This window comes from Falco cherrug, chromosome Z (genome assembly GCF_023634085.1).
Source record: "Falco cherrug isolate bFalChe1 chromosome Z, bFalChe1.pri, whole genome shotgun sequence".
In the NCBI taxonomy this organism is placed as follows: domain Eukaryota; kingdom Metazoa; phylum Chordata; class Aves; order Falconiformes; family Falconidae; genus Falco; species Falco cherrug.
The window spans coordinates 28,539,518-28,600,465 of record NC_073720.1 but is presented as its reverse complement, the minus strand read 5'-3'; the positions used below and the strand labels follow the sequence as shown (position 1 = coordinate 28,600,465).

The following is a 60,948-nucleotide window of genomic DNA, read 5'->3' as shown; positions in this document are numbered from 1 at the left end:
TCATCGGTATTAATTTGTCTGTCTTCATGAAAATACTTTAGATATACTGAGCCTTTCACCACTTCACTACAGGCACAGAAAAGCCCCCTGCGAACACCTGAGAGGCTCTCTCCTCTACTTGATTTCTGCTTGTTGGAAGACATAAGTGAGCATAGCTCAGTTTAAAAAAAAAAAAAAAAATTAAAAGGAAATTTGTGAAAAGGATCAAACACATGTTTTTCTAAATTATATTTTTGTGACTGATAAAAGGGAAACTTTGAGATTCATTAGCACAGGGTCACATGAGAATGAACTATGTCACTCCCCAATATACGCTGTTCCTCCTCATGTAGAGGTAGTTTATAATCTTCACAGTGGTTGTTACGTGCAATCAAAACAAAAGGGAGGGGAAAGAAAACAAAAAAATAGGAAAGCAAAAAAGGCTTAACTCTGCTTCATTCAGCCTTTTACATGTATTTCTAGTGTTTCTATATAGCCTTCTTGCACTTGTTAAGGTATATACCTCTGACAGAAAGGGAATATCTCTGTTTTCTTTATTACTCGAGTTATTTTATAGCCAGCATGCCAGCCGCTTTCTCTCTGTGCTCACAAAGAGCTTAAAATGTTCTCTGTGAAGTCTGATTATGCCAATTCCATCAGGTTCTCATTAAAACAAACACATCCAGGAGTTTACTCCTCACTAGAAGTGATGTTTTCCATTAGAAAAAGAAATGCCGAGCCTCTGAGTTCAGTCTTATGCTTATTTCTTAAGTTGTAAACATATTCCTAATTTCTTAACATCAATTTTATAACTTACCTGGTTGGTTTTTCCTCTCTTTTTACATGATGCAGATATTTGAAACTTCTTTTAAGGATTACGTCTTTCCTTTTTAGCCTGTCTAGGACCAAGTTAACAAATACCATAACCATTCCAGAGCATTCTTTATGTCATCGCTGCAGTCTGTTACAATGAAGCGATGTCTCTACCTCAGATGACCTGGCAGCATTTCTGCCCTTGTCTTCTAACTAGACCTCCATCATTGATTTAGGCTTCCCTTTACAAGGATCACTCTTCATTGGTGCTGAGTGAAGTATGGTCTTGCCAGACCAGCCCCACGCATTTAGTATGTCAACTAGCTAGAGTACCAAGAACTCCAGATCCATTTCAATGCAAAGTACAGCAGTTTCTCCAGTACATGTTTATTTGCTTAAATTAATACAATACATCATACATGCTTTTACTATTGAGATAGAAAGTCAGAAACTAAATCTTCACAGATAGTTGGCCTGTTTTTTGAGTTGGGTCTTTAGATAGGAACCCAGCATTCTATGTTAAATAAATATACACCACAGTATTTGCAAAATCTGTTAGGAGTACAAAATGTTAGCTCTGTTACATCTTGTTCAGCTGAGCAGACATTACTTATTTGCAAAACTATTAATAATTATTAAAAACTCCTTGGAATAATAAATATAGTACTTATATTACTTCTTAACTGTACACTCACAACAGCGGAGTCCAGCAGCACCATAAGAAGACAGAAATCTGAGAATAGCTAGTGGACAAACACAGAGTTGTAAAAAGATGGGTATAGTAGCATTACTTGGTCTTTGCAGTAGCTCGTTTTATAGGACAAAGCACAGAACTTCTATTATAATATTATCATGAAGTGTTTTATCCTTTGAGTTGCTGAACACAGAGCACCTGTCTTTGCCTTCACTGACTGGAGGCTGCCTGGCAGCCAGAACTCAAGTTTACTAGGAGTCAGCTGAGTCCTGGTGGCCGTTCAAAACAGCTTGTTCCAGGGTGACCTACAACTTCACTTTCTCAGTAAATGTGTTGTCTTTCTTTACCTTCAGATTTTACAAACCCAGATTTTGACATTTCATCCACCTACTCTGTTCTTTACAGTGTCTTCTAGAATTCTCCCTGCTGCCCTTAACAGCAGAAAAGCCTCGAATTTAACAAACCACTTGCCTTCACTTGCTTAGACTCATAGTGTGGCCAATTTATCTTTCTTCAGCACAGCTTCTTGAAGTATCTCATTTTGTATGAGTTTGAAAAACACCTGAGTTATATGAGTTTGTGGCCACTCTACTTTGCTCTGATGCTTTGCAGGAGGGTGAAGTTAGGCTTCATATAGTAATGCAGGGAAACGGTATGGATGTGATTTAATATACAAGTGGTGGAGGCTGGGCTTTACTTTCATGTGTTACCATGAGCTGAAAACCCAAATAGCAGAGAAGAGTCAGATAAATACATTTTTTTTTCCACAACATAGCAAGAAGAAGGTAGATAGATTAGGAAGGAGGAAAAAGAGAAAATATATCCCCTAAGGTCCTGGACACAAGCAATGTCTCTACAGGACTTCTGAGCCTCTATTGAAAGCAAAACAAGGAAGCTAATCCCTCGAAAATTAGAGATGGGAAATAACTTTATTATGAGAGCAAATTACTATACAGCATTTTCAAAGCTATTAAAAACCAAAGGCTGTTACTGTCTGTTCCCAAAATGGTGCCAATGTAAATACGTTTGAAAAGCAAAGTGTTTCACAATGATGGCTGTTACTTCACTTTTAATTTGTCCCTTGGGGCCTCTTTGTAACAAATGTCTTAGACCCAGCTGCATTAGGCTCTGCAATACAGAGGACTATCATCTCCTAATGTCTTTGCATGGGTCACTTGGCACTGTCTTCTTATCTCGGTAATAGTTTTGTTTGCAATTCCTCTGACCAGTGACTTAGGGTTTTAGATGAGCTCTTTACTGTTCTAACATGAATTAGTCTTGGGTGTTTGTGAATTAACTTATATGACTATGTGACTGGGTACAGTCTCAAGGCTGCTTTCTAATGGAATATTCTCTGCTTCCTAGGAAGAACGTAAGGAAAGGGATTCACATTAATATTACTCCCAAATAGCATTGCCATTCAGGGACCTCTACTCCTTTCAGCCTGGCTGTATGTGTTTGGCAGTTGCTTTTGCTCCAGCGAGAAGTGGGATTGTAGAAGTGGGTAACTTGGCTGCAGTGACAGTGCCATTGAAAGTGTTTGGGTTAAGCATTGAGGCAACCCAAAACTGTTTGCAGTGATTCCCTTTCCTAAGGACACATCTGGCACTTTCCCTTACAAGTTCTTTAAGGGAACTCTGGACTGCATGGTTCCAGTAGACATAATTTTTGTGGTTACAATGTTATCTACTGGCAGCAGAGCCCTGCTGAAAATGTCTCCTTTGCTCCATTTGCCTGGAGTGCTATTGATAGGTAATCATTTGTCTCTTTCTTGATAAGGATTGCCTAGCTGTTCCATAACACTCTCCAATGCAATGGAAGGGCTGCATGCCTTTCTGCTTTACCCACCACAGAAGTGAAGACACTTGCTTAATTCAACTAATCTGCATGATCAGCATTCTAGAAATTGCAACCAGATTCCTGATTCTTTGCGTATTCACCTTGTCATAGGAACTAATATGGCTGCAAAGGTGGAGTGGACTGATCTTGAATCATGCACAGCTGGAAACTACACCACCTTGAGAAAGACATTTCTTAGAGTCAATGGCTCCCAGCCCTTGGCTGTATACATTCTCAGATTGGAGCTTTTGTCTGGCAGGGACATGATATTGCCAAGAAGGTAACCAAAGGACTTGTTGCCATCTCTGAGAGACGATCTCCTAGACCATGCTGGATTTCTATCTAATAATTTCCCCTCTAGTTTAATAAAGAATGCAGTTACACACATCACTAAAAATATCACTAAACATTTTACGATTCTTCTGCTTGATCACAGTAACTTCCTTGAAAGAAAGATGTCTGCTTTTTTAAGAGGACTTACCTTGCGGTGGAAGCAAGGAAGTTGAATGTATATAAGACAGTTCATCATTGAAATAACACGCTATGTACCTCTGAAATACACCTCATTTTGAAAGACATCATTAGTTCTAGGTCTCAAGTGACCTACATTCTACCTCAATTCAATATCCCCTTTTTATTTTAAAAAATTATGTACATTAGCTGTAGAGTTAATTACATTTTGAATAGTCACCTTTATGTTACAGCTTCTTTTATCAACCACTTTTTCTGTTCTTCATTCAGAATCTTTACTATGCTGTGTTTGAGCCCTGAAAAATGAAACTACCTTCTGCAACCTTAGACTACACAAACACAGTTTTATATGCTGAGTAAGGGCCGCTGCCCTATGAATTGTGATTAACTGGTAGGTGTGAGAATCATTAGCCCTGTGAGTGGTTTCTTAAAATGAGAGAGGGCTGCAGCTACATGACTCTAGCCTTAGCAAGCCATAAGTATATGACTATATTTAATTATAACTTGCTATATATCGAGCAAGGCATTTCAAATCAAGGACTTGACAGTTAAGTGAAGAAGGTAGCAATATTTGGAAAAGATGTACCATATATATGGATTTTAACCTTTTGAGCTGGGATGTCAGAATGACATAAGACTAATTAAATGAATGATTAAAACTTTACTTCCTTATAAGCAATAGGATGGTGTGGGGCTGTTTGTCACCTATCTGGAAGACACAAGCATCAAGATGCCGGTGAGTTATTCATGCAATTAATGGAATGTGTTTTCAGCATCTTTGTTATGAACATGTAATTGTATGGGAATCAGAGGATTAAATGCTGAGAATGACTCAGTAAAACCAGCAAGTTTTACTGGAGCTTACTGGTCAAGCCATGATGATAAGAGAAAAATTGTGACTCTGACAAAAGGAAATCCAAAACCAGTTTTCCTCTGTGAGGCACTGCTTGCCCTGTAAGGGCTGATTTTTGGCATACCTTCTAAAACAGTCTGATCAGACTTGTGTATTTAAAAATCATCCTTGCTAGCCAAGATAAACTGAAGAGATAAATGGTAAAATTGCATTTTCTCAATGAATTACTCATGTTGCTCTATGTGTAATTACAGCAAGCCTTGCAAATGCTACATGCTGCTGCTGCTTATCAGTTGTCTGAGTAGACAGTAGAACAAAATGTCAACACAGCCCATGCTATTTTACTTTAAGAATTGCTGAATATTCCCTCACTGACTGATATATAGCAAAGCACAAACATCCCTTGTGCCAGCGGAAAAGCTTCTGTGACTGTAATAAATTCCAGCCCTTTCAAAGCCTTACAGAGCTGCACTCCACTATCTCACAAAACATTAGTATTTCTTCTTAATTTGTTTCCCATTTCTCATTTTAAGTGGTTGAATTAACAGTCACTTCAGCAAATGAAAGTATTTGGACCGTGTTAGTTCATTCACTCTTAGAACTTTCATGCACATGATGTTTAACAGTACTCTTGTTTATACTTTGAAATTCTTAGTATTTTCAGAGTTTTTGAGACATATAGTTAGAAGTGTTCATATATATTTAGTCAGATAATAAATCAAACACTAAAGTATGCTGCTTGTTGATAACTAGAAAATTGCATATAAGTCTCTACCACCCCAGATAAAGGAAAATAAACTTCTGTACCCACCCCATTGTCTACATCAAATGGATAAGTATAAAAATGTTATTGTTCAATATCTATTGCATTTCTTGGTGACCTTGAACTGCTTTATTTTTTCAATGTATGTGTTCTACCTGAAACTATTTTTATTAATTTGGCTTTCTTATTTCTAAAGACTACTACAAACTTCCAGGCTTTGGTAAATTGTAGTTCCTGTTAAAAGCTATCTGGTTGCAATTTTCCAGCTGTTTTAAAATGTCCATTTTAAATGCCTATAAGCATTGTTTGTTTTTCCATTTTTCTTTCCAGCAATTCTTTCAAACTCTTGTTCCTGTGCTTGAAATACAAGTAATCAGAGAGAGAGTGGCCAAGCCTGGCCTTTTCAAAGGCTCTAAAGCTGAGGTGTTCTTTGTTGTTTGCAAGGTCTCTCTCTCCTTGGCTCTCCTGTTTGTCTGAATTTTCTATTCTCTTCTCCAGTCCTTCCTCACTTAGCACTTCCTTCTCATTGCAGTAGGACTCTCTGAAGTCCTTCATCATGCACTCACGTTTGCCAGACAGATCTTGAGCCACATACAGCTTGTTGTCATCATGGTGGTACGTGGTGGGGCTGTACTGCTCTGCCTCATAGCAGTTGTCTTCCTCTTCTTCCTGGCACAAGTTGCCCTTGGCACTCTCACCATCCAAATGAAATGAGATTGTCTTCCCTTGGCTTTTCTGGGAAAGATCAAAGGGCTCTTCCTGTTCCAAGCTCCTCAAGACATTTGTCTGTGACAGAGCAATTCTTCCTCTTCCAAAACCTTGTAGTGTTTTGAAGGAAGGAGAAAAGGAATGATTTATATATAAGAAACTTCATTACATGATACATGGTTAAAAAACAAAATGTGAGGCGGCCTTCTGTTTCATACTTCAGCTTTGTGTTCTACCCTGCAATTGCCAAGTACTCTACTGTTTACATCTCAGGGCATCTCCTTTCAGATGCTGTTAGAAGAAGTACTTTACAGCCAGCTCAGGACACACAAAATATTGGCTTGTACATGCCAGACACTTGGTGAGGGAGCTAGGAATAAAAGTGAAGTAGCCTGGCCTCTTGTAAACTATTTTTGCTAGTGAACCTACCCACTTCCTCATTACTATTTTTTTTTTTTAATGAAAACTTTGATCTAAAGCATCACAGGCCATAATCAAAGTCCCAGGTTTTGTACTTCTTTTTTTTTTCCCCCAGAGGAATGGAAGAGATTAAAAACATGTTAATGTGTTTGTTCTGTGGACACTCTGGTTCAAAGTTACTACTTTAAAAATGAAAAAAACAATCAACTCTCAGCAGTCTACAGCCTCCACTCTCCTTAATTTTTCCTCTTTAATCCACCAAGAAGCCACTTACACCACTGAAAAGCTCTATGGACTACATAGTGCTTCAGCACAAGGAAATCATTATAAACAAGTGATGATTTTGAGCAGTGCAGTGTAAGTCTGAGTGTAATTCTGGACATGGTTTATCTTAATATTTGTTAGAGTGCCTCCTTTCTTACTGGAAATCCAGGGGTTAGGCAGGAGGCATCCGTGGACACAAATACTCTCTGAGCATCGGGATGCACCAAAGATAATTCAGATGCTGCAGGCATAGTCCATCTTAATTAAAAGAATAGTGACATTACTTGGATGAGGATTTCACCCAATTGCAAATAACTACAAAAGCAACTATTTGGCTTTCTTTGGTTTGGTTTGGTTTTTTTCTCACAGTAATTGAATTCAGTTTCTGCAGCATCTATGCAGCCTTACCAGATACAGCTTTTACTTTGCAACAGGTTGTATTTGTTAAAATGGTTCATGAGCAGGTGGCAGCCCTTGCAAATTGTTTTGTGCCTGATAAGCCTCCAGGGCTGAAATATCTCTGTACACTGAAAAGCTCTTAGGCTGTCTTCAATTACAAGTAATTGTGTAATTAGCATGGTGCTCTAGGAGATTTTTTTTTTTAAAAAGCACGTTTGTTTCATGACCTTTTAGGATCTTTTTACATTTTATGCCGAATATCATTAAAGTATGTGTTTTACATATGTGCTAGGCTGCCCTAAAGCTTGAATTTCAGAAACATCAAGAAATCTCACGCATGAAAGAATTATTTATCCAGGAAATCTTAACAAAAAACATCTTGGATACACAAGCTCTCAACATAATCCTCCCTAGTTCTCTCACTTTTTTAGATAACATTGGCACGTGTGCATACATAAGGATGACTTTAGGAAGTGTATGTGGTAAGTGGGAGCTAAGAAATGCTTTGCAGGGTACCACGGGTAGTCAAAAATCCATATGCTTTGAGATGGGGGAGGAGCGTTTCCTCCTGTTCACATGATTTTTTGTGAACTAGGTCTTGAACCTGTGGCCTTCACCTAATGTCAGCTATATTAATATGGTACAGAATAACCAAGACATAGAGCCATTCAGGCTTTCATTCTCATTCCAGACTGGAATCCAAAAAGCAGTGAGCAAGTCACATGAAATCTTCTAAATTTTTTTTGTTTCTGACAGTTTTGAATGAATTTATGGTTTATGATGTACCTCGAACATGAGAGAAAATCTATGAACTCCCAACCAGATGTGCCTAGGGAAAAATGTCTGCTTGTCCATGGCTGCTAGGCTGTGGTCTATCAGCCTCTGGGAATCAAGCCCCTTGAAACAGTAGTGTTTATCAAAAAATAACAGAACTACACCTTCAATCAGGAAGGCCATGTTATCTAATTACTTCCCTGACCAACTACATGTGCCACAGCCTAACTAAGGCTGATTGTCCACCAGCTTGCTCCCATTTGTGTCTCAGAGTACCCACATGCTGGGAGAAGCTCTGTGGTGCTGTGGATATTTCATCTTGTCACAGTGATGGATGGGGAGCCCTGGGTTTAAGTACAAGAACAGTTGGTATGGCTTGATAAATCCTCTGCTGTCACACTGCTGATCATATTCTCCCTAACACCTGATGACAGCAATGTAGTTAAAATTATTTCCTTTGTGCTCATAAATACTGTCTCATTTTGTCTCCACCTTCTCCTATATCTTAGTCTGTACCTCTGTGTTATCACATATGTAGTCTGAAAGGTCTGACAAGGGTCAATAACTTGGGGATCTCCGATCTGTAGCACTGGAGTAATATAGATAGTTCACAACAACCTCCCAGGTTTATGGGATTTAAATTCTTCCAATAGCATTGGATCTATGGTACAAGATTGCAGATCTGTGGAACAAAGCCCATTTGGGTTTACTGATGCACATCTTCAAATCTTTCAGAGAATAACCTTGCTGAAAAAAAATTACCTTGAGAATGAAATCCTCTTTCCATCACCCCATGTTTGACTTTCATGTGCCTGGTTAGGTTCCCCTTCAAAGTGAATTTGCTGGGACAGTAGAGGCACTTGAAAGGTTTACTGTCTGAGTGCAAGTGCATGTGTCCCATTAAATTGTGCATTCTGTTAAATTCCTTTCCACAAAGCTGTAAAAACAGTAAAAATAAAAATGATTAGTTCAAAGGGGTACTTTCAAGGAAAACATTTAAAAAGAAAATAGGACCTACTCTTCTCAACTTGAGCCCTGGCTGCTTCTGGATGTATCTTCTGGCTGTAAAGATACAGGCAAAAATCCTAGAGACAAGAATATGTGATTGAGTCTGATCTATCTGGGGCCTTCTGCACTGCTGCCATTTTTTAAGTTTGGTGACTAGGACATACAGTCAAAGATTCCCCCAAAGCAGGGAACATTGTTGTAGGGAGGGGAGAGCCTTAAGTGCATAAACTGGAAGGCTTGTAACTGGAAAGAAATTCAAGGTATAATGTTCTGCACTGGTGAACCATTTTTTTTGTAGTTTATAAATCCAGCCTTTAACCAAGAACAGGCAGAGATGGAGATAAAAAATAAAATCTATGAAGGGTTTCTGTGAAACACTCAAGCAGAATATTACTTCTCCTTAAGCGGAAATTTAATGACTGCATATTTTGCTTGAATTTAGAAAAAGCAATTATTTTTTCCCTTTTTTTCTTTGTCCCACAGTTTTCTCTGATCCTCTTGTCTTCTGTTTACCAACTTCTGTGTTTCGGTGTCTCTGGCGAGTAAGCTGCAATTTAAACAGTCATGGGGCTGCAAGAATGACTCAGCTTTCCCTGAAGCATGTTCCTGCCAGCTCAAGCTATTGATCGTGCAAGTTTCCCTTTGATGAAACAATAAGTGGGTTTTTTCCATTGTTGTTGTTTATCTAGATGTGTCCTTTTGTAGTCTGGTACCTTATAAATCAAATGTATTCTCAAGACATGAGAGTTCGACATTACTGTTACAAGCTTCTAGACTTACTTGTCTTCTGGTCTTTCCTTATAAGGATTTATATTTTTATTCACATTAAAGTGGCTATTTCCATCCTCTGCAAACTTCTGTGTTTGCTTTCGACTTCAACTCCTTCTTTTGGAATGCTTTCATAATCAGATTTTTTTTCTTCTAATGATCTTTATTACTATATGAGCCAGAATCACCACTAATGAGTAATTGAAAGTTTCATCAAGCAGTGTACTCATTTGGGAGAAAATTACTGACAAGCAACTACTGAGATTCCACCAAATTTTTGGTCTAACGACTTCTGATGTGATTTATTTTGATAGTACAGTAAGTCTTCTACCCTACTTTTTGATTCAAATTCACAAAGCCATCACCTGGAATATCTGGATGAAATGTAGGTAAGAAGCAATCCTTGGTGAAATAGTAATGTATCCTTTGCATTTTTAAACCATCTCTTGAGGGAAAATAGAAGCATTTCATTACTACAAAAATTTTAAAATAAAAACTAGACCTAAGTCAATGCTGCAAAAAGAAAGAGTCTGGAAATACTAACTTTTAAAAAAACATTTGCTTCAGCTGCATAAATTCTCTTCTGTGTCTTGCTGTCTGTGATTTTGTTAAAATGAACATTCTAGCAAATAAATTTGTCAGCAAAGTGTTCACCAAGACAGTGGAGGGGGAAAAAAAAAGCCTTTGAAAAAAAGTTATTAATTTGTAAAAGTAAGCTATCTGGTTCCAAGGGTCATCTATCCACTTAGGAAAGAGGACTGTCTTTTCTTTGCATTCAAAGAAAGCTAATATGCCAGATGACTTATATTCAGGGGAACGAATGCACCAGAAACAACTTCTGAAAGCGCTGGGAGGAAACAAAGAGGAGAAGAAGCACTGATGACCACAGAAAATTTACAAGGAAGAACAGCAGCTGATTATATCTTGACAGCTGCTGGAATGACAAGTCAATATTTCTGACTACAAGAACGCCAACAATAATACCTCAGTGCCTCTTAGCAGAAGGCTTCTGGTTATCTGCTTATATTGTGGCTGACCTGTGTTCTCACCAGCTTTTGCTTTCTGATAGCTAAGTCTTTACTTCTCTATCTGAACTGATAATCAAGGAAAATCAGGTTGAACAGGTGGATAGCTGGAGTACTTCCTGCAAATCTGTAACTGTTAAGGTATTGAGTATTAAAATGTGTCTAGTAGGAGCTTTTATTTTGTTTCTGTCAAGGCAATATTAATTTCTCTTTCTTCATAATGAAAAGACACAGGACTTTGTAAAGGATAGCTCCTTACAGCACAGAAGTTCTTTGTCTCTGAATAAAACGGGTAGGTTTTCTATTTCCCAAAGTCATACAGAATCTTACGGATGTGTGATGTGCTCTTGTCCTGAAATCTCTTCTGGGGACATGAGAAAATGGTACTAAAGTGGAGAGGTGTGGCAGGAAAATGAAAGAAACACAAATAGGATTTGTTTGGGTTTTTTTAATGGTGTCTCTATGTGGCACAGTCTCTGGGTAACCTATGCTTTTCAAAAGGCACAAGATGACTTTCAGATTACTGTTAATGATCCAGAGGGTGAAGAGAGCATGCTTTGGGCTCATGGGCTGAAAGACAGCAACTCAAAGCTAGCTGGGGTTCACAGCTAATGCTTCAAGAACAGCCTGAATCTGCAGAACAAACTAGGAAGGTGTACAAGAGTTTCTCTGTGACAGGGCAGTGGTGTGAGCACTGATGAGCAGAATGTGAAAGCTGACCTGAGCCAGTTGCATGGGAGGGAGCTCCAGCAGAACTCATCACAAATAACCTTAGCGCTCAGGGAGATGCAAAGGTCATGCAAGAGAACTTGGGATAGCAGGAACAGCATGGTTTATTTGTGGACCTTGTGTTAGGCTGTCTACTTTAGACAGAATAAAATTCAAGCCCTGAAAAGAAAGACCTCAACTACAAGTCTGCTGAACACACTTTGTTGCACTGACTGGTGAAACGGACTTCAGTACAGTTTGCTGGAAAAGTCTGAATTACTTCAACACTTTGTCTTCTGAAGCCACCACATGAAGTATTGCCCTTCTAGGTATGTCACTCAGTTTTGTTTCTTCCCTAAGTACTTATCTCTCACATTTTCTTTGGTTTTGACTTCTGATCTAATCTCAGGATTTTAAATGGGAGAGCAGTGGAGTTCAAAACATCAGCTTCAAAGTGTATTTGACTGGGCTGGAGAAAACTTCATTGCATTCTTTATCAGAGGTCTGAAACATTGCTGACTTCAGCACTAAAAGCTACTGTAAATTTCATAGAAGCTTCCTCTACAAATCAGAATTAGTACTATTACACCTGTTGGTGCAACTCCTTCAGAAGTCTTCTGTGTGCTTTTTTAAACAGAAACAACTAAGGCAGCGTGGGCTCAGGCCTTTACATGCTACAGACAAGTTGGCTTTTCAGAGAAAAATCAAACACAGATCCAGACTGCAGCTGGATGAGGAAACAGAAGGGACAACTATTTGCTACTGCCTCACTTCAGACAGTCTGTGCTTAGCTGTGATTAGACACATAGGAAAGCCTCATGTTTTCTTTTGTTGTGAGAAAAAGGTAAAGAAAACCATTGCATGCGGTGAAGTAGAAAGGCTACTGCTGTGCTCTCTTTCCCTTACATTCTTCGTCTTCTTTTTTTTTTTTTTCCCTTGGTAAGAAGGGTGTTCCTTTCCTCAAAGAGAGAGGGAGAGGGAGAAAGACTGTAAACTGTCCAAAAGGACCGTGAGAAAACAGGAAGCTTTGAAAAGTACAAGAGAAAGCAAGATGAAATCTATTTGCAGGCGGTTCCCCGGGGACATGTGAGCCATTGTTAAGCAGCCTGTTCATACAGCTATATCCTTCCTTCTGCTGAGGAGGAGCTTGGTGCCAAAAGGCTGCTATCTGGTCATTGCCTTAACCCTCTAAATACCAGCCAGAAATACTTGCTGAAGTCTTTCAAGGGCTCTGCCAGTGAGGTAAGTGATGTTCCTAACACCAAAGAGCAATTCCTGATTCAGCCTTAGCTTGTTACAATCTCCACTCCATTCAGGGGCACTGATGTTGATTCATACTCTTTCCACCATAGGAGAAGCTAGTTCACTGTGCATACTTGTTTCTTTCCTCCTAGGAACACTGGGTGGGGACAGAGAAGGAAAAAAAAAAAAAAAGAAAAAAAGAAAAATAGGTGTTCCTGTAGAGCTTTTGTTACTGGTTGGAAAACATACTGGTGGTACTCCAGTTCTTGGTTCAAACTGTTGCCATATCCAAGTTTTAATAGTCTGTCATCATCAAACCCTAACCTGAACACAAACTTGCAGCTCATTTTCACATACCTAAAAAATAGTGTGGCTGCAGGTACTGCATCCAGAACAGATGATCAAACGATTAAGTTCCTTTTCTGAAATTTGACGGGTCAGAGGAGGAGTTTGACCAAATGGGAACAAAAAGACAGGCTTGAAGGTGTTCTCGAAGAGTGAAAGTCTCCAGCAGGCTTGACATGTAACTACCCAAGCATTTCAGTTATAGAAATTATTTTATCAATATAGAATAATGCAAGTTCTAGTATACCTTTTAATAGGACATAAACTAAAATGAAGCAAAATGCTAAAGTTGAAAGACTTTGCTGTTATTTTTTCAAAGCGTAATGTTTCAAACTTATCAAAGGAGAGTGAGGAAGTAAAAAAGATTCATTTTGACATTTTCCTACTAAAATTATCACTGAATGCCATATTTTCCTATGACATTTTGAAGTTCTACATTTTTCAAGAGAAAATAATTCTATTTAAAATTCTAGAAATTGCTTCCAGATCAATCTTCAGTTACTTAGGCATAAACTGTGTAATATGCTCCACTCTGTATTCATATGTCTCTTAGAGCAGGTCAAAGTGGGAATAAAACCTACAACCTTTGACTTCACAAGATATGACTACAGTAACGAACCAGATAAGCAGCAGAAGGAACAGATGTAGTGTCCAATAGCGGGTAAGAATATAAACATGAATCATTCATGAGGAAGTATTGAGCACGGTCAAGAAAACCAAGAAGAGAGGATGGTAAGGGAATGTCATCCTCAAATGTGCTAGAGGGAGGCAGCAAACTGGAATTTGCGCAGGAACCAATAAAGGCCCGATAGTCTTAGAGGCTGTTGTGTTAGGATAGTGATGTCCTGCCCTTAATTTCAGTCTGGTAATTACACTTGGCCCATTCAAATTCCTTCCTTAGCATATTTTGCTGTGGCTTAGAGTCCTTCCCCGAAGCATTGCATAGCATCACTGTGTGAAGTCATGGCTGCTACTTTTCCATGGTCCTCTGTGGGGTGCACAACTTGATATATGCTTTTAGTAAATGTTTCAAGCTACTAAGCACTTAGACTTCTGCAAATGTCAGGTATGTTTATTGTCCTCAAACCACCATGGCATTTAAATGCTCACAAAGCAGAAAAAATATTTAAGGATGAAAGTTACTGGTATTGAAGGAGAAGGGAATAAACCACAGATATTGACCTCAGTTATTTTGTGCTACTTAAGCAGAACCTGGATAAAGAAAGAAAAGCAGGCTGGTTTATGCTAATTTAAATGCAGCTGCAGTAGGTGTTAGCAAAACTTGTTTTTCTAATTCTACCATATTGCAAGATTATAACATCAGGAAAATATCCAATAGGTTAATGCCAGTGCCACCAAATGCACTTACCTTGCATTTAAAGGGTTTGACATCAGAGTGAACAATCATGTGGGCCTTGAGAGTCTGCTTTTGCACAAAGCTCTTGAAGCACAAATGGCATTGATAGGCTCTGATATTGGTGTGAATCAGGACATGTCGCTTCATGTTGGCCAGCAGAGTAAATTCCCGGCCACAAATTCCACATTTGTGCTCTTTCACACCCTGAAAGAAAACAAAAAAATCAGAAAATTATGTAGATGGAAAATTTTCTGGATCATCTCATCTTCAGTACTGCAATATATGAATTATTAATTTTGCATTAGCAAAGAAGGTAATAAATTATTTCACTTTTATCATCATTCATTGAAGTAATAGATACTATTTTTTTTTCTCCTGGCAAATTCTTACAAGGATCTGAGAAGCAGAGAGGGAAAACAAAACGTAAGCTTCATGAAATAATGAGTTTTGTTTCCATCAGTAAGTTTACAAATCAATGAGACATAGTCTGTAGCAGAGCTTCTTAGTCCAACTTTGCTGCTTATGTAAAGTATCAGTCAAATATATATACTTACTGACAAAGAGTAAAAGCTAACCAGTTGAGAGACTGAAGTAGTGCTTGCCTTTGATAATTGAAGGCCACTGGCTTCTAAAAAAGGCATAACCCTGTTTTGAAGAAGATAATCGGAAGTAACTGAGAACTAGTTAAGCAATGTTCACCAAGGAAGGATATACATGTTACATTCAATGAGGAGAAAAAACTGTTCACTCTTAGTGTGACTTGCATTAACCCTAATGGATTGATGGTGTTCTCTCTGTTGTTTACAGAGCATTTCTAGCATCTTTTAAGACATCCAGTCAATTTGCTAATGCATAATTCGATATTCTTGCTCACATCTATGTGGTCTCACTGCCAGCTTCTCAAAAAGTCATTTAGATGTTATGAAAATCAATGAATTTACCACTAAACACTTCAAGATTTTGAGCATAACTTGTTGAAGGTAATGAGGATTTCCTAGTGAAGTGTCGAGAGCAATTACTTCTCCAGCAGGCCCCAATTACAAAGATGACTTGAAACAATTTCTACTTTCAGGCCAGCCAGTGGTTTTCACAGTTAATTGCAAAGCTAAAACTGTGAATACCACAGCAGCTGTAAGTGTTTGCCTATCTGATGTGAGGCTGCATTTGGTCAGCTAAGTACTGCTAATTAGGTTCACAGCTGAGTCCACCTGCAGCTATGGACAAAGAAGCAGAAGCTCTCTAAAGGGTCAGGGGCATTGCACTTCCTGTGACAAAAAACTACCATGTCTTAAATTAGTAGAATTTTACATGGTAAATCCAAAGACCAGGGAATCTCCAAAAAGAGCAGAAATTATAATCATGTAGTAGGGAAGAAAAAGCAAATGTGGAAGTAGAGGCTGTTCCTTTTTAAAATAAAATGTGTTTGTACGACTGAAATGCTGTAGCTTTCTGTATTTTTGATGTTTTTCATAGAAAAACCAGAATTAAAGTGTTAAAAGAAGAAATATGCAAAGCTGGAAGCAAACTCATAAAATTTGGGGTGGTGGTGGTGACTTGTCTTCACCACATTTTTATAAAGGTGAATAAGCCAATATCAGATTTTCTTGAATGGAACAGTTACATTTTTCCTATTTTTGAAAGCAATCTTTCTGGATGCATTCCAAAGCCCACTCCTAGCCTAACCTGACTGCTGTCATTGCTGTCAGCAGTGGCAAGACTACCACTTGATAAGAATTGCCTGGGATTACAGTCCTGCTTATCTGCTTTTATTAAGTGGCATTGTGGATAGCTTAAGCATGAAGGGGAATTTTTCTTACGTTGTTTTTGTTTTGTTTTTTTTACCTCAGTGTTTCATTAGAATGATTCTTCAAAATCTGTTGAGTATACTTTCTTTTGCTGCAGTCTACTGCAAATCCACCTACTTCCCAATTAAGGGAGCAAAGTAATAGAGCCAGTTTTCAGTAGAAAATTCCTTTTAAGATTTCAGGGGGGTTTGTGCAGCTCTACACAAGTGTGTTATGTTACAGAGGGTCATTCTGAAGATAAAACCCAGAAATGGAGAGATGTGAATATGGTTTTGGGAAGCAATACGGGTGGTTTAACCAAACAGCTGTCTGGAACAAAGCAGGTTTTGTGCGTACTTTCTTAAGACTGACAGAGACATCTAGCTTCTACTGTTGCCAGCACTGCTGGGGCTTTTGTTCTGCATAGAACTCCCCAGCTGGCAAAGGCCCAGCATGAGGCTCTATAGATTGATTACCTTCTTTCCGTGGCAGTACATACGAATATCTTCAGAGCCTGTAATTCTTGTGCTACCTCCTGATGCAACGTGAGAGCGCAACCCATGCAGGCTTACCTTGTGAGTCAGGGAGTGTTGTTTGAGATGGTGGGGCTGCACAAACTCCATGCCGCATTCAGTGCAGATGTACGGGCGGATGTCTTTGTGCTTCATCATGTGGTTTTGCAGCTGACTTGGGTACTGGAAGGTCTTATCACATTCGGTGCAATTGTACTGTATAGGGCCACGGTGGGTTGTTAAGTGTCTCTTCAGCTGGGCCAGGGTTGGGAAGTCCAGACCACACTCCACACAAATGTTCTCTCGGCCACTCTCGTGCTTCGACTCGTGTGCTTTTAGCTCACTGGGGTAGGCAAAACCTCTGCCACAGATCCTGCAGTTGTAAGGCTTGATGTCACTGTGTTGCATCATGTGTCTCTTAAGGTGACTAGTTTGAGTGAAAGCCTTGTGGCACACCTGGCACTTGTGTGGCCGGGTGCCCTGGTGTGTCAACATATGTGTGTGCAAGTGGCTTAGCTGCTTGAAAAGCTTGCCACATCGGGTGCAAGCATGTGGCTTAATGCCGCTGTGCCCCAAGATGTGCGTGACCAAATTGTACTTGGATGTATAGGACTTCTCACACATGGGACATTGCCAGCGTTTCTGTTCACCCCCCACATCAACATAGTAACTGTCATCTATCTGAAGGTTGACATCTACTCTTTCCACTTTCTGTTTATTTTCACCACCTCCTCTTACTTCAGCCCTCCTGAAGGGTGGCTCTGGAGGTCTTTTCATTTGAAAGGGGTTCCTGAAATGAAAGTTTGGTGGCACAATAAAAGGAAACATTAATCCAGGGTGGACTTTAGGATAATAAGGGTAAGGAGCCTGCATGAATGCTGGGCTGCTGGCCCATGCCATGTTAGGCTTCACTGGTTCTTGCTTAATGGGTTTGGTTCCACAGTGCTCCAGACTTCTATAGAACTGAAAACCAAAGTTACAGAGGTCAATCATCTGGGAACTGTACTTGGGCTGTGCTGGCTGTTGAAACACTAAGGGCAGACTGGAAGAGCCTATGTCATTGTGATCCTCAGATCTATCTGGTGGTGATGAGGAACCCTCAAGGGCGATAGAAGGAGGCATTTTTGTCGGCATGCTCTTGCGCTTCCGAGACCCTCCTTCCAAGGACCCCTGGAATGTTTCCATGTCTCCAAGAGGAGAAGGGCCATAGTGGAAATGTGAGAGGTGTGGTCTGAATTCTTCACCAAACGGAGTTGTTCTGTGTGGCTTTGTAACAGGGCTCAGTGGCTGCAGACAGTGGGAGAAGGGAGATGTTCGGGTACTACCCATATTAAAATTAGTTTCTTCATTCTTCATCATATTTGATTTTTTCCTGTGTTGCCCAAATTCCTTAAAACAAACAAACAAAAAAGCAAACAACCACTAAATCTCTTCATTTCTTCCTGTTCTCCCAGGTTTAACATTTATTGCCTATTTTATTCTTTTGAAGGTTGTTGGGTTTTTTTAACTAAATACAACTAAGGTTGTCTTAGACTCATATAAGACAAAGGCCTTTTAAAGCAGAATTAAATTGGTTAGAGAAGAACAAAGAAGCTTTGGTCTTCCTGCAGTAGAATTGATGGTTTAAATCAAGTTTGACCCATTCAATATTTTTGCAACATAAACGTGCTGTACCATGACCCACAATTTTGCAGTTGAATTCATATGTCAAATTTCTGCTTAATTTAATTCAGCCAGGCTATTTGTGGGCAAAATCCTGTCCTTGGCTGTGCATGCACAGGCTCTAGAAATTGGCGGTGCATCTAAAGGATATGGCAATACAAACAATAATGTGCACATTTATTATGGTTGTGACATGAAAAGCCAAAGCCAAAAAATGTCAAACTCCTTTGTATCATTAACATGTGCTGCTGCGAGAGAAAACAATGGCCAAGTGATCTAAGGACACTGTGTACCATCAGGTTTTGAGCCATATTTCCTGGCTTCTCTCACTTTGTATTGTAATAAGAAGGCGGAGATTAATTTATTTTCTTTTTTTTTTAATCCCAGAGATATTTACCTGGCAGATTTGGGGGAGGAAAGACCTTTGACGTCTCTCTGAGTTACGTTCAATTTTATAGACTTAATCTAGGGGTTTTTTTGTTTCTAAAGAGGTGGGCAAAATCTCTACTATAAAACTAAATAAAGAATTAATGACCACAGCCCCCAGGACTCCAGAGTAATTGACACCTAAAAATACTCAGAGCATTTCTAGTGGCACAATGTGACAAGGCAGATTAATAATTTTCTTCTAGCAAAATTTTGTGTTTTACTGATCATACAGGGAGCTTCTCCTGAATTTGGCATTTATCAAAAATATTGGTTATGAATTTTGGTTCATCTTGAACAAGTTTGCATCTTTTTGCCTTGGCTGTAGAATCATAAGTCCTTTAGGTTGGAAAAGACCTTTAAGATCATTGAGTCCAATTGTAAACCTAGCACTGCCAAGTCCACCACTAAACCATGACCCTAAGCACCATGGCTACATGTCTTTTAAATACCGCCAGGGATGGTGACTGAATCACTTCCCTCAGCAGCCTGTTCCAATGCTTGACAACACTTTTGGTGAAGAAATTTTTCCTAATATCCAAACTAAACCTCCCTTGGCACAACTTGAGGGCATTTACTCTTGTCCTATCACTTGTTACCTGGGAAAAGAGACCAACACCCACCTTGCTACAACCTCCTTTCAGGTAGTTGTAGTGATAGGGTCCCTCCTGAGCCTCTTTTTCTCTAGGCTAAACAACCCCAGTTCCCTCAGCCAGTCCTCACAGGACTTACTCACTAGACCCTTCCCCAGCCCCGTGGCCCTTCCCTGGACACGCTGCAGCCCCTCTACGTCCCTCCTGCAGTGAGGGGCCCAAACCTGAACACAGGGTTCGAGGTGCAGCCTCACCAGTGCCCAGTGCAGGGGGACAGTCCCTTCCCTTGCCCTGCTGGCCACACTGCTTCTGACACAAGCCAGGGTGCTGCTGGCCTCCTTGGCCACCTGGGCACACTGCTGGCTCATGCCCAGCCGGCTGCCGACCAGCACCCCCAGGCCCTTTCCCACCAGGCCCTTTCCAGCCGCTCTGCCCCAGCCTGTAGCGCTGTGTGGGGCTGGTGTGACCCAGGTGCAGGACCCGGCACGGAGCCTTCTTGAACCTCATCCAGCTGGCCTTGGCCCATCGGTCCGACATGTCCAGACCCCTCTGCAGAGCCTCCTGCCCTCCCGCAGATCAACGCTCCTGCCCAGCTTGGTGTCATCGGCAAAGTTGCTGAGGGTGCACTTGATCCCCTTGTCCAGATCATTGTTAAACATATCAAACAAAACTGTCCCCAATCCTGAACCCTGGGGAGCACCACTTGTGACCAGTCGCCAACTGGATTTATGTCCATTCACTGCCACACTTTGGGTTCAGCTGTCCAGCCAGCTTTTAACCCAACATGGAGCACACCTGTCCAAGCCATGAGCAGCCAGTTTTTCCAGGAGAATGCTGTGGGAGATGGTGTCAAAGGCTTTACTAAAGTCCAGGTACACAACATCCACAGCCTTTCCCTCATGCACTAGGCAGGTCATCTTGTCATGAAAGGAGATCAGTTCATCAAGTAGGACCTGCCTTTCATAAACCCATGCTGGCTGGGCCTGATCCCCAGGTTGTCCCACACACGCTGTGTGATGGCACTTGGGATGATCTGCTCTATAACCTTCCCCATCACCAAGGTCAGGCTGACAGGCCTTTAGTTCCCCAGATCCTCCTTCTGGCCCTTACTGTAGATGGGCATCATGTTGGCTAACCTCCAGTCTTCTGGGACCTCCCTGGTTAGTCAAGACTGTTGATAAATGCTGGAAAGTGGCTTGGTGACCTCTTCTGCCAGGTCCCTCAGTACTCTCAGGTGGATCCCACCCAGCCCCATAGAATTCTATGTGTCTAAGTGTTGCAGCAGGTCACTGACCATTTCCCCTTGGATTAGGGGGTTTCATTCTGCTCACTGTGCATGTCTTCCAGCTCAGGGCCTGGGCACCTGAAGAACAAGGCTGAGGCAAAGTCAGCATTAAGTACCTCAGCCTTTTCTCCATCCTTTGTCACTATGTTTTCCCCCACATCCAATGAAGGATGGAGATTCTCCTTAACCCACCTTTTTTTCTAATGTGTTTATAGAAAAAAAATATATTGTCCTTTACTGCAGCAGCCAGATTAAGTTCTAGCTGGGTTTCAACCCTTCTGATTTTCTCCCTGCATAATGTCACAACATCCTTGTAGTCCTCCTGAGGGATGCACTTATCTAGATATGTGTGTGTGTGTTAGTGTGCACGCATCTATCCAACCAGGCAGAGGTCAGGTTGGAAATCTAGGCGTATTTTCCCTCTGTCACCTGTGACATGTCAGTACTATTTATAAGACTGTTCTTGGAAACGCTGGGTGGAAAGCATGAAGGTGGTTGGAGTACTAAAGACACTCCTGTTTCTTTTTCAGGACGGATAAACCTGCTTCTAAAGATAGATAAAATCACATCTCTGTGACCTAGTTAGGCTGTAGACAAGAGAAGGCATCTTAAAAACCTGCTTGCAAACGGATTACTTCCTTCTTACAAGGTAGACTGTGGAATTATCTTTGAGATACTGCATGAAGTGAAAGGCACAGGGACAAAACTTAAAGATGGAAAATTTAGACAAAGAAATGAATCAATGCACAAAGAAGGATTAGTAAATGAAGCAACAGCTATAGCTTCTCTACACTGATGATTTAAAAGACACCTGTGATGGTGGAAAAAGCTAGAAAAAATTGCTTACACCTGGGACAAGTATCTAATAATTATATCAGAATATGACTTTCAGTCCTTAGCTCAGTGATTTGAAACAGTGTACATATATACACACATGATAGATATCTCTATCTATCTATCTATCTACCTATCTATACACACACACTATATTTGGTGTGTGTGTGTGTATGTGTGAATATGTAATATATGTAACCATGTATGTTCAGAGTGGACTGTTAGGGAGTATGCCTTCTGCCATGTTTTCTTGTCACCCTAACTTCCTGGGCAAAATAAGGAACGGTTAGATCTTGAACACTCTTTGGGTACAAAGGCTTGACATACTAAAAAGGGAGAAAGGGAAGGAAATTCTTTAAATACCAAAAAAGACAACTTCTTTCCAGAATGGGAAAAAGGTGGGGTTTTAAAAATTCGTTTTAAGCAAAGTTAAACTCATAAAATGTGAACGTAAATTCCCTTTAAAGTAGAGGCCTGTCCCTCAAGTATTTTTCATCTTCTGTAACTGATTCTTTCCCAGCAGTATGGGTATAAAGTGCTTCAGAAAGCTCACAGCAGTTGAGAGCCCAACTATGTTATTTACTGCTTCTGTTAGGTTATTGAAATCCTGCCAAAAATGTTACAGAAGTGAGAGTGAGTTGTGTCTAATTGCTGTCTTGTCTTTTGGCTGCTAGCTACTCCCTTCTTCCATTGCCTGTTTTATGCAAAATTTCAATCTTTCTGAAACATGGAGTTAAGGCAGAGACTGTGGAACTGCTTGAAATTACTAGAAAGAAATAATTTCCTTGCACTACTAACCTTTGGATGCTTTCACTGAGCACATGGGTTTATTCCACTGTTCACGGCTATACACATCACAGGAACAAGCCTACAAGGGAAAGTGTTTAAAACAGTCAGTGACCAGCACAATCAGAGAGTTGCTATGTAGTCCAAAAAAGAGAACCTAAAAGGCGAAGGAAAGTGCAGACTTGCAGTCTAAATATGGATCACCTTGCTTCTTTTTTCCCCCTTCAGTCTGCCAAACCACATGATGTAGAAATTAATTCAGGAAATATTAAATGTAGCCTCTCTTCTCATCTCCTTTCATGTTGGTAGCAAACTCTTGCTAATTTGAATAGAAACATGATCTTCACCTTGACCAGAACTTAATCCCATAAAAATGTGAATCCTTAGGAAAGTGTAGAAGAGACTACAGATTTGACCACCATGCAAGAAATAGGTAAGGATCAGTCCCTTCTTCTTTAAATAACTTCAGTAGAGAACTAAAGCTTTTAATAACACAGTTCCCCAATAGTTTTGTTCCATCTGACTCTGGAGTAGCTACTCTCAGTTTAATATGCAAAAATAAATAAATAAATAATGGGGGTGAATTGGAAAAAAATTTGTTTTAAATATTTCTTAGGGACCTTATGTGTTTCCTATATAAGCACTTTAAAACTTTTTTCTTTCCTCAGCACTTAGTATTTAAAATGTCATGCTATGTAGCACAGCAGTACCTGATTCTAAACATTAAGGTTAGTTTAAACCTGGATAGACGTTAAAAATTCTAGCTTTTGTCAGTTGTATTTCATATACTAAGTTTTGAAAACTTGGTCTGGAAAGCTTACTGGGACAGGGATTTCCATGCTGTATTGGTACTCAAACATATACACACACACACTCCCCCGCCTAAATCTAGCACTCTAGAGCTTATGAAAAAGTTATTTTCTTTAGAACAGACAAGCATCCTCACAGTTTCTTTCTTTATGTAGATAAGTCTATTTTGAAATACACTATTTTGAAAAATACAACCACAAACAAGTTCTCTCCCTGCTCTTGCAAAAAAACAACCAACCAACCAACAACAACAAAAGGAGGGAAAAAAATGAAAAAGAAAGTCTGTGGTGAGCTCAGGTAGTTGTGGAGGTATTTCCAAAATAGAATATCTATGCAGCTAATGATGTTGTTAATTTCCATGAAAGAGGAAGAGAGTTTAATACAGAATATGAATCATCATTTACCTTCTCATTTCCACTCATCGTATTTCTACAAAGGATTAAAAAAGTATGTAAAACATGCTATTTACTCTACAAGCATACACATTGTGACAGTCTCCAGTTAATATTCTGATCTGAAGTCAACAGCAAATTTTATTTATATCTCAGTAGAACCAAGATTCTGCTTCCCATATGAAAGTAACTTATGTCTATAAACTGATAATAATCCCAGCCATAAAAATGTAAGGTTATGAAGTTTCTCAAGCTTAAACACTGACTACTACTGTTCTGATTTTGCTCTTGGGTAACACAATGGCAAAACCAGAAATGAGACCAAGATGAGTGGAAGTCTTATGTCCCTTCTGTCAAAGGGAAATGGGCTACTTTTTAGAAGATTTTCATTTGGTTTTGCTGTTTCAGGAGATGAAACAGAGCAAAGTGTAGGAAACCTAAAGGTGGCTCAATAGGCTGAACAGCATCTCTTAGCTGGAAGAGAAATTCCATGTTTAATTGAACATCTATTACTGTAGAAACCCTAAGAGTGAATTTCTGCTCTCCCCTTGGGGGCCTGAAATATTGCCATCTATAAGGAAATAATGAAATCTAACAGCTGTTTCTATGTTGGATGTGGTAAGAATCAGTGGCAAATAACACACTGTTACACTCTACTAAGCTAAAACCGAGCAGCTGGTGAGCTTTAGCCTTATTGAACAACCAGCCGGGCGTTTTTTTTTTTCCAATCTCTGACTTTTGTAAACTGTTATTATAGAGAGAGTATGGAGATATTACCCCAACCAGCAACTAAGCTCTACACAGCCACTCTCTCCCTCCCTCCCAGTGGTGTTAGGGGAGAGAATCAGAAGAGTAAAAGTGAGAAAACTTGTGGGTTGAGATAAAGACAGTTAACAGGTAAAGAAAAAGCCACTCACGCAAGCAAAGCAAACCAAGGAGTTCATTCACCACTTCCCATGAGCAGGCAGGTGTTCGGCCATCCCCAGGAAAGCCAGGCTCCATCACTCCAAATGTCCCCCCTTCCTTCTCTTCCCCCAGCTTTATACGCTGAGCATGACGTGATATGGTATGGCATATCCCTTTGGCCACTTGGGATCAGCTGCCCCAGCTATGTCCCCTCCCAGCATCTTGTCCACCCCTAACCTACTCTCTGGTGGGGTGGGGTGGGGTGGGGTGAGGTGAGGAGCAGAAAAGGCCTTGACTCTGTGCAAGCTCTGCTCAGCAAGAACTAAAACATCTCCCTATTATCAACACTATATTCAGCATAAATCCAAAACATAGCCCCATACCAGCAACTATGAGGAAAATTCCAGCCAAAACCAGCACAGGGGGTTATGGAAATTTTAACAGGTTTAATGGGGTCTTCTTCATTCAATTCACTTCCAAATAGGTGTTGGTTTTAGATGTTTTCAGTCATACAGCTGTTGAACTAAGCACCAAATTCTTTACTTAGTTTTCACTCATTTGCTATTTATGCAAAACCTGCATCACTCTCAGGATCTGACCAAAGGGGCTTTACTATGATGAACTCATTTTATTTCAGTAGCAAATCAGTGTTTCCCACCAAATCTGCACTGCTTCAAGTTATTTGTCAGACTTTGAAAATGCCAGGAATACCTGTACAAACATGAATGTAATACATTACTGGTAACCAAGTATTTTCAGTGGGTAAGCATCTGATCCCTCCTTATGATTTTCTCTGCCAGTTTCCTTCAGTGGCAGGTCTAACTCTACATAAGCTACTTTTTATTTTCTCTTCCATTTTTTTAATGCTGTGTCCAGTGTGTTAATGGAGTTGTGAAATAATGTTGCAGTTCCTCATTTGTTTTTCTATTGGGAATTTCATAATTTTGGAGAGTTGGAAAACAATCATGGATGTTTTTAACCTGTAATTTTCAAGTGTTTCTTGTCTGTTTTGTTGGTTTTTATGGCCTGTCATAAGTAAGAAGTTGGACTAGATGATAATAATGTTCTGTATCTGTAAAATCTGTGCACCTGCTTTTCGTTTGGACAGTCAGATTTTTATTTGTAACAGTTGCCTTGGTGAATGATGCAGAAGTTCTAAATATGCTCAAAAGATTTAGAGTTATTTCTACACTATGTTCACTAGATATCGGCTCAAACTACCATTGTTATTCAATAATGGATTATTTGTACGGTTTTTTTCAAATGAAAGTATTTTATTTACTCTAGGTTTGAGTGACTATAGTCACTAGACGAGGGCAGAAGGTAAAAGACCATGTTCAGATCCATACCAGAACTTGTCTAAAATCAGTGTCAATCCTACTCTTCTACTCTTTAGAGAAGTACATGCAAGATGTGTTTTCCATCCATGTTCTGCAGGTATAAATATCCACATATCAAGCACACAAATCTGAAAAATGAGCCTCGTTAACATATACTGAGTGTTATGTTGATATACACGTGCTGAGTATATAAACTGAGTACATGTTGTATATAAACTGAGTATATGTTAATAGACCCAAATTGTCCTTGAAGTCTTTATGATACACTACTTGAAGCTAACCTAAAAGATTATTTAAATTCTAGATTAAGAGAGCACTTTTTCTGCCACAGTGTGTGTCCAGGAGAAGACAGAAATATGGACTAACTTGCAAAAATAAACACATGTATAGGGAAAATATCCAAAATCAATGAGTGCAGATACTGATTAGGGAGACGCAAATATTGGGGAAGCCTTAAAAAAGCAGGCCAGAGTTGGGAATAATAGCTGTTGTGGAGTTTAATCAATACTTTTCCAATACAGACACTTGCTTTCTCTCTCTTACATGTATGTAGACCTGGTGTCAAATGAAGCCCGTGATTTAACCATCAGCTTAGTTGTCTTCTGAGATAAGGTTTCTAGTCCCATCCCTTTTGTGAAACAGATATGTCTCCTTAAATGGAGAACACCATCAAGATAAAGATATTTCCATAAATATTCTTCCCCTTTTGTATTACCATAATTAATAGAATTGGAAACAAGTGTACATTTGTTCATGAAAAAGATCTACAATGACTGAAAATGAGAAGTGGACCATATCAGGTTCTTTCTTCCTACATTAGTATGATAGTACTGAGGAGCTCAGTGTCTTTTCACTTCTCCCTGGGAAATTACCTTCATCTACTGGTATAGGCTTCAGGATAAAACAACTTCTTTCCATCAACAAATGTGGTTTATTTCTCAGCAAATGCTTGGTAAAGGAAAACTGATAACCTTGTTAACTCTTCCTAAGGCATAACCAGAGCTCACTAAGGCTTATGGGAAGACTTCCAATGAGCTTTGAAACTAATCCTTCACAGTTTTCCTTGCTATTTATTATGAGTTCTGTTGTCCAATGAGATATGAAAACCCATCTATGTCATGACTGAAATTTGACAATTTTGACAAATGTATATCTATGGGAAAAAAAAATTATATCCTGAGCCAATATGTTAAAAGATGGTAACTTTTGCAGACAAACGTAATGGAAATCATGCAATCACACATCTAAGAAACTTGACTGATTAAAAAATCTGACACTTTTAAACAGTTTAACATCTCACATTAAACAGATGCAACAAGCAATGAACTTTCAAAGATATCTCATATATTAAATAATAATTGTTTTCCCTCCTTGACTCTCTTTTGGCATGTCTTCTTCGCTTCATGTTTGAAGTTTGATCATTTTAGGTATTCCTCCTGCTCTAAGGGATTCCTATGCAGTGTAGCTGCATTAATATTGTCTAGGAGATGACACCAATACAAAGAAACGAGTCTTCTTTCAGAAAACTGTACAACAGAAATACCCTGCCTGTATCATCTTTGTTGTTCCCAAACTTTAATATTTAATTTACATACTTTTTGTTTTATTTTAGCCAGGAAAAACATATTCATTTGCCTGCACTGGCAGTGTGGGCATTGGGTGTATGTGTAACTTTCAGGGAGCACTTTTACAGGAGTACATTTACTTTGGTATCTCTTGTAAAAGAGAAACAGTTTAAAATAGTATAAAATTAATGTGTATTCAGTTTCCACAACTTACAGCTATTTATTTTTTTTTAAATAATTATTGAAAGTATTAAACTAGACTCTGACTCTCCCTCTGCTGAAAGTCTGGAGGAGTCCCACCGCCCACCCTGCCAAGTCTGGTGCACTGTTTGTGGCATCAGATGTGCTTATAGAGCTGTTTATGGCATAATTTGCTTTTCAGTGGTGACACTGATTAGAATAACAAAAAATTGCCTGATGCTGTAGTGAGGTAGCTGTAGATAGTTTTCTTCTCTCCAGTACGAGTGCCGTGTTCTTAGTTTAGTAAAATGGTTTGCTGCCCCTCTAGTTGCTTTTATATATACTCTCTCCTCAGTTTAGAAAAACCTTTGCTGTCGTTCTCACTACTTTTCTGCTGCCTAACAAGACAAGGGGTGGAGGTCATAGAGCAGCATGGCTGGGTTAACCACCAAACATCTGCAGCAGGGCTTTACCAGTAATGCTCCTAGCAGTACTTAGGCCTCATAGACTATCTCAAATGACCACATTTCAATGTCACATACCAAGTGCCCTTTGAGCACAATTTAGGCTTGCTGCTGTTTTGGATCTTTATTTCTCTTTTTCTTATCCTCCTTTCTCCTTTTTTCTCTTTTTTCTTCCTCTTTCTGACTTTTCCTAGTTCTTCTCTAACGTTTCCTTCCCTCTTCACTTCTCTATTCTATCTGTGGTTCACTCCCTATCTGCTTCTCTATTCTATCTGCTGAAATGGTCAGCAACACGTAGACAACCTGGATAATGAAGCAGATGTTAAGTCCACAGGTTCTGAAGTGTCAGCTGCTTACACAAAGCCACCTCAGACCACAGCTATGAATGGTGGGAGCCTGAAAGTCATAGAAGTTTATGTGCTCAAAAGTGTGTGAGGGGACCAAAGGCATCTCCACCTGCCTGAATCTCTGGTACCAACAGGGAATTCAAGGCTTCTATGGGGTGGGAATGAAGGGGAGAGGGAACAGATGTTTGCTGGCAGATCCCTATCTCTGGGTCCACAGCACAGCCCTGCCCCATCCCAGCACCATGGGATCTGGCCCAGTCTCCTGCCTTTCTCTTTTCCTCCTCAGAAACCTGCTAAGTGTAGCCTGAAACAGCTGCTGATGAGGTACAGGAGGATGTAAAACCAACCATATCAGCTCAGGCTAGTAGTGTAGCTAACCCAAGATACCAGTCCTGTGAGGAATGTAAGAAACAGGAGAGAGTATCCTGACAACTTCCCAGCATTGTCTGCAGGCCTCCAGCTGTCTGTGGCTCCGAACTTTCCTGATCCAAAGAGGCTGCATTCTGATTTTTTTTTTTAATTCCATGAAGGATGCATGTAGATAAAAGTTATTTAATATAAAAATCCAGAGACAACTGTTTTTGCAGGCTGAAGGGCCTACAGAGATAGGTACAATGTCTTGGGGAAGTGAGCTATCTCTGAGTACTTTGACGTAAGGTATTGCACCTCTGCAGATTTAGAAAGGAGCCAGCGCACTGTCAGCTGCACTGTTCAGGAGGAGAGATGCCCACCTATGCTTTTCTCATTGTACCTCTCCCTGAAAAACTTATATTTCTTCTCCTTAAAGTCCCCTGAAACCCAGGTGTACTGTAGGTCGTTTCACTCATGCCCCACTTTTCACCTCCCCACTAGCTCCCTGAACAGCTGACTCTGTCCTGCTTCAATCTCTCCCATCTTTAGAAACTTATTTTGCCACTGTAAAGCAGCATCATTTTTGCTAAAAACAGTTTAACTGCATAGTCATTATTGGTTAGGGTTTTTAAAATGTACTATGCCTCTCTTCTTTTCTTTTTTTTTCCCCACCAAAACAGGAAAGCAAAATACATTCATATTCTGGATAGAAATTTGGAGGATATGTGGGGGGAAATTTGCCTTAAGCAAGCTAACCACCGTGTGACCCTGGGTTGCTCTTTAAGGCACTCCTATGTTCACATCAAGAAGCAATTGTCTTGGGTACTTCAGACTATTGCACCTGTTTTGAAAAGAAAACAAAAAAGCAAGGCTGACTGCTGAGAGCTGTTGTCCAGGAAATTAGTCCAGGTCTGAGCTTAGGCTGATGATGCACCTTAACAAATTGCACTTACCCATACTGGACTCTCAGTCCCCTCTTCTGGAGCTTTGGCACAGCAGAGAAGGGGTTATGAGGCAGAATGAACTTAAAGGAGCCTCTGTGGCCAAGCCATAAATACAATCACTCAGGAGGCTGACGTGCATTTTAGCTTTCAGTAAACCTGGAGAAACAACACCTGGAGAGGAGCCTCTAGAGGGATGGAGTCTGCAGCCCCTGGCTACCTCCATCTGACTTCTTTCTGCTCCCTGTCCCTTGGCACTTGCATTTTTGTCTGTGTAATGGCCCAGCTACAGCCAAAGGAGAGCAGGGTTACCCTCACAGGCTCTAATTAGGGCATTCCCTTAAGAGGCTGGAGTTGTTCGTCCAGACTCCTCAGGGGGGAGAAGGGAAGTGAATCAAAGTCTCCCACCTTGTGGCTGTTACATTTTGCACTGAATTTGATGTCATTGATGTATATTCAGTTTCATATAAATATTCTCACAGGACTGGGTCCCCAAGAGCATATGGACATAGGTATACTGAGTCTGCAGACCCTGCCCAGGGTTCAGGGCTGACCAGAGCAGATTGGCCATGGTGTTGACATCAGGAGCACACACAGTAGCAGGGCTCCAAATGTATATAGCTTATCGGGTGCCAGCAGACTGCGTAGAAATACAGTTTGATCCTGCCCTCACTAGTTATTGGAACTAATGATGGGTTGGCCAGCTCAGTTAATTACTCAATTAAACAATGGCAGTAATTTGTCCTAAGTAACTGTCCTAATTTGCTCCCTGGCATCATCTACATTGTACTGAAATCATCATGGAAAATTTGGGGTGTAGCTGAGAACAAGATTCAGGATTTGGCTGTTATGACGTGATACCAATAAGACAAATTTCTTCCTTTTCTTAAGTGGATAAGGAGCTCTTATGTCAAAACCTGGAACCATAGATCTGCCTCTGCCTTTATAAAGTATGTGGAGTCACTTTAATCACTGTTTATAGAAGTCCTATCACTCTATCCCTGTTTCCTGTCTACTTCCATATCTGCCACTGCAAATTAAAATAGTACCTTTCTGGCACCATAGGAATCCTATGCATTAAATAGTTTTTCCTCTGGAAAATCATCAGATAACAGCAACATGGTTTTAGGGGTTTTTTTCCTCATCATACAGATATAAGAGACAGGGTGAACAGAAGAACAAATAAATAAAAGGAAGGATCTGATCATAAAATAGTAATATTGAATAGAATGTGGAGCTCTTGAAAGAACACTTTGGACATAATCTTTCCACCTACAAAGCACAATCATTAAACACTATAAAGTGAAGTGGAGACAGAGCGGTTTTGTGCTGTACTGTAGTATTATTTTAGAATAAATAATGGAGCTATGCAGAACACCCAAAATTAGAATGATCAAAAAAGCATGCCCTTCCATAACCCTCATGCTGTCCTGCTTGGGCTGTTGTTTTGAAAATAAACCTTTCACTGGCATTCATGACCTTTAAAAAGGAAATAGATTGAGCTTTCCTTCCTACTGTAGTCCCAGTGTTCTTATCACCTCTATGGAGGCCAGAGAGATGGTCTGGCTCCTCCCACCTCTTTGTTGTCTTAAAGGGTAGCGAAGGGCCACCTTCAGCCTCGGTTCTTCAAGCCAGCCTGCTGGCAGCCTCCTTAAATCATCAGTAGTTAATTTCACCTTCTGGATGTTGCACGTGTAAAGCAACAGGTACCTCAAAAAAGAAAGTACCAGGTACTATGTGCATGTATGCTTGGAGAAGGGCCAAGGGAGAAGAGGACTGGATGGGAGAGTTTTCATATAGAGTCTCCAAAACAGATTAGTCAAAAAAGAGTCAAGCTTTATTTAAACATGGGGGAATATTATTAGTCTTCAGCAGGACCACTGTCTTTTGTATTTAATTTGCATTCAATTCTTTGTCTCACACAATTCAAAACTCCTAGTGAAACTGAAGGTTGCTAAAGTGGTAGGAATTGTGTGTTCCAGTAAGATACACCATGCCCTACAAGAACTGGAAGAAGAGGATTTCACCCAGAAACTGACAGAGTTAGGAAAAATATGTCTGCTACTGAATGTTTCTCTTGTTGTCCGGTTCATTAAGAGTAATTACCAGATGATGCTTTCCTAAACATTTAGAAAAGATGAATAGATTTGATTTCATCTGAAGTTTGAGCAGACCTTGCTGGAAAAGCTGCTTGGCTGAAAAGGCTGATTAATCCCTATTAACCTCTGTTACTCAGTTGCAATTAAGCTGGCTCAGTAGTGACTTAGACTTTCCCTCTGAATATAAGTTCAATAGGAAACACAGCAAAGGAATTAGAGATCAGTGCCACTCCTAGGACACCACTGTGTTTATTCCATTGCTATCCAAATAGAAAAAACTAGGAAGCATGAACAATGACACAGAGGTAAAAATGGCTCTTCAGGCAAAACACTGGAGTACTGGAGGAAAGTATTTTATATATATCTGCACTGTGATTAGGGACCTGTTTTCTAGACTGCCAGAGCATAAAAGCTGTGTTAAAGCATTGAAACAGTGCTGAATATCAATTTATTGTTCAGAAAAACTATCATCTTCACATACATCTCACAATGGCATTCAAATAAGGCTTCATTTTTAAAATTCAGTTTCTTTTGTTTGAAGAGGAATGTGCTTAGTTCTTCAGTTCCAGCATAAAATGGTATTTCTGACTGATCATATGAAGTGCCCATAAGGAAGTAATTTAAGATAACTTCCTCTCTGGCTTTGCCCTTCACCTGTGATGCCAAACTTGAGTTTTCTCCTTGACTGAACAGCAAAAAGCAAATGCTTTCCCTTTCTGATCCCCAAAATGCATGGTGCATATTGTCTTTAATTATTTTAGCTTCTAAAAAGTTTTAAAAATAGACATTAGTTTGTTGCCACAATAAAAGAAAATCTCAAATTTTAAACAAATTGTTATTGCTTCTGTGATTTTGATCAATTGGAAAACAAATCTCTGTGTAAATCAACTAGCAGGGAAAAATTATTGACATTAATTATTTTAAACCAAGACAGATTTAAAATACCAATTTTACTGAATTCAATAAACTAGCATGCAGAGTGGGAATGGCAGCTAAGACTTAGCCAAATGTCATCAGCAGATACTGGAGCAGAGACTAGAGCTACAAACAAGACATTACTTTTTGCCAAAGGTGGGGGGCAGGGGGGAAGAGTGAGAAGAAATTCAACATAGTTTGAAATCTGAAATTCTGAACATTTCCCAAACACTCTAGTAATAATCCTTCACCACTGGTGATGCCAAAGGCTTATTCTGTATGCTGAACACAGTTCAGATTTTCATCACAAGAAAAAAGAAACCAAAACCACCATCAAACCACTGTGACACTACCCCGTGACTAAGAATGGGCAACCAGCAATATAACATGAAGTTTTGTAAAACGTCACCTTATATATTAAATTGACTCTTTCTCTCAATCCCCACCCCCCATTCCCCATCATTCTATTCATGCTTTTTCCCTGGAAAAATCCAAGTGTCATGTACAAAAACCTGGAATATTTGATAGAGATTATTGTTGTGTTTTGGGAGGAATAGCAGGCAAGACTAATATATAGGCAGGGGGACATAACCCAGAGTATAAATAGTTGTGTGAATTCTGTTCCATCTTACTGTCCAACCACATTCAGTGCCTTCCACTGGGTGCCTGTTCATGCATTTTTTTCTGTGCTTAGTAATGAACATTCTGGTGAAAATCCTTACTGCAGAGAGAATCCCAAGCCCTGATCATTTGCCTACAGAATACAGTGACATCTGTTCAATTGCATTTCTTTAGCTGTGCTTAAGCTTAAGTGGGTTTCCCTTTTTGTGGGGCATGAAAAAATAAATTAGTGTATTTGGGATCAAAAGTCTTTAATTAGTGTTTTGATTTTTGTGGTGGAGGGAAGAGATAAGGAGATATGGAGGAGGAGCTGGTCAGCACCATTTCTCTGATGCATGTGACTGCTTCCATAGCATGCTGACAAAATGTTACCTACAGACATATAAAATTATTCTGGAAACCTTGGTGGCTTCATATTGTGAGTGCAGCATTATACAGAAAAACTCTTTGAAATAGCATTCACTCTGGTGTGATTCCTTACTGTAGTGCTGCAGAAAAAAATGCTGTTTTCCTGCACCTTCATAAATGGTTTGATTTCTGGGAAGCCTATGAGCACATTGTTGTCAACTTGCTCTTCCAGGAGATCCTCTACAGTTTTCTAGAATTCCTGTCACAGGACAATAGTTTTGGACAATACAAAACACTCTTCATAGCCTCAGAAACCTGCATTGGGGAACCAACCCAGTGTAGGCTGGTGCCTACCAGCTGGGTTTAGAAACTGATGGATGCTCTAAACACCCCTTTCCTTTTCACCTCCTGGTGCTGTTTTCATTGCAGATATATTCTAAATCCTTTTAAGAAAAAATAGAGGGGTACAAAAATATCTTTCTACCAGAAGTACTGTATGAAAGACACTCCCCTTTCAAATAATTTTTATCTGAAGTTGAAACACTGAACAGAAACACTACTTGCTTTAGAAAGCACCTCAGAGAGAGGACTAAACCTCAAATAGCAGCTATATACCAATGTATTCTTCCTGGATATCTTTAGAGTAGATATATGTAAGTTTGGTTTAAATCTAGTGATTTGGGTGTTGGTAACAGCACATACTTTTTCGCATTTATGAAGTCATTAGTAGCTGACCCAGCATAGAGCCCTCCATAAAACAAAGTCTTTCGTCCCTGCAAGAAGAGTCCAACAGTTACATTGCAACCCTAACCAGAGAAGACTAAAGCATAAGTGGCGTTTGCACAGTCAGGAACAGCAACAAACCAGTGAAAAGAAAGACTGGAAGTCATCTTGTCCCTCCCAGTCAACACACATGTGGCTTATCAGAGGGCCTGGTGTCAGAATAAGCTGCTCCCCAAGAAGGGGCAAAGCCATATGCTCCCTTTCCAGAGCTGCCACACCTGCTTCTCCACGTTGGAAACACCACCCTGCAGAATTCTTTCCATGTGGAGAAGTTAGGTGGTTTCTGTTCTTCATCAGGCTTCCAGACAGAGGACTTCGTGGGTAATGCCTGCTTGCTATGCATTAGCGTTCCTTGTAGGACAGCATCATCAAAGAACAACAGCTAAAAATGTATGACCCTTCTTACAGCCTTGCTTTCAATTTCAAATCAGTTGTGCCTTTCTCCAATTCATTAGCAAAAAGTGATATTACCAATGTATGAGACTCAGTTAATCTTGTAGCTTTTTATAATGAAATGAACCTTCAGACTGAATGAACATTTGTATTTTTCAGTGTTCTCTGAATTCTGGTGCTACTAATGAGCATAAGCAGCTGGAAAATTGAGTGTTTCCAGGTTTACTTTTTGTGAATATTGGCAGGGAGAAAATAGGTTTTCAGGAAACACACCTTTTATCCTATTTCTTCTTTTAAATCACATGAATTCATGGATATCCACAAAGTAGAGGGAAAATGTGACAGTGTTTTAGCTTTTCTAGTAGAAGAGGGAGGGAAGAGAAAGCAAGAATGCTATTTTTTTCATCCTTCATCCAAATAATTAATGTGTCTTCCTAACATACAGAGCAGGAAATAAGGAGTGACAGTAAAAAAAAAAGAAAAATATTCACATCATTTCTTCCCTTAACTTTCAGATCATGAAAATATTTTCTTTTAATACAAGATCATTTAGCTTCCAGTGACATGAGAAGTTTTTACAATACATTACACATTGTTGATTTAGAAGGAAAATGCTGAGTTTTGCTTATCAGGATCAGGGTAACATTAGTATAAAGCCATTTGTTTTACAAAAGCAAGTCACAAAGGTATTAAGTTTGGAAGGAACTAAAACAAAGACTAAATAATATTTTTTATTGGATCATTAGTATTTTAGAAGCCAGGCAAGAAGAACTAGTCCTTGCCAGATAGATATGAAGAAAAATCAGACATCCAGCATGCAGTTCAATATGTGTTTTAAATAGCCAGTAAGTGTTAACTTAGGCCTCTTCGTTGAATGAAAATCTGAATATCATCCATAAAATTCCACTGCATTTTAACAGCAACGGAGAGCTCCAGTCTCAGTTTCAGAATATCAGCTTTTCATCAGAAAGAAAATAATTCCAAGTCACCTTTTTTCCATATTTGTTTCTTTTTGAAGGCTTCACATTATTTGTCTCTCTATAATTCTTCCTTCTGCAATATGACATTCCTTCTTTTTCAGTGGTCTGGGATGGTAAACTAGAACGGGGAAAACTAGTGCATTTACAAAGAAAATGCTCCTTTGGTTTTAACAAGTGGTCTATTTTTGAAAATAGGTTGGGGTGTAAAATCAGTCCAGCAAATGAATGAATAATTTTACAACTATTTGTAGCAGTCGACACAGCATTTGTAAGGTCTGTTTGAAGAAGCAGTTTGTTTCTTTGGATCAAGAACATACATTAGTGCTCAGAAGCTATGTATCGTTTCTTATCAACTAACAAGAAGCTGCTTTTCCTTACATACCTTTGCCTGACTTGTGTCCTTAAACCACGGTCACAGAAAAATCCTGTTGCCTAATGCAGCCTGTATTGCTTTTGTTCCTCATGGTGGTATGCTGCTGACATCTCTGGCTGAATGGAGTGGTCCTTTCAGAAATCAGTCTTTCTGCATCATCAAGGCTTTGCAATATCAAAGATTGAAAACAATGTAAATGCTATCTGGGGTAATCCATACTCTTCTGCCTCTGTACATGAGGCTTGTCTTGGGTTGCTACAATGATTCATCCCCCTGTGCTTCTCCCATTCTAAAGCCTGCACATATATCTGGCACTACCAGAAACGGCACCTAAAAGGTATGCCAACATGTTCATCGGTGAGATAGATGCACATTGTGCCTCTGAGTCCACCAGTATCTGCTCTACATTCAGATATTCGTAAGGCAAGGCTCTTATTAATGTGCTTGTTTGAAAGAATGCAAAAAACAATTAAAAACTCCTTAAAATCCAAAGATTCAAATTATCTCCTGGTCAAAAATCCATATTAAAAATGCAAAATGTTACTAGGGAGGTAATTCAGTGCTACTATTCTACATCCAAAACTCATGTTCTCAACAGTTTCCACCATTAAAGAAGCTGATCCTAAAAATAAAAAGGCAATTGACACTTGCAGAAAGATTTCTATCAGTTTCTGGTTTTTAAATCAGACCTGTTAACTTGGGATTTCCATGGGCTGCAACTTATTTTTGGAACATCTTTGCCAGTATTAGTGTAGTTTTCATTTTGTTTTTTAGAACAAAAGCAAAATCTCTGTGTCTTCTTTTTCATTATAATTGAGAACAAATCAAATGGAAATAATGGCTTTAATTCTCTAGGTAAACATAGACACTGACGGTCTACTTATGTATGCTATATACATAAATATGGCTTTTAGCAATAGAAGCAATAAGACTGTAAGGAAAATAAACAGAGCCTCTCTCTTTTCAGTCTTGGTTCATTGCTTCAAATTTAGAGGGGTTTTTTATAACATTGAGGTGAATAACTGAAAATTCATTTCACAAATATTTAATTTGTGCCATAAGCTGGTAGTAGATCTGCACTCAACGCAGCTTCAGTCTATAACCTTCTCTGCTTGTAAATATCTCAGCATGTGGGATAAGGATAACACATCAGCCAAAACTCTCCTCTTCATGACACCTTGAGGAAGATATTAGTTGTGTTACAAATTACCATTATACTAAATCATGTTACAGTTATCCCAGCAATGAATTATACAATGTGAAAACAAATAAACTGAAAATTATTTTAAAGATGTATTATTTGAAAGAAAAGTAAATCTAATAGGTGAAATCTAAGAATGAAGTTCAAAATTCAAGTTCTATTTTTTACTGTCAAATTATTAAGCATTCCATTAAAAATGCTGTTTCTGTGTGATCATTACTGGGGAAACAGTATGTACTACTTTTGGTCACTTACTATGAGTTTGAACACACATATTCCTTTTTATGTATTTCAGACAATCTCCCAGAGAAATAATTTGTCATATATGTGGTCCATATCAAGAATATATTCATGTTTAGTATCTTGAGAAATAAAATATGTACCTAAAGGCTGGAACTGGCTCTTACCTACATGGTAGACTGAACTTCTGAGCTATCCAAATCAAAACTCACAAGTGATTGCAATCCAGACTACCACTCTGCAGCTGGAGCAAAATACCACAACAGAGTTTATCTACTTTTTTTTTAATGTTTGGGAGACTCCTCTGCTTCTCACTTGAAGTAAAAAGTGGTTTTCCAGTTGTCTGACATGTAGCTGTCAAAATAGCTGTCCAAATAGCTGTCCAAATAATCTATTCAATTTGAGTCAGTATTTAGTCACATAAAACATAAAACACCGTATCCTGAGCGAAAATGTGGCAAGTGGTTTTCAGGGCAACACCTGGCATTTACTTGCTATTAGCAGAGGATCATTTGTCGCTTAAATATAACCAGATAAACCTAATAATTGGTACCAAACTGGACAGAGCTGCAACATAAAGCTACAGAGTTCAAGAAACAAGTTATTTCCACCTCCCTTTAGCAGAATCCATCCACTGCTGCTAAAGTGAAGGGAATCTACAACTTACCCAGAAATCAGGCTGACTTTGGGGTAGATCACTCCTTCCTACGCAAAAACTTGCAGAAAGACACCAGGTTGAGGGGGGAGAAAATCCTTTCCACTGTTTGGCTCAGCAAGGGGTGGGAGCAGCGGGTTGTCCCGGCATGGAAGCACAGGCAGGTGCCCCAGTGGGAGCGGGAGCAGGGCAGCTGGAGCTGCCTGACGGCCCTCCACCATGCCTGCCCAGCATGTGGAGCCAATCTGTCTGGGCTGCAGGCGTCCCGCAGAGGACCCTGCACTTCAGAGAGCTGCAGCTTGAAGAAACACTGCACCAGAAGATGACCAAGCTCTCCTTCTGCAGGGAAATGGACACCTGTCCTGATTCCTTCCCCCACCTCTGCATTCTGCTTTTATAAAAGTGTGGCGCGGAGGGGAGAGGGGGACTTTTCTCTTGCAATATTTGTAATATACTCTTGCATTCAGTCACTCATTCTACATGCCAGTTCTGACTGTTCTGATGGATTTTATGCCCAACATGAAAAATACTGTCGATATCTGCAACAATACAAGCAACAAACGAACATTTGGGTCCATCCCATTTCTGATGCTGGTCATCAGCCTCAGTGTTGTTATATACTACACAACATGTACTTTTCTTTTTTTTTTTTTTTTTTTTTTCAAGTGAGAACCTGGAACTGTCTTACCATGTCTTAAATGTCACTTACCCTAGACGAATCATACACAGAGGTGAGTACAGATAAACATGTATAATCATAAACACAAGATGGTTAGAAGGAAAAAAAAAAGTCCTAGTAATTATTCGCCCACTATAGCACAGGTTGGTGGGTTGGAGCAGACTTCACTAGTGGCAGATGATATATGAAATGCATCAATTTGCATATGACACGGCTTCTGTCTTTGTTTCAGAAATGACCCAGTGAATCTTGCTGAAACGTTCAGGATAAAGCTAGTGAAGCCTGTAACAAGATTCTGGTAGCAGAAGCCATATATGCAAAATTCACAGCAGATTATGTTATGAATATTATCAGCCTCACTGGAAAATACTTTCTTGTCTACGTTGGTAAAAGCGTAGGCTATTATCACCAGTCTCTAAAACCCAGACTACAGGTATCTATAGCTTAAATATACTGCTTGTCAATGCATATGGTTATCTTTCTACCAGTTAAATGTGTATCTGATTAATGCCTTTTCTTAATACAAAAGCATATATATTGCACTTCTAAAGAGTTAACCATAAAAGCATTTTCACTTAACTTACCAGTTGCTGAAGCTGGAAGGAGTCTTGCCCTAAACTCTCTACCTGCTCTCATGTTGGTAATCTCTGTCTCTCCCTCTCTCTCCCTCCCCCTGTGCAGAGATTGCAGTAAACTTAGAAAACTAGCAGGGACAGTGTTTCAAATGACTTAAGAAAGAGAACAGGAACAATCATTTCGTTCTCTTTTTTTTCAGATGAGTACAGTACCTTCAGAAAGAAGGAAGGAAGGGAGGGGAGAGGAAGTCAACAACCCTTTGCTTTCCTGCAAGAAAATAAGGAAACAGCAGATAACAATCTCGTTTTCTCTCAAACAAAATGTTTGGAAAAATAAATATATCCAAACCAAAAGGAATTCCTTAAGTATTATATCTGCATTATTGGCTTCATAAAACCTACTTTACAGCTTGCTATGTGCAACTACATGAAATGCATTTCTGAAGTAGTGTAGGAATAAGACACCCATATCTTATCAGAAAAATTAGCCATAAGCTTGCACAGATAATGCAGGATTTTTCTCTAGAGAAGGAGCAGTCACAGATGTATACACATATCTTGTTTCCACAGTGATATAGGTACAAAACTTCCTAAGACACCTCTTTACTATGAACACAAGAAAATAAGACACTGGATATTTATAGAATGCTTGAAATAAAAAGGGGGATGGAAGGGTTCACAAAAATTATGAGGATCATGGCTTAATATTGGAGTTGCAGTAACAAGTAATTTATCTTGAAGAATTGCATTATAGAAGGCATCCTGATTTATCCAAACAAAACCAATGTGCTATGTTCTAGAACAGATTTTATACTTTATTTTGTTTCTTTCTTTCCCCAGTAAACATATTTTGACAACCAGATAATGGCCAGCTGGCTGGAGTTATACTTGGGATAGGTTTAGTCCATTGTGCTTCACTGAGTTTTTGTTTGCTTATGCATTTTCCCCTAACTTTATCTATCATCTGAAGACCACTTATAGTGGCTAGATGCTCCCCTTCTTTTTCCCCACTGATTTTTTTTCATTCTAGTATTCTTGCCAGTTAACACTTTCGCACTGTTGCTCAGGCTGAATTTTCAGCTAGCCTTGTAATGTGGTACTGAAGATGGGGCTGCTTATTGATGAGCAATTCAGGGTTGACTTCTGAGAGAGACATAAAATGAAAAGACATTTCAGATAGCCCTCTTTCATAAACTGTGCATCCAAACTTCGTTCTGGGAGCAATAGCTAGATTAATGCTGCTGAAATAAATTGAATTATTGCTGTAAATCCAGTGTTAATGGGAGGATGAGATGGTATGGTATCCCTAAAGATTTTACTTTTTTTAATTGTACAATAATGAGAATTGATAAGCTGCAACCTAACATAGGAAGTAGCTCTTCAGCACCTGTGTTCGTTCATGCAGTTCCTGGTGCTATTTCCAGAAGACATCTAGCAATTTTTTGGCTGGAGAGAATTTTATTTTAATATTCAGAAAGTTAAAGCTTCAATAATGGACATCAGTAGCTGACAGACCTGTGCAGGTGTTACAAGTGATCAACATCACCAGTGTTTCCTGGAATGGGTGAGAGCTTAACAGGAGGGTGAATTTTAAAAGCAAAATAATGTAATGCACTTAGGGTATGTACTGCAAATGTAGACCTTGATAGTCCCTTGGGAATGGAAGCCCTAATCAAACAGAGCTCTAGTGCATACCAAGCACAAAAGAAGTGGAGGCATGGGAAGCCACTAAATTAATGTGTTGTCCCGTGAGGTCAGTCTAATAACTCAAAAAATCTTGTTCTGTTTTGAAATTGTTTATCAAGATCTTAAAGATGGCAGCAGCTTCCAGGCTTTTAAAATTTGGTTTATTTATTTATTTGCCAGGCATGCAAGGTTAATGAGACCCTGAAGACTGCCATTACATAGCATTTTGTTTCTCTGCACTGGGAACACATTGCAGAGGTTTAGTTGAAAAACTATATGACCAAGTTAGGATCATTCTTACGTAAGTCACTGAGAGTATGCGTTAGTCTGTATCCCTCTGTGAAGGACTTAATTGTCACAGATACCCGTACTTCTTCAAATAGCAGGTTTTCCCTTCTTGAAAATTGTAAAGCTAAAAGGTTGGCCGCAAACATCTACATACCGTTGTCCACAGGTTATAACACTTTGCTATTCTGATTGAAGGAGACTGTGAAAGCTCCTACTTCAGCCATGAAAGCGGCACATGTAAGCTCTTTGCTAATCCTACCTCAGGTCCCATTGCCAGCAGCCTTTCCACCACCCAGGTGCTTCGGGCTTACTTAGTTGCCCCATGCAGGGCCAGGTAAAGTAATCTTGCTTCCCAGTGTGCAGTCACTGTAGCACTTGACTTGCTCTGACTTCTGCCAGTTTCTCCCAACTGCTGCCAGAAAAGCATAACCTAAGGAAGAAGAGGCACTGAAACTGATTTTCATGCCAGAAAAATTCCTTGCAAGGTCATTGCCTGTGCAAGGCCGAAATCATTGGTATCTAAAGTTAAACAAAACAAGTCACAACAGAAGGCTGTTTATATTTACCCAAGTTTTAAGGGACAAGCTCATCTATTTTTCAGGACATATTTCTGAAAGAAGAGTTAGCCTTTTTTTTTTTTTTAACCTTTTCTCACTGTGCTGTTACAAAAATGAAGCCACTGATACAAATTCAGAAAGGTACAGTAACAGCCTCAATGCAGGTAAGTGAACAACTTCAAGTGTAAGTGCTTTCCAGGTCCTGTACACAGTCACTTGTAAGGAGTGGCTAGAAAAAAAAATAAAATCTTGTGGTCATGCTCAGGGTAAGTCTTGAGGACCAAGAAGATTCCTCTAGTACCAGTCTATGATCAGACTAGATCTTCAACCAGAGTGATAACTACAATGTTAAGGCCTTGGTTTCTCTCTCTTTTTTTTTTTTTTTTTCATTTTTTTAACTCCAGAAGGAAATAAATTGTGTTTCACAGGCTCTTTCCAATGACAGCAGGGATGATTTCCTATATGTTCAAAATAAGAATGAAATAAACAAGTTCAGCAGGCTAAAAATAATTTGAGCCTCTATCCAGCATAGCTAGAAAAGAACATAGAGGTAACTGCAGCAGCAATAGTATTCCACTTCATTTTGGGAAAATGAGACCAGATGCAAAACCCAGAGACATTTACTGGTTTGCTTCATTGCTTTAAGACAATAACCATATATATCTGAACTGTCTGTGAAAAATAAGATTAATATGTTCCTTCTGGCCTACAGAATACCTGTGGCATTTTAGCTGAGTAAAAATAATAGGCTTCTCACTTAGCAACAAAAAACCTGAAGGACACCTAATTGTTTTCCATAAGTCACTCTCTGCTATGCTTTCCTGGTTGCTTTTCTGCATTGCATGTTTACCGCAGACTGTTCAGGAATGAGCTGGCAGAATGCTAATGGGACTAGAGACAAGCAGAGCTGAGCCTAAAGGGCTCTTCTGCACTGCAATGTGTGGGGAATGCGGCTCTAGTTACCGATATTCGATATTTGGTTATGTGTTGCAATTTGTTGTATTGCTGTGCATTAAGCCTGCATACATTGTTACACGATAATATATCTCCAGGGTTGTTGTTTGTTTTTTTATTATTATTTTATTTTTGCAGTCATACTATATGTATTACATTTCATTTCTCAGATTAGAAAACGTTAGCATATTAGAAAATATTCCAAAGATTTTACAGTACCACCTGCTTTTCACAATCATCGTGTGATTAAAGTGTTCTCACAACTATGTGCTTGTACAGCTAGATTTACTACTCTGTCATCTGCATATTTTTTACTTTTTGAGTCAGGTAATATCACTACTTTAATGAACTATTAGCAGTTACAGACTATATCCTTCGGACCAGCCACATTTGTCAATTGTTTGGGGCAGAGAAAAGTGGAAATCTGTATTAAAGAGAGGAGCTTTCCTGGCAATAAATATCTTATTATAATTTAAAGTGGCCTTTATAACTTATCATGGGCCAAACTCATTTCTGGTAAATGACATTGGCTGCAGTCATTTAAAGACAGGCTTTTCCTGTACCCTGTATGTAACCATCACAACTACCTTTATTAAAACAATACCATCAAAAGCTATTTTAAAATAAGATGGTATGATTAAGAGGATGTGTTTTCATCTTTTAACATACGTAAAGTTATGTGAGTAGGATTGTGAGCCCTATTCAGGTCAGAGGTGGACAAGAACTTGGCTTTGGTCAGTAACTTTGAATTTGGTGTCATGTTTGAAGATCTGTAACATGTGGAAGGTTGCCAAAGTATCCACCAAGTTTTTTGGTGGTTTCTCAAAGCTGGCTATTTGACAGCAGTAAAGGCTGCAGTTTTATGTCTACTTAGACTGGGAAACTAATCCAGCACTACTTCTGGTCTTTCTTGGTAATCTTACTTAATTGCAAGTACTCATGTACTCTAATGTCTACTGTGTACTTTAGCACCTGAAATTACTTAACATGTTCACAGGCTTAGGCTGAGCATCTAATGCTGTAAAATGTGTCACTCTTCAGAAAATACCAGGAAAAGGCATATTTGCATATCCTTCCCTGTGCAGTGATGTTTCTTACTTTGTTAGCTCTGATAATATGACAGTATTTCTTCTGGAAACTCATCTTTCAAGATGGGTTTGAAATTTATATGAATTTATCTAGTTTTTGTGATCAGTCTGTAATTGCAGTAATTTTCATTTTAATTGTTTTAGTCACTTAGCTAATGTAGTGTCTGTCTTATATGAAGTAGATAGTGGTAAATAATTTTTGAGATACACTTTTGTCCTTTAGTTTGTAATATTTTTCCAGAGTATCCAACAGTTGTGCTACAATTGAAGTGTTGTAGGCATATAAAAAAGACCCTTTCTGGAAGCAAAATATAGTGAAAACCTACCACCACTGCTACCAAGTATTGCCCCTCTGATTTATAGCTGATAGGCTGTAAAGCCAAGAAAACTCTTGGGAAATCAGTATTCCACACCTGTGGGAAGGATAATAAAATTGTCTCTAAACCTTTTGCAAACTTTTGGTGCTTTAGAGAAAGAAAGAGAGAGAGAAAAAGAAAGAAAGGAAGAAAGAAAGAAAAAGAGGAAAAGAAAAAATGAATCTGTGTATTTCTTTTGGGTTGGGGTTTGGGGATGTTTATTTATTTTGAGTTTGGGCCTTGATTTTCTTGTAATTGTGGGTTTGTTTTGTACCTTGACACTTGGGAAATACTAGGCAAAGCACACACGGTACTCTTGTAGTCCTCATTCATTTGCTGCTCTTACCAGCTGCTGTAAGGCTTCTCCATAACTGGAGGTAATTGTATTAGGTCACAAGCGTATTAAAGGCTACAGCCAGTAGTCAGACAATGTAAAATAATTCACTGCCTGTGACAGAGCATATGGATTGACACATGAGCTCAAAGGAGTTATCAACAAATAAAAAGTGAGTGTTAAGACATCTAGCCAAGAATAATGAGGGGGAAAGAAAAGCAGAGCTCTTAGGTCTGTTATATTTCCTCTGTTTTTTAAAATGTTTAAATGGGGTTTGGTTTTCATCCTTTTTTATTATTATTTATACAAAACACTTTTTCTAAGACTGCTGTTGTTTTGTAGAAAAGCCTTTGGTTATAACTTAAAGCACAGGGGGAAAAAAAACATTTACAGAAAAAACTTCAGACTACACTAGAAGTCTTGCCACTGGGATTTCTTCAGCTGTACATGTTCCTTTTGCTCACCAGGACTGTTCACTTCAGTTCATACACCAAACCCATACCCTGATACACCACTGCAGACAGCCATTTTGTATATCCATAATGCCAGAATATCCCTTCTAAGAATTTATGACTCAGTAGACAGTGTTGCATGGTTCCTGGTTATTTCAGGAGAAGCTGTCTGTTTGTGTTGTGTGACTGACAACAGTGTTATCTTGTTGGGCAGTTTTAGTTATTTTTTAAAGTCTGTTGAGATTTTTGACCAGCAACACTTGGTCCTAGACAACAGTCATTGAAAAGGAGGATGGAACAGATGTGGGGCAGAGCTGAAGACTGAAGCTACGGAACAGGTATTGTCTCTGGGCTGTTAGACTTGCATGACTGTGTGTTGAATTTTCTGCAGGTTTTTTGTCTTTGTCAAGCATGGACTTGAAATGCTGGATGCTTTCTCCTGCTGCTTGAGGTAGAGCATTGGAAATAGACTGGAGCTAGAAGCACTGGTGGGATGGATGCATTCAAATAAACTAGCAGGAGTTTGGTACAAGCACCAAAGGAGGTAAAAGCCTGTGTTGTTAACAGGCCAAGAACTCTTCTAGTTTCAATCTGTTCTCTGAAAACCCACAGAGCAGCAGAGTGACACAGAGAGCATCGATGCATATGAGCTTGGAACACTGATCACACAATTAACACATGAATAGCAGGTGGCTTTTCCAACAGTCATTTATCAAGGAACAAAGAAAGCTGTGGGTACAAGAAGTCTCATGCATACCTTTCCCATCGCACATAATTTGACTATAAGCCAACCACTTTATCTCACAAATATGGCAGCCTAGGTGAACCTTTGAGCTCTCCCCGCTAGGCAGTGTGGCTGCATGGCAGTGGTCTCCCCTTGAGCTGGGACGCCTCTCAAGGTTTCTCCTCATTGCTGAGAGACCTTTTTACCAACAGATCTGTAGCAAGCAACCAATATTGTGCATTACCTTGCAGTATGGTAATATTGATTAGTGACTTGGTAACTTCAGTTTTGTCTTTGTAACTTCAGTTAGTGCCTTGGTAACTTTGATTTGTTACTTGATAACTTTGGTTTGTATATTGGTAGACTGGAATCATTGTTCAAATGATGGTGCTGTACAATAGCGTGAACCTTGTCAGTGAACTTCATTAAGTCACACCTTTATAACATCATATCAAAAGCACTTTTGCTAATGCTTTTGACAGTGGTCCTTTAAGTGATCTAAATAACTGATTTGCAACTGTTCATAGTGACCACCTGCGCACTGTTTGCAGCTTTTTGCTGTCTCCTTCCAAGAAGGAATCCTTCCTAAAAGCTGCTGTTAGGTCCAATTACTTTATGCTGTTTGAAGTCTCCTAACTTCATAGGACTGGTTCTTCCTTTCCCACTAATGTATATCACAACTGGTCCCTTTTCACAGGGGTGCGTTAGACACTAAAGTATTAGTGGTACTGTGTGGTTTCCTTCTCACCGGACTGTCCCTTTGGGAGATTTTCTCAGTCTAGAACACTGTCAGACCTAGACAACAACATCTGATCATAATTCCTTTTCTTGTGGTTGGTGGGGTTTTTCTGGTGCGACTGAGGCCTCAGATCAAGAGAAAATAAAATTCTCTGGCTGTATAAGTTCTCTACCCTCCACCCTCAGCTGCGTGGGCTGCTCCCCAGGCCCTGCCCCGCTCTGCCTATATTGCTTTTCTGTTTAGGAGTGAGACCCATCTACACAACGGTGAAGTGATCCCAGACACACAGTCTGGACAGAAACCGCCACAACCTCCAGTAGATGCCATCTTGGGGAAAGCTACCTAGAAGATGAACAGTCAGTCTATATACAGCATTGTCGTTTCTGGTTTGTCATAACGTGTCTGACAATGAATAGGTTAATAAGCTGGGGAAAGAGAAGAGAAACCCAAAGGAGCTCCTGAACCATCCCTCAGCATGGGGATGCCATCAGACAAGCCTGTTGTTCCCTTCTCAGACATGCTGTTCACTTTTCTTTTATTGGTCTGAAACCATCTACATTGCAAAGGCTGGTAGCTTACATGATGTGGGAACCTACATTCTCCAGGCACTGAGCATGAAAAGGGGGGAAAGAGAGTCTGTATGTTCTTTGCTTGGCAGCCATCCCATCCACAGAGGTTATGTCCGCACAGTACGTGCCCAGGTGGCTCCAAACCAGGTGGTTAACAAATAGCAATAACATAAAGAGCAGGTTTCTTCTGTGTTCTTTCTCTTAATAACTTCAACATCACAGTTCAGGCTGTGGGAGTGAATCAGCACTCCCAGGACCATACTGTAAACAGCTGTCAACAGGGAGCAACTGGGAGTGACATAATTCTCATGCTTAGATGAAGTATTGTTTTGTTAATTTTCCACATGTAAAGTTACAATGTGGATTAAGATTTTCATAACGCATGGCAAGATTGGTTCCAGCCTGCCCTGTATAACTGTGAAGATTATCTTAATCTCTTACATCAGCATGAACCCTGTGAAGTCCACCAAATTATTTTGGATTTAATGTGCTGCTAGAGCATTACAAAAACTGTCACCAATTGTTTTTCTTGTAATCATTTTTTTTCTGCACCCATCAAGAAAATGAAATTATGGATATTAGAAACCTATTTTATACTGCAGACATAATATAACGATAAACCCAGGCTTTCTTTGGCTCCTGAATTAACTGCTTTCTAATGAAAAATTGTTAGATTACTTACGAAATTGTTCCTGGTTATTATTTTATTTTTAAGTCTAAGATGAACAAAAGTTTACACTTAAACTGCTAAAACATGAAGTGCTAAAATCTCAAAGTTGTTACATAGGCTTCATCTCCTTTCTCATGTATATTTCCAACCAACCGCATGAGTTTTGATTTTCTGTGCAAGAGGAACAGGCTTATGACATATCTCTGCTTGGCCAGTCTGGATGTCTAGTTTTCACCGTGACTGAGCTCACTGAAAATGTCTGTGCTATTCTGAGTACCTTCCAGTTCCTGTGTGGGCCAGGAACCACTGAGGCCGATACACCTGGCTTTTCCAGCCACTCGCCTAGGCAGAGAGTGTGTTGAAAAAGCTAGCGGGATTTATTGAAATGTCTGGTTTTCGTGCAAAGTCTGCTTTCAGGTTGAAACCAAAACAGAAACTGAAAGTCTGATTCTGGTTATGTCTATAATTTCTTCGCTCTAAGTGAACAGAACAATTGTGGAGTCATGCTGGGAAAAACCTGGAGCTTTAAATGTCCCACATGTGGTAGAGGGAAGGTCCCAAGAGGGGCATGAGAGGTTTCTGCTAAGAACAGAAATAAAAGGCAAGATTGTTTAGGGGCAGTATGATTCTGGTTCAGAACCTAGGAAACTGATTCTCCATGGGTGAAAATGTTCATGAAAAAACTTAGAACAGTAAGGAATGGGGTTTTTTCCAAGTCACTTTCCAAGGGATGGCATTTCCAAGAATGCACACTGAATGTGATTCAGTGCAGGCTTAACAAAAAAACCACTCAGATAAGGTATTTTTTTCTTCCACTGGCTAGAACCACTGACAAGCTGTGTCATGCAGGGGGAGGGGAGAGGAGAAGGGAGGAGGAAGGGTCATAGTCTCTGACAGACAGCTGCCTACACCATGCTGATTCCTTGCATCTACCTTGCACAATGGCTGCACCACAGATTTAGCATTCATGGCCAGGGGTGGAAAGTAGCACACGCTCAGGCATCATGGAAAGGCCACCATGTGTCTCTGCAAATGAGGATCCCTGCTCCCTAGCAAGGGACAGTCAGACATTTTCATATCAAATTCAGTTAATTATTCTTGCATTGGCAGATTTAGAATTTTATTCTTGAATTTCAGTAGTATTTTTTCAAGTCCATATATTTTTCATTATTTCTCGTGTTTGCCTTCATTCAGTTCAGAAAAATAAGATTAATCAGATATACCATCCTTACAAATCAGGTTTGGTATCATTTATCGGGTTTTTTTGGTTTTACAAAATCCAAAGTAAAACTTACCTTTTGGTAACACATTCATCTGAAAGATATTTCAATAATCATTAAGTTTTGTAAACCTTTATTTTATTGCTTTTGGAAAGCAGTAAAATTTGGACTTGAACTACCTGTTGGTTACTTCTAACATTTTTATTGTGACTAGCAAATAGCACACTCATAAAACTTCTTTAATGCAATAGTAAAAAAAATAACTCACAAACTGTGAAGACTTTTTTCTTTTCTTTTCATTCCCCCATGGCCAGCTGTAATACAGATTCCCTTTTCATCTTCTTTGCCAACAGCTGTCACTAAACCAGCTACATGGAGAGACCAACCACACAAAGGTCCTCTGTGTGTTAGCACTAATAATTTGCTCCTGTAATCTGCTAAGCAAACAGTCCTCAGTCTTCGGTGTGTCTCATCATTTTCACAGACTTCATAAAAGGCAGTGTCACTTAAGAATAAGACTTGAAGCACTTCACAGTTGCAAGACAGTTCACATCCTAGTAGAGAATAAAGCAGGAGCTAAGTACTTCATAAAATATCATCCATTCTTGGAAAAAACCTAAAAATTCTGGTTTGCTAGGCTTTTTACTGTGTTCTGTGTGCCATTGCTATAACGGTTCTAGCCTCACAGGTCCCTGTGCTATTTCCTTGGAAGACAGAGGAAGCTCAAGCGTGGCTGTTCATGGGGACGGGGTCTGTCCAGGTGAGCACCACAGAGAACATGTAGGCACCAATGCTTAGCAGTGCTAACTGATGAGGAAACCTCTTCACCCCTGGTCCCTCCAAATGCATGGCAGGGGCTGATCCACCAGGAGAAGAAATGCTGAAGGCTTTCTGTTTCTTGCACCAGCTGGCAGGTCCCAGCACTCGAGCTCAGGAAAGCAGAGCTGTGGTTTGTGCAGCCGTGTGGTCTCAGTATTCTGGACTGCTTTGGGTTTGTGGCTGTGGGACATGATGCAGAAGAGGGGAGCCTGGATGCCTGAGCCCTCAGCAAAGTCAGTGGAGTGAGAGAGACAGAGCCGTTCAGAAGACTAGTCAGAGCACATATGTTAGATATCTAGGATCAGACAGTGTGAATACATCTCTTGGGTGTTAATGTTGTCTCAGATAAGCTCTAGTTGTCTTATAAAGCATCCCAGGGGTTGATCGCAGTTCAAAGGGGAAGCAGAGCCCACAAAGATCCCTACTTTTCTCATGGCTGTCTCACTTCTCTCTTCATCTGGTCCTAAAATGACTTCATGCCTTGGGAGCCCCTGGAATAAGGAAGAAGATGAGAGAATGTGCTGTAAACATAAATGTGACCTTGCTAGCAGGCTTCCCACTTCTGGCAGTCATTCTTCCAGCTGGGCTGCAGAAGGGCAGGAATGAGCTACTGGTGGTGAAGAGAAGGAAAAGCTGGGACAGAGCTGCAGTACTTAGGGCAGGAAGGGTCCCACAGGCAGTACTGAGGTGTGGAAACCGGTGAGTAAACAGTGCCACCAGGCACAATGATTCATTAAAGGGGTAGCTGCTGTTTGCTGGGTCACTCAGAAACCTCAGCATCGCTGTGCAGTGTGCGTGTACCAGGGGGAATGGGGGCACCAGCACCTTGAACAGGTTCTGTCACTAAAACATAATGCTGGGAAGTCACAGACTCATGAATTAACCACCTTCTGGAAGGTGGGTGAAGGGGCAAGGGGAAAGGTATCATTTTAGACCCTTACCCAAAGGCCACCTGCAAGAGCTCTTGGATTGACAGCTCCTCTGCATCTTCAGCAAAGGGAGCTCGTGAGATGGCCAGAGACCTTCACCCTCCCTCTCCTTTAGGCAAAGAGGGAACTGGTCTTTATTTATTTATTTATGTTCTGAGCTTTCTTCCTAGTTTGCTGTTACAGGTCTTGGGACAGCCCATAGAAATGTAGGGACTTCCCCTCCCCGCCTGCTCATGTTTTCAGACCTCATTTTTTCAGGGTCTTTATTTTCATATCCTGAAAATAAAGGAAGACTTCCTTACTTATTATATATATATTTATATATTATCTATTATGCATTCGTTATTTTGGATTCCTGCTATCTCTATGGGCTTTCTTGCAAGCCAAAACAGATTTAAATTCCATGTTATATTTTGTGTGATGTGTATTCAAGAAAAAAAGGGGAAAAATTTCAATTGATATTCACCTTTTATCTGTACTATTGTCTAGGTGAAGACTAAATATGCTACCTAGAAATTATAAAACAAAACAACATGAGGATGGTGGGGTTTCAGCCTTCGCAACATCTCTGTCACAGTTTTAGGAGAGCTAAGTGTTATTTCAAGAAATTATATGGTTTTCTGAGAGGGTAAATTTCAGGTGAAGTATTCTAAAACCAGTGCCTTCTACATGGCTCGACCATTGACTGAGCCATATGACAGGAACAGCACAGTCTGGAAACTGCTTTGAATCCTCCTGATTTCATCTCACCAAAGTTATAGCTCTCCACTCAATCCATTTTGACAACTCATTTCTTTTACAATAGCCATAAAATTGGAAGGTAAGAGCAGTAACTCAAATTAGTTATTTTAGTATTGTCAGTCCTTTCTGTCATGTCTGTTCTTTGTTATGTTAGCTCAAAAGTATTAAAATATGATTTTGTTTGCTATTGCAGAGCAGCAAGCATGCTGTCAACATTAAACAAACAGTTATGATTGCTACATTTTGAAAAGCACGGCCTTAAGCAAGCACTGACATATTCACATATTGTGGTCTTTGCCTTTTATACCCTTTTTTGCTAAAGCAAAACAATTACATTTTGTCTAGACAAACTTGTGCGTTCTGGTGCATTCTGTAACGAATCAGTAGATTTTGTTTATGTATTTTGGATAAAACCCCGGATAAGTAGGTTACAGAAGATAGTACTAGCACTAACATCACCAAAAATTTCATTTGCAGTAAGTTTAAATAATTCTCTAACTATGATTTATTAAAGGAATGTTTTCTCCATTTTATATCAATCGACAGCAAAACATGACACTATAGTTCCCTGAACACTACTCAGTTCCTGCAAGGTGCTGAATTCCCCAGTCCTTATTGAAAAGAAGAAGTGAGGACGTTCAGCAACATGCTTGGTAGGAGCCTCTGTTACTCCCAAGCACAGAAACTGTTAGTTAAAGAGTCAACTACTGAAGTTAGTACCCCAAAGACAAGCCACTGCCTTCATCTCTACAGCAAATGCCCGTGCTTGAGTGTTCTGCATAAGCTGTGGTTCCCAAGCTAAGTCCTTCTCACCAGCTTTTAAAAGGTGTCCAGTTTCTGATTTGAAATGCTAAATTCAATGTTTAAGCATGTGGAGGATGCTTATGCAACTATCTATCGGAATACAAAACCATATTAAGTAGAGGTGATCTGTGTGAGACTCATGTGTTAATTCTTCAGCCTTTGATGAGTTGCCCCACCTGCCTTACTTCAATACATCAGGTGTTTCTTTGTTCCAGTGTTAGATATTTGATAAAAATAGTCCTCTACATCTAGTTGGATAGACACTCTGTAGCTTGGTATTTATCCTTTCCTTATAGTCTGTCTGATTTTAAGAATAGAATATGCTAAAAAATCCCCATAATTACTTATTCAGAATAATTTTCTGTGTAGTATGAGAAGCACGGGGCGGGGCGGAATTCACCTATTAAAAATCTGGTTCTGAGGCTGGAAAGTAACAAAACATAGAATTTCTGGCAGTCTGTAAAACTTTCTCATTTTCAGGCTGACATTTTACCGAATTAATAGGGCACTCCTTATGATTTGAAATGGCTCATAATGATAGACTCTAAAAAATTATTTAAAACCTACCAGTAAAGCTTTGTGAAGACTCACACAAGAAGCCAGCTTGTTCCAGCTACTAGCCTCAGTCTTTACATACTTCTCTTGTCCCATTGCACCCAAGGATGAAAGAAATATTGCTATTAATATAGCTCTTTTGCGCCCAAACTTCCTGTAGGGCCTGAAAGAAACCAGACTTTTTTCCATCTCCCTGCCTGCTTTTCTTTTCTCCAGGCAAGGCTCTTTCCAGCATGCAGGCAGAGCAGAGCAGGGTTTCCACATGCAAGCCACAGAATTGCCCCATCCCATCCCATCCCATCCCATCCCATCCCATCCCATCCCATCCCATCCCATCCCATCCCATCCCATCCCATTCCATCCCATCCCAAGCAGGAAAAATCATGAAAGTAAGGTAATTTTTTGGTATCCCAGTTAACAAACTTAAGTCTCAGCAGCTGGCATTTGGCATGCTTTTTAAAGCCATGCCATTTCTTAAGACAAGTTGATTTCCCAGAGACCTTAAAGAAAACAAGAATATTTTAAATATAGGTTATTTAATTTGAACTGGAGCAATTTTTAAAGTTCCTTTTTATTTCTGTAGGGTTTTGACAGCTTAAAGTTGGTGTAGTCCTTTTGGATCTCAGTTGATACTGTTCTGAATGTTCTGAAATCAAACCAAAGATAAACTTGATATATGCAAGAAACAGCATGGGTTTCTGAAGAGCAAACTTTGTGAGCAGCTATGCATTTTAATAAAAGATGTCTATACTGCTAAATTTCTATATGGGTAGAGTTTTTTGTTTTCCTGCAGAATATTTAGGGATTGAAGTATCTCACCAGTTAATCCACTCACTGTTGAGGCTTGGTGTCTGAGACAGATGTAACCAAAGCAGCCACTGTGTACTAGCAATGTTGTGCAACCATTTTTGAGAAGGGAAATCAAAACCAGCACACTCAGTTTGAAACTACAGGAGAACTAAATGTTAGTACAAGAGAGGTAAATCAGAATTTAACCAGGACAACATGGACCTAATCTCTTATTGCCCAAAATGCTGATGAATTTCAGCCAAATACTTGAATCTGGGGTTTCTTATCACCATGCCTGATGATGAATCCCTGCTTCAAGGGGTAACCTGTTACTACTAAGTGGTAAGCAATAAGACTTTGGAGTAACTTGTCAACCAGTGAAGAAAGACTTGTAGTGGTCAGGTAGTTTCACAAGAAGCTCCACAAAACAGTGGGGATACTTAAGTAAGGTAGTACATTTTCAGAAATTGAAAGGTATATATATGATCCCATATCTTTACTATGGAATAGCAGTAAATGTTCTTAAAAAAGCTTTAGGTCACTAAAAATCCACTGCACCTTTTATTTGTCTTGAACTGCTTTATTTATTTTCAGTTCTGATTTACATTTTCTACAGCATCTGAGTTCAAACTAACTGTATATACTAACACATTTATCACTTCAAATTTGAAAGAATATTCTTCAGAGTCACTCAGTGCTGGTTCTGCATTTACCTCACAGGGCAGGGGTAAATTCAGGTTCCCTTTTCCTTCTTCAGCTTGCAAGTATATGAAAGAACAGCCACAATCTGGCACAAGGAAAGGAATTTTTTACATGGGTGTTTAATTAGGGATAATTAGATGAAATTAAAAGAAGGAAATTTTAGGATGAATGTCAGGAAAACCTCCTTGACAGCGAGACATTTCAAATTGTGAAATAGTCTCCTAAAGGAAATGGTGGAAACTCCAGTACTTAGGACTTTTAAAGGTGACTGGGCAACACAATGGAAACTATAATGTAGGAAACAAGCAAGCCATGTGGACAGAAAGGTATTAGGCACAAGCTAATGCTTATTTTCTGTGTTTGCATTTCATCATGTGGAACTGCAGCAGCACAATGCTGCAAGTTGACATCAACCCAGAATTGCGACAACCTATTACTGTGACCCCAGAACCACTGGAGAACCACGCACAGCCAGAGATAGGGGGAATGCAAAGACATCTGTCAAGCCACTTCTAGCACTTCTTGTTTGGGGTAAGGGAACACGTCTGTCCCTCAGCACCGGTAGAGCTGCACTTCCACAAAAGCACGTATCTCCTGGTAGTCTCTTTCCACTGCTGTAAGAATGGTGGAAAATTAATGTTGCACTATGGCGTTATCTGGGCTTCCAGGAATCTATGTAATGTCGATGTACTTCCTCAGAGTCATCTGTCTTTTGTGTGTGGTGAAAGTTAATATCAAGAAATGTGTAAGTATACAAAAGTTTAGTAAAACTGATGAAACAGCTGGTGTTGCTGCCCCTGAATCTGACTCCTAAATGAACTTTCTGGTTTTCCCAAGAGCACTTTGGGTCAACAACAAAAATGTTGTGCCGCACTTCTCCTGAACTAGAATAGTTGTGGCGCTGAAAATAAAAAACTGAGAGAGCACAGACCATGAGACATCTGTGCAGGGGCATTCCCCTTTAGGGGAAAATATAGGGCTCATCTGACGCTGTAAGCATGTTGTGAGCCTTCCCACTTGTTTCCAAACTCCTGCTGAGAACAGAAATACAGGAATCAACCCAGCACTTCACAGCAAACCAACATTTGCACCATATACTATGAAAATCACTGCTGTTCCTTTGTGAATTGTTAAACATTCATGGTTTAGCATTGGTGAGTGTGTGGTTATTTTTAATCCTGGATGTGCTCTGCAATGTGTCAGTGGTTATCTAAATATGACCCCTAGTGTTCAACTTGGATGACAATAATTTAAGAAAACTAAAGCCCTTGCTAGATGTCCTTTAAGAAGAGTGTCATCTTTTCTGGTTATCCCAATATCCTAACCCAGAAAATTAATACTGAATCATTCCTGTTGTGCAGTAAAAGTTCTTGAGCTCATACCATTTTCAAGGCATAGAACACTGAAGAATCATATGAGGATTTTAGTGGTAATTGTTACAAGCAGGGAATAATCTACATTCAAAAATGTTATTGCAATATTTTACTGTTTGCAGAAAAAGAAAATCTTAAGCAATAAAGCTGCTAATGGTAAAGCACCAGTGGAAGCAGTGGTACACTGCTATGGATTGCATCACAAGGACAGTGATGAAGGCTCAATGGTACAACGGCTGGTACAAGAAATGGTGAGGTAGGTCTTTTTAAGTTTTGTTTCATTCTTGATGCTGCCACTAATATTCTGGTGTCCTTTTCAATAGGTTAAATACTTTTCTGTTCTTGTGTTTCCATCTTGACAAAAATTCACAGACACATTTTTTTGTTTGAGGTTTGTGAGGTTTTAACAATTTGCTGTAACACTGCATGAAATGTTGGATAAAAAACAGAATAAAATTTACTTGCCACCTGCTAGTTTTTAACTACGGGAGAAGGCAGGGAGAAAATCTACATGTATTTTATTTGATTCAAACAATCAGAGCCACAATGTGGGACCATAGGCTGCAGAAGTGTGCAACATCATCAGGTGACACTGCAAGTTGCATGGTGTTAAGAGAGGAAGGGCAAAGGTGCAGTGCTTTAGTGTCCAGGCTGCAGATGTCTACCACCTGCTCTGCATGATGCAGTTTAACTCCACCCAGCAACTAAGTCCTGTTCAGACACTTGCTCACACTCTGTACTCCCCCAGTGGGATGGAGAGAAGAATCGGGAAAAAGATAAAACCTGTGAGCTGAGAAAAGAACAGTTTAATTATAGAAATAAAGTAAAATTTAATTACAACAACAACAATAATAATAGTAGTAGTAGTAATAATAGCAATAATAGTAATGAAAAAGGAGATGACAAAAAGAAAGAGAAGAATAAAACCCAAGAAAGACAAGTGGTGCAAAATACAATTGCTCACCACCGTGAGCAGTGGTTTGCACCTCCCAGCCAGCTCCCCACAGTTTATTTACTGAGCATGACGTTCTGTGGTATGGAATGTCCTTTTGGCCAGTTCAAGTGAGCTCTCCTCATTGTGCTCCCTCCCAGTTTGTTGTGCACCTGCTCACTGGAAGAGCATGGGAAACTGAATAGACCTTTATGTAGATATGCACTGCCATCAGTGCGTTAACAACATTATTCTCACACTAAATCCAAAACAAGCACTGTACCAGCTACTGGTAAGAAAAATAACTTTTTTCCAGCCAAAACCAAGCTATCTACTTTGATAAAGGATGGACACAGTTAAACTACTGCTTTAGCCATGTTCCTTTCTTCCTGCTTTGGTGCTTGCTATATTGCCATATGTTTTTTAAAAGGACAAACAGTAATGATACGGACAAAACAGCAGTCACTAAAAGCTTAGAGAATCAGCAGTGACAAGCTGGTTTGCAATGCAGTCCTTTGCTGATTGTTTTAAAGTATGTCAGGCTGTGGATACAAACAAATGATTTATCACATCGTGATGGAAAGCAGTATGTATGACATATATTGTGAAAACACACAATACAGGGCCTCCTGCTTCCTGATTGTGTTTGTTAGCTCTGTGCACACAAGCGTCTTGCAAACTTTACTACTTTGCATCTTGTTCAGATATGGAATAGTTCCTACAGTCTCATTTTTGCTCTCATCTGAATACCTTAAGCATTAATGTGTATCTCTGATGTGCTCTCAAAGCCCTGTGGTTTATTTGCTTGAGTATTGCTATCACCAGAAGAATCACTGACACTTCAGCTCTGGCCTACAGATCTCTTTTACAGTATGCTGCTTCTTACAGTCTTGTTATGTAAATGTTTCTCTGTGCCTGTTCAAATTTGATCTCCCTGGCAGGAAAGCATGCATCTGCTGGAGGCAGAAATCAGATGTTATTTTTAACTTCAGTGCCATACTCCTCTTAATGCTTTTGAGCTTAAAAATGGAGTGCTGCCACTTTCCATTCCTCCCACTTTACTTGCCCATGGTGGTGAGACAGGATCCAGGTCTAGGCTGTTACTCTGAAAAGTAGATTGTAGATGCTGTAAAGGCTTTATTCACCTTTACAACTCTTTCCTTGATCCTTCCTGCCACAAGCAGGGAGAAACCACAGCAGCATGCACATGCTTTGTGTGTTGACGTGAACCAGTTTGTGCTTAAAGCCAGAGTGAGCACAGTCTTCAAGGCTGGAGTTTATTTTCCCAGTTAACGTAACCAGTGCCCTTTCTGTCCTAGGATAAAACTCACCCTGTGTGTACACAGTGTGGGAATCCTTCACCTCCTTGTGGCTCAAGGATCATGTCTCTCAAACTGTGCCCGCTAAAAGCGTTGCCTGTGGCACCAGAACCCGAGCAGGGACCTGTCACCAAGGGCACCATTAGCAAAGGAAACACTCTGCTGCAGGACTAGAACTGAGGGAACTGCAAGGTAGGCAACCCAGCCTGGTGATCTTTCCTGACCTAAGAAGGTGATAATACAGCCACTATTGGTGCATCGTTGTGAGCACAAGTCAGAAATTGAAAAAAAAAAGGGTATGGCTTTAGGGGAAGGCACAGCCCCACAGACATTCCTCCCTGCATAGGACACCCAGGGCTTTCTATGGAAAGTGACACTAAGTGAAGGAGTATCATCTGCACTGGTACCAGCTCCAGGGCCAAATTCTGTTCTTATGGAGCCATGGGATTCTGGCTGGGAACCATGGCTCAGATCAAGCACTTTCAGGGAAATGCAGTCAGCCGCTGAAACACAAAATTGTTTGGTCAGGTACAGATTCTGGCACTTTGCCTCTGAAGGGAAACCTGCCACAGGCTTCAAAGGGAGCAGGAAAAGGCCCCACCTGTCTATCTCTTGCTTTGTACGGAGATGATGAAAGACACCCAAAGCAGCAGCAAAATTAGCACATTTGGACGATATCAGCAGAATCTGCAGTTCTGTGCACTGGCTCCTGGGCAGGCCAGCAGGCAGCCAGCAGGGGTTTTCTGCATGCCAAACGTTCCCAAACACTGTGGAAAAATCTTCCTATCTTTTCTTTCCCAAAACTGCTTATTTTCCAAACAGTGATCAAGTGTTGGCAACGCAGCTGTGACTGCTTGGGTGAGGGCAACCCTGTTTGGGCTGCTGCTCTGCAAGGTGAAAGGAAAGCTATTTTAATTCCAGAGGATAAAAACGGCAGAGCTTCAGCTTTCATCTTCTCAGACCAGAACTTTTACTGCCAATGAGTGTTGAACAGACTGTGGGTGTATCTGCAACTATTGCTGTGTCTTTCCAAAAGGTCCTAGATCATGTCAGGGGGTGTGGGGGTGTCCGGGCGAGGAATGTTCCCATAAAATTGCTAGGGTTTTTATCTTTCCCAATTTGCTATTAAGTGTACAGTTTGGAAAAGTTTTGAACATACCTGTGTTGCTCTCTCTCACGTGCTGCTTATCCCTTACTTATCTGTGCCTTTGCCCAGGCGCTGAGCTGTTCTGTGGTTCTCATGTCATGGGCAGTACAGTCACAGCATATGCATTGTGCTTACTCTTGCCAATGCCTGGTAATGACAATAGTTGCAACTCCACAAGAATTTAAGGCAGGGTGAAAAATGTTACAGCAAACACGGGTCATATAACATTCTATGGTGACACTGCAAAGCCATGTTCTCTCCTGTTCAATGACTGGAAGTGCCTCTAGCATTGACCAGAATTGTGGTTCCCATATCACATGTCTGGTGCAAATCTAGTCACCTAACATCCCAATCATTGGAAGGGACGCGATGCTGTCTGTGGGCTGTCTGAGCAATTTGTCTGCCCCCAGCAGCCTCCCTGCCTGCCCCCAAGGATCCTCAGCACAGAGAGCAGTGGGGGCAGGTTGCAGAGTAGAGAAGGTGTTCTGGAAGCCAGCCCAGTCAGTGCCCCTTTCTTGAGATCTGTGTCTTGTACATGCCTTTTTTACAAATCCACGCTAGGCCCATAAGAAATACCATGGAGACAGAGTAGCCATTTTATGGTGACATTCTGCCTTCATTGGAAAGCAAAAGTGATTGCTGCAGACAGGCTGCTACAGGTACTTGAACTACTTCAAGTATTTGTGCAAGAATAATATAATATAATACCATCAGAAAGCCTATTTCTTACTGTACTGGTGAAAGAGCCAAGATATGACTGTGCTTTGGGCCCAGTACAATAGGCACTTTCACAGGAAAAAAAAACACCAGTGACCTTAAACACCAGCAAAGGGAAAGGCTGAGTTCATGCATCAATTATTTAGGACTGAAGATAAAAAAATCTGTTATAGACTGGCTGGCTTAATGTTTAGGGCAGACAGAACACAATAATATGCATTTAAGATACATGTGAACAACTTTTTAAAAGAATTGGTTTGATTTGTTTGTTTGTTTGCTTGCCTGAAGTAGTGCTTTCACACTCCTAGAGTTGTAATACGACTTCTGATATCTGCATTTTGGCTCTGGAATTAGAAGAAAGGGAAGATCATTTGGGTGGATGAATTTGTTATTTCAAGTTTGATTGAAAAGCACTGCTGATGTAAATTAAGCTGTGCTAACTTATACCAGCAGAATATTTGGCCCAACAACTTAGTATAACATCACAGATGGCATATTATCTGTGATTTGACAGTAGCTTGCAATTCCATTACGGTGCGAACCACAGTTCGTTAAATAAGACATAAAACCTACATTTTTCTCAAGTTCCAGAAAAATGAACAGATGAATTCAGAAAATAATGACTACAAAGCTGAAATGGTTATGTTTGGCGTTAATAATAATAAAAAAGATTTGTGCAGTCCCCTAAGCAGAGCTTCTGTATGTCTTTCTGGTAGAGATTGATGGTGCAGATAAAACGTAATGTCACAGAGAGCAGGATTTCCTTGAGTGATACAAATGAGAAAGACATGTTATTGGAGCAGCATTGCATTCAGTCAGAAGGTCAAGTTCAGTGTAATGTTATCCATTAAACAAGATCAGATGTTTTATTGTCCCAAGCCTGTACATTTCACAAACAATGTTATACTTCATCGGCAGGCAATGTGTGTCCTCACAATGCACAGCCTGTGTGTCCTCACAATGTACAGCCTGGCAGCAGGCCAAATGCAGAACTTTGGAGTCTGAGGGCTTTGTG

The 60,948-nt window shown here is 39.8% G+C and overlaps 1 protein-coding gene across 7 annotated transcripts; it reads right to left on the bottom strand.

Annotated features, from left to right (window-relative positions):
• Positions 1-1,155: 1,155 nt before the first annotated feature.
• Positions 1,156-39,627, bottom strand: ZNF366 (zinc finger protein 366). 7 transcript variants are annotated; one of them, XM_027807511.2, is made up of 8 exons: positions 39,480-39,616; positions 38,229-38,555; positions 36,130-37,297; positions 22,325-22,394; positions 16,787-18,115; positions 14,443-14,634; positions 8,740-8,914; positions 1,156-6,230 (listed from the first exon to the last, which is right to left on the bottom strand). In XM_027807511.2, exons 5-8 carry the CDS (start codon positions 18,083-18,085, stop codon positions 5,698-5,700), a joined length of 2,199 nt encoding a protein of 732 aa, XP_027663312.1. In that variant the 5' UTR covers positions 18,086-18,115; positions 22,325-22,394; positions 36,130-37,297; positions 38,229-38,555; positions 39,480-39,616; the 3' UTR covers positions 1,156-5,697. The 7 variants fall into 7 exon arrangements, with proteins under 7 accessions (XP_027663312.1, XP_027663313.1, XP_027663311.1 ...); XM_027807512.2 differs by lacking the exon at positions 36,130-37,297; XM_027807510.2 differs by lacking the exon at positions 38,229-38,555 and having other exon boundaries at positions 39,480-39,614.
• Between the last annotated feature and the right edge of the window lie 21,321 nt (positions 39,628-60,948).

What these genes read in the sequence shown, in the direction of transcription:
- ZNF366 (XM_005440788.3), bottom strand. Translation starts at nt 18,085, where the DNA reads ATGATGAAGAATGAAGAAACTAATTTTAATATGGGTAGTACCCGAACA. An exon ending in AACACTCCCTGACTCACAAG is followed by an intron (nt 14,635 to 16,786) that starts GTAAGCCTGCAT and finishes GTTTTCTTTCAG; the next exon opens with GGTGTGAAAGAGCACAAATG. An exon ending in AAGAGGATTTCATTCTCAAG is followed by an intron (nt 6,231 to 8,739) that starts GTAATTTTTTTT and finishes AAACACTACAAG; the next exon opens with GTTTTGGAAGAGGAAGAATT.